The sequence below is a fragment of the Procambarus clarkii genome, chromosome 63, assembly GCF_040958095.1.
Source record: "Procambarus clarkii isolate CNS0578487 chromosome 63, FALCON_Pclarkii_2.0, whole genome shotgun sequence".
NCBI classification, from domain to species: domain Eukaryota; kingdom Metazoa; phylum Arthropoda; class Malacostraca; order Decapoda; family Cambaridae; genus Procambarus; species Procambarus clarkii.
The window spans coordinates 33,131,224-33,203,312 of record NC_091212.1 but is presented as its reverse complement, the minus strand read 5'-3'; positions in this window follow the sequence as shown (position 1 = coordinate 33,203,312).

Here is a 72,089-nt window from a genome sequence, read left to right as displayed (position 1 = left end):
TTCCCTTTTCAATCTCCTACTCAGTATTTTAACGAGAAACAAATAGATGATTGAAAATGAAGTATTTAAGGTTATTTTCTGATCAATTATGTGTTTGCATCTTTTTTATCGTATATTTAATGAATTAATAACAATAAACTGAAAATTCACAAAAACGTGGAAAAACGGCAAAACATTGCCTAATTCGATGATATTTTGTATAAATCACATAAAGGAAAAGTGGATGATAAAGGTCAAAATATTGCTAAATTTGATGATTTTTAGTACAAAACAAAATGCAAGAAAACTTGCTTACAAATGCAAAATTTGCGAAATTCTGAGATTTGAAGGCCAAATCACATATCGTGAGAAAACATGAAGTAGTATCGATATATTGGTAAAAACGAATATATTTACGTAAAATCACACTACATGAATAGCGTGAAAAAAGTCACTATATTACTATATTTGAGGATTTTAACTTCAAATCATAGAGCGAGGTTTCATATTATTTAGATCCAAGAAAAGACATATGGCAATGTTGTTTCCAATACAAATGATAAAAATCAATGTGTTTTTATTAGAATTAACTAAAATGTTCCTGATTTTCCGTTTATATTACCGATGGAAGATGTACACGTAAAACCGCTCTAATCCGGCTGAAACGTCGATATATGCAATAAAACAGAACTTCTCCCCTTTTCAATATATTACTCAGTATTTTAACGAGAAACAAATAGTTCATTGAAAATGAAGTGTTTAACTTTAATTTCTAATCAATTATGTGTTTGCATCATTTTTATCGTATATTTAATGAATTATTAGCAATAAACTGAAAATTCACAAAAACGTGGAAAACAGCAAAATATTGCCTAATTCGATGATATTTTGTTTATATCACATAAAGGAAAAGAGAATGATAAACGTCAAAATATTGCTGAATTCGATGATTTTTAGTACGGAACAAAATGCAAGTAATCTTGCTTAAAATGCAATATTATGCGAAAATCTGAGATTAGAAGGCCAAATCAACATATCTCGATACTACATGAAATAGTATCGAAAATATTGGTAAAAATGAATATATTTACGTAATATCAAAACTACATGAAAAACGTGAAAAAAGTCATTATTATACCAAATATGAGGATTTTTAACTTCGAATCATAGAGCGACGTTTCGTATTTTTTTAGACCCTAGAAAGACATAAAAAGATGTTGCTTCTAATACAAATGATATAAATCAATGTGTTTTCTCATTTAAATTAGCTGAAAATGTTCCTGATTTTCGGTTATATTTACAGATGGAAGATGTACACGTAAAACCGTTCTAATCCGGCTGAAACGTCGATATATGCAATAAAAACAGAACTTCTTCCCTTTCAATCTCCTACTCAGTATTTTAACGAGAAACAAATAGATGATTGGAAATGAAGTATTTAAGGTTATTTTCTGATCAATTATGTGTTTTGCATCTTTTTTTATCGTATATTTAATGAATTAATAACAATAAACTGAAAATTCACAAAAACGTGGAAAAACGGCAAAACATTGCCTAATTCGATGATATTTTTGTATAAAATCACATAAAGGGAAAAGTGGATGATAAAGAGTCAAAATATTGCTAAATTTGATGATTTTTAGTACAAAACAAAATGCAAGAAACTTTGCTTAAAAATGCAAAATTTGCGAAATTCTGAGATTTGTAGGCCAAATCACATATCCTGAGAAAACATGAAGTAGTATCGATATATGGTAAAACCGAATATATTTACGTAAAATTCACACTACATGAATAGCGTGAAAAAAGTCACTATATTACCATATTTGAGGATTTTAACTTCAAATCATAGAGCGAGGTTTCATATTATTTAGATCCAAGAAAAGACATATGGCAATGTTGTTTCCAATACAAATGATAAAAATCAATGTGTTTTTATTAGAATTAACTAAAATGTTCCTGATTTTCCGTTTATATACCGGATGGAAGATGTACACGTAAACCGCTCTAATCCGGCTGAAACGTCGATATATGCAATAAAACAGAACTTCTCCCCTTTTCATATATTTACTCAGTATTTTAACGAGAAACAAATAGTTCATTGAAAATGAAAGTGTTTAACTTTACTTTCTATATCAATTATGTGTTTGCATCATTTTATCGTATATTTAATGAATTATTAGCAATAAACTGAAAATTCACAAAAACGTGGAAAAAACAGCAAAATATTGCCTAATTCGATGATATTTTGTTTATATCACATAAAGGAAAAGAGAATGATAAACGTCAAAAATATTGCTGAATTCGATGATTTTTTAGTACGGAACAAAATGCAAGAAATCTTGCTTAAAATGCAATATTATGCGAAAATCTGAGATTAGAAGGCCAAATCACATATCTCGATACTACATGAAATAGTATCAAAATATTGGTAAAATGAATATATTTACGTAATATCAAACTACATGAAAAACGTGAAAAAAGTCATTATTATACCAAATATGAGGATTTTAACTTCGAATCATAGAGCGACCGTTTCGTATTTTTTAGACCCTCAGAAAAAGACATAAAAAGATGTTGCTTCTAATACAAATGATATAAATCAATGTGTTTTCATTAAAAATTAACTAAAATGTTCCTGATTTTCGGTTTATATTACAGATGGAAGATGTACACGTAAAAACCGTTCTAATTCCGGTTGAAACGTCGATATATTGCAATAAAAACAGAACTTCTTCCCTTTTCAATCTCCTATCAGTATTTTAACGAGAAACAATAGATGATTGAAAATGAAGTATTTAAGGTTATTTTCTGATCAATTATGTGTTTGCATCTTTTTTATCGTATATTTAATGAATTAATAACAATAAACTGAAATTCACAAAAACGTGGAAAAACGGCAAAACATTGCCTAATTCGATGATATTTTTGTATAAATCACATAAAGGAAAAGTGGATGATAAAGGTCAAAATATTGCTAAATTTGATGATTTTTAGTACAAAACAAAATGCAAGAAAACTTGCTTACAAATGCAAAATTTGCGAAATTCTGAGATTTGTAAGGCCAAATCACATATCGTGAGAAAACATGAAGTAGTATCGATATATTGGGTAAAAACGAATATATTTACGTAAAATCACACTACATGAATAGCGTGAAAAAGTCACTATATTACTATATTTGAGGATTTTAACTTCAAATCATAGAGCGAGGTTTCATATTATTTAGATCCAAGAAAAGACATATGGCAATGTTGTTTCCAATACAAATGATAAAAATCAATGTGTTTTTATTAGAATTAACTAAAATGTTCCTGATTTTCCGTTTATATTACCGATGGAAGATGTACACGTAAACCGCTCTAATCCGGCTGAAACGTCGATATATGCAATAAAACAGAACTTCTCCCCTTTTCAATATATTACTCAGTATATTTAACGAGAAACAAATAGTTCATTGAAATGAAGTGTTTAACTTTAATTTCTAATCAATTATGTGTTTGCATCATTTTTATCGTATATTTAATGAATTAATAGCAATAAACTGAAAATTCACAAAAACGTGGAAAAAACAGCAAAATATTGCCTAATTCGATGATATTTTGTTTATATCACATAAAGGAAAAGAGAATGATAAAACGTCAAAATATGCCTGAATTCGATGATTTTTAGTACGGAACAAAATGCAAGAATCTTGCTTAAAATGCAATATTATGCGAAAAATCTGAGATTAGAAGGCCAAATCACATATCTCGATACTACATGAAATAGTATCAAATATTGGTAAAAATGAATATATTTACGTAATATCAAACTACATGAAAAACGTGAAAAAAGTCATTATTATACCAAATATGAGGATTTTAACTTCGAATCATAGAGCGACGTTTCGTATTTTTTAGACCCTAGAAAAGACATAAAAAGATGTTGCTTCTAATACAAATGATATAAATCAATGTGTTTTCATTAAAATTAACTAAAATGTTCCTGATTTTCGGTTTATATTACAGATGGAAGATGTACACGTAAAACCGTTCTAATTCGGCTGAAACGTCGATATATGCAATAAAACAGAACTTCTTCCCTTTTCAATCTCCTACTCAGTATTTTAACGAGAAACAAATAGATGATTGAAAATGAAGTATTTAAGGTTATTTCTGATCAATTATGTGTTTGCATCTTTTTATCGTATATTTAATGAATTAATAACAATAAACTGAAAATTCACAAAAACGTGGAAAAACGGCAAACATTGCCTAATTCGATGATATTTTTGTATAAATCACATAAAGGAAAAGTGGATGATAAGGTCAAAATATTGCTAAATTTGATGATTTTTAGTACAAAACAAAATGCAAGAAAACTTGCTTAAAATGCAAAATTTGCGAAATTCTGAGATTTGTAGGCCAATCACATATCCTGAGAAAACATGAAGTAGTATCGATATATTGGTAAAACCGAATATATTACGTAAAATCACACTACATGAATAGCGTGAAAAAAGTCACTATATTACTATATTTGAGGATTTTAACTTCAAATCATAGAGCGAGGTTTCATATTATTTAGATCCAAGAAAAGACATATGGCAATGTTGTTTCCAATACAAATGATAAAAATCAATGTGTTTTTATTAGAATTAACTAAAATGTTCCTGATTTTCCGTTTATATTACCGATGGAAGATGTACACGTAAAACCGCTCTAATCCGGCTGAAACGTCGATATATGCAATAAACAGAACTTCTCCCCTTTTCAATATATTACTCAGTATTTTAACGAGAAACAAATAGTTCATTGAAAATGAAGTGTTTAACGTTAATTTCTAATCAATTATGTGTTTGCATCATTTTTATCGTATATTTAATGAATTATAGCAATAAACTGAAAATTCACAAAAAACGTGGAAAAACAGCAAAATATTGCCTAATTCGATGATATTTTGTTTATATCACATAAAGGAAAAGAGAATGATAAACGTCAAAATATTGCTGAATTCGATGATTTTTAGTACGGAACAAAATGCAAGAAATCTTGCTTAAAATGCAATATTATGCGAAAATCTGAGATTAGAAGGCCAAATCACATATCTCGATACTACATGAAATAGTATCGAAATATTGGTAAAAATGAATATATTTACGTAATACCAAACTACATGAAAAACGTGAAAAAAGTCATTATTATACCAAATATGAGGATTTTAACTTCGAATCATAGAGCGACGTTTCGTATTTTTTAGACCCTAGAAAAGACATAAAAAGATGTTGCTTCTAATACAAATGATATAAATCAATGTGTTTTCATTAAAATTAACTAAAATGTTCCTGATTTCGGTTTATATTACAGATGGAAGATGTACACGTAAAACCGTTCTAATTCCGGCTGAAACGTCGATATATGCAATAAAAACAGAACTTCTTCCCTTTTCAATCTCCTACTCAGTATTTTAACGAGAAACAAATAGATGATTGAAATGAAGTATTTAAGGTTATTTCTGATCAATTATGTGTTTGCATCTTTTTATCGTATATTTAATGAATTAATAACAATAAACTGAAAATTCACAAAAACGTGGAAAAACGGCAAAACATTGCCTAATTCGATGATATTTTGTATAAATCACATAAAGGAAAAGTGGATGATAAAGGTCAAAATATTGCTAAATTTGATGATTTTTAGTACAAAACAAAATGCAAGAAAACTTGCTTAAAATGCAAAATTTGCGAAATTCTGAGATTTGTAGGCCAAATCACATATCCTGAGAAAACATGAAGTAGTATCGATATATTGGTAAAACGAATATATTTACGTAAAATCACACTACATGAATAGCGTGAAAAAAGTCACTATATTACCATATTTGAGGATTTTAACTTCAAATCATAGAGCGAGGTTTCATATTATTTAGATCCAAGAAAAGACATATGGCAATGTTGTTTCCAATACAAATGATAAAAATCAATGTGTTTTTATTGCATTATCGACGTTTTGCAACCGGATTAGAACGGTTTAGCGTTGTACATCTTCCATCTGTAATATAAACAGAAAATCAGAACATTTAGTTAATTTTAATGAAAACACATTGATTTATATCATTTGTATTAGAAGCAACATCTTTTTATGTTTTTCTAGGGTCTAAAAAATATGAAACGTCGCTCTATGATTCGAAGTTAAAATCCTCATATTTGGTATAATAATGACTTTTTTCACGTTTTCATGTAGTTTGATATTACGTAAATATATTCATTTTTACCAATATTTCGATACTACTTCATGTAGTATCGAGATATGTGATTTGGCCTTCTAATCTCAGATTTTCGCATAATATTGCATTTTAAGCAAGATTCTTGCATTTTGTTCCGTACTAAAAATCATCGAATTCAGCAATATTTTGACGTTTATCATTCTCTTTTCCTTTATGTGATATAAACAAACTATCATCGAATTAGGCAATATTTTGCTGTTTTTCCACGTTTTTGTGAATTTTCAGTTTATTGCTATTAATTCATTAAATATACGATAAAAATGATGCAAACACATAATTGATTAGAAATTAACGTTAAACACTTCATTTTCAATGAACTATTTGTTTCTCGTTAAAATACTGAGTAATATATTGAAAAGGGGAGAAGTTCTGTTTTATTGCATATATCGACGTTTCAGCCGGATTAGAGCGGTTTTACGTGTACATCTTCCATCGGTAATATAAACGGAAAACAGGAACATTTTAGTTAATTCTAATAAAAACACATTGATTTTTATCATTTGTATTGGAAACAACATTGCCATATGTCTTTTCTTGGATCTAAATAATATAAAACCTCGCTCTATGATTTGAAGTTAAAATCCTCAAATATGGTAATATAGTGACTTTTTTCACGCTATTCATGTAGTGTGATTTTACGTAAATATATTCGGTTTTACCAATATATCGATACTACTTCATGTTTTCTCACGATATGTGATTTGGCCTTCAAATCTCAGAATTTCGCAAATTTTGCATTTGTAAGCAAGTTTTCTTGCATTTTGTTTTGTACTAAAAATCATCAAATTTAGCAATATTTTGACCTTTATCATCCACTTTTCCTTTATGTGATTTATACAAAATATCATCGAATTAGGCAATGTTTTGCCGTTTTTCCACGTTTTTGTGAATTTTCAGTTTATTGTTATTAATTCATTAAATATACGATAAAAAAGATGCAAACACATAATTGATCAGAAAATAACCTTAAATACTTCATTTTCAATCATCTAATTGTTTCTCTTTAAAATACTGAGTAGGAGATTGAAAAGGGAAGAAGTTCTGTTTTTATTGCATATATCGACGTTTCAGCCGAATTAGAACGGTTTTACGTGTACATCTTCCATCTGTAATATAAACCGAAAATCAGGAACATTTTAGTTAATTTTAATGAAAACACATTGATTTATATCATTTGTATTAGAAGCAACATCTTTTTATATCTTTTCTAGGGTCTAAAAAATACGAAACGTCGCTCTATGATTCGAAGTTAAAATCCTCATATTTGGTATAATAATGACTTTTTTCACGTTTTTCATGTAGTTTGATATTACGTAAATTTATTCATTTTTACCAATATTTCGATACTATTTCATGTAGTATCGAGATATGTGATTTGGGCTTCTAATCTCAGATTTTCGCATAATATTGCATTTTAAGCAAGATTTCTTGCATTTTGTTCCGTACTAAAAATCATCGAATTCAGCAATATTTTGACGTTTATCATTCTCTTTTCCTTTATGTGATATAAACAAACTATCATCGAATTAGGCAATATTTTGCTGTTTTTCCACGTTTTTGTGAATTTTCAGTTTATTGCTATTAATTCATTAAATATACGATAAAAATGATGCAAAAACATAATTGATTAGAAATTAACGTTAAACACTTCATTTTCAATGAACTATTTGTTTCTCGTTAAAATACTGAGTAATATATTGAAAAGGGGAGAAGTTCTCTTTTATTGCATATATCGACGTTTCAGCCGGATTAGAGCGGTTTTACGTGTACATCTTCCATCGGTAATATAAACGGAAAATCAGGAACATTTTAGTTAATTCTAATAAAAACACATTGATTTTTATCATTTGTATTGGAAACAACATTGCCATATGTCTTTTCTTGGATCTAAATAATATGAAACCTCGCTCTATGATTTGAAGTTAAAATCCACAAATATAGTAATATAGTGACTTTTTTCACGCTATTCATGTAGTGTGATTTTACGTAAATATATTCGTTTTTACCAATATATCAATACTACTTCATGTTTTCTCACGATATGTGATTTGGCCTTCAAATCTCAGAATTTCGCAAATTTTGCATTTGTAAGCAAGTTTTCTTGCATTTTGTTTTGTACTAAAAATCATCAAATTTAGCAATATTTTGACCTTTATCATCCACTTTTCCTTTATGTGATTTATACAAAATATCATCGAATTAGGCAATGTTTTGCCGTTTTTCCACGTTTTTGTGAATTTTCAGTTTATTGTTATTAATTCATTAAATATACGATAAAAAAGATGCAAACACATAATTGATCAGAAAATAACCTTAAATACTTCATTTTCAATCATCTATTTGTTTCTCGTTAAAATACTGAGTAGGAGATTGAAAAGGGAAGAAGTTCTGTTTTTATTGCATATATCGACGTTTCAACCGGATTAGAACGGTTTTACGTGTACATCTTCCATCTGTAATATAAACCGAAAATCAGGACCATTTTAGTTAATTTTAATGAAAACACATTGATTTATATCATTTGTATTAGAAGCAACATCTTTTTATGTTTTTTCTAGGGTCTAAAAAATACGAAACGTCGCTCTATGATTCGAAGTTAAAATCCTCATATTTGGTATAATAATGACTTTTTTCACGTTTTTCATGTAGTTTGATATTACGTAAATATATTCATTTTACCAATATTTGATACTATTTCATGTAGTATCGAGATATGTGATTTGGCCTTCTAATCTCAGATTTTCGCATAATATTGCATTTTAAGCAAGATTTCTTGCATTTTGTTCCGTACTAAAAATCATCGAATTCAGCAATATTTTGACGTTTATCATTCTCTTTTCCTTTATGTGATATAAACAAAATATCATCGAATTAGGCAATATTTTGCTGTTTTTCCACGTTTTTGTGAATTTTCAGTTTATTGCTAATTAATTCATTAAATATATGATAAAAATGATGCAAACACATAATTGATTAGAAATTAAAGTTAAACACTTCATTTTCAATGAACTATTTATTTCTCGTTAAAATACTGAGTAAGATATTGAAAAGGGGAGAAGTTCTGTTTTATTGCATATATCGACGTTTCAGCCGGATTAGAGCGGTTTTACGTGTACATCTTCCATCGGTAATATAAACGGAAAACAGGAACATTTTAGTTAATTCTAATAAAAACACATTGATTTTTATCATTTGTATTGGAAACAACATTGCCATATGTCTTTTCTTGGATCTAAATAATATGAAACCTCGCTCTATGATTTGAAGTTAAAATCCTCAAATATGGTAATATAGTGACTTTTTTCACGCTATTCATGTAGTGTGATTTTACGTAAATATATTCGGTTTTACCAATATATCGATACTACTTCATGTTTTCTTAGGATATGTGATTTGGCCTACAAATCTCAGAATTTCGCAAATTTTGCATTTTTAAGCAAGTTTTCTTGCATTTTGTTTTGTACTAAAAATCATCGAATTTAGCAATATTTTGACCTTTATCATCCACTTTTCCTTTATGTGATTTATACAAAATATCATCGAATTAGGCAATGTTTTGCCGTTTTTCCACGTTTTTGTGAATTTTCAGTTTATTGTTATTAATTCATTATATATACGATAAAAAGATGCAAACACATAATTGATCAGAAAATAACCTTAAATACTTCATTTTCAATCATCTAATTGTTTCTCTTTAAAATACTGAGTAGGAGATTGAAAAGGGAAGAAGTTCTGTTTTTATTGCATATATCGACGTTTCAGCCGAATTAGAACGGTTTTACGTGTACATCTTCCATCTGTAATATAAACCGAAAATCAGGAACATTTCAGTTAATTTTAATGAAAACACATTGATTTATATCATTTGTATTAGAAGCAACATCTTTTTATGTCTTTTCTAGGGTCTAAAAAATACGAAACGTCGCTCTATGATTCGAAGTTAAAATCCTCATATTTGGTATAATAATGACTTTTTTCACGTTTTTCATGTAGTTTGATATTACGTAAATATTATTCATTTTTACCAATATTTCGATACTATTTCATGTAGTATCGAGATATGTGATTTGGCCTTCTAATCTCAGATTTTCGCATAATATTGCATTTTAAGCAAGATTTCTTGCATTTTGTTCCGTACTAAAAATCATCGATTTCAGCAATATTTTGACGTTTATCATTCTCTTTTCCTTTATGTGATGTAAACAAAATATCATCGAATTAGGCAATATTTTGCTGTTTTCCACGTTTTTGTGAATTTTCAGTTTATTGCTATTAATTCATTAAATATACGATAAAAATGATGCAAACACATAATTGATTAGAAATTAACGTTAAACACTTCATTTTCAATGAACTATTTGTTTCTCGTTAAAATACTGAGTAATATATTGAAAAGGGGAGAAGTTCTGTTTTATTGCATATATCGACGTTTCAGCCGGATTAGAGCGGTTTTACGTGTACATCTTCCATCGGTAATATAAACGGAAAATCAGGAACATTTTAGTTAATTCTAATAAAAACACATTGATTTTTATCATTTGTATTGGAAACAACATTGCCATATGTCTTTTCTTGGATCTAAATAATATGAAACATCGCTCTATGATTTGAAGTTAAAATCCACAAATATAGTAATATAGTGACTTTTTTCACGCTATTCATGTAGTGTGATTTTACGTAAATATATTCGTTTTTACCAATATATCAATACTACTTCATGTTTTCTCACGATATGTGATTTGGCCTTCAAATCTCAGAATTTCGCAAATTTTGCATTTGTAAGCAAGTTTTCTTGCATTTTGTTTTGTACTAAAAATCATCAAATTTAGCAATATTTTGACCTTTATCATCCACTTTTCCTTTATGTGATTTATACAAAATATCATCGAATTAGGCAATGTTTTGCCGTTTTTCCACGTTTTTGTGAATTTTCAGTTTATTGTTATTAATTCATTAAATATACGATAAAAAGATGCAAACACATAATTGATCAGAAAATAACCTTAAATACTTCATTTCCAATCATCTATTTGTTTCTCGTTAAAATACTGAGTAGGAGATTGAAAAGGGAAGAAGTTCTGTTTTTATTGCATATATCGACGTTTCAGATGAATTAGAACGGTTTTACGTGTACATCTTCCATCTGTAATATAAACCGAAAATCAGGAACTTAGTTAATTTTATAGTTAATTAATAGTTAATTTTAATGAAAACACATTGATTTATATCATTTGTATTAGAAGCAACATCTTTTTATGTCTTTTAGAGGGTCTAAAAAATACGAAACGTCGCTCTATGATTCGAAGTTAAAATCCTCATATTTGATATAATAATGACTTTTTTCACGTTTTTCATGTAGTTTGATATTACGTAAATATATTCATTTTTACCAATATTTCGATACTACTTCATGTAGTATCGAGATATGTGATTTGGCCTTCTAATCTCAGATTTTCGCATAATATTGCATTTTAAGCAAGATTTCTTGCATTTTGTTCCGTACTAAAAATCATCGATTTCAGCAATATTTTGACGTTTATCATTCTCTTTTCCTTTATGTGATGTAAACAAAATATCATCGAATTAGGCAATATTTTGCTGTTTTTCCACGTTTTTGTGAATTTTCAGTTTATTGCTAATAATTCATTAAATATACGATAAAAATGATGCAAACACATAATTGTTTAGAAATTAAAGTTAAACACTTCATTTTCAATGAACTATTTGTTTCTCGTTAAAATACTGAGTAAGATATTGAAAAGGGGAGAAGTTCTGTTTTATTGCATATATCGACGTTTCAGCCGGATTAGAGCGGTTTTACGTGTACATCTTCCATCGGTAATATAAACGGAAAATCAGGAACATTTTAGTTAATTCTAATAAAAACACATTGATTTTTATCATTTGTATTGGAAACAACATTGCCATATGTCTTTTCTTGGATCTAAATAATATGAAACCTCGCTCTATGATTTGAAGTTAAAATCCTCAAATATGGTAATATAGTGACTTTTTTCACGCTATTCATGTAGTGTGATTTTACGTAAATATATTCGGTTTTACCAATATATCGATACTACTTCATGTTTTCTCAGGATATGTGATTTGGCCTACAAATCTCAGAATTTCGCAAATTTTGCATTTTTAAGCAAGTTTTCTTGCATTTTGTTTTGTACTAAAAATCATCAAATTTAGAAATATTTTGACCTTTATCATCCACTTTTCCTTTATGTGATTTATACAAAATATCATCGAATTAGGCAATGTTTTGCCGTTTTTCCACGTTTTTGTGAATTTTCAGTTTATTGGTATTAATTCATTAAATATACGATAAAAAAGATGCAAACACATAATTGATCAGAAAATAACCTTAAATACTTCATTTCCAATCATCTATTTGTTTCTCGTTAAAATACTGAGTAGGAGATTGAAAAGGGAAGAAGTTCTGTTTTTATTGCATATATCGACGTTTCAGCCGAATTAGAACGGTTTTACGTGTACATCTTCCATCTGTAATATAAACCGAAAATCAGGAACATTTTAGTTAATTTTAATGAAAACACATTGATTTATATCATTTGTATTAGAAGCAACATCTTTTTATGTCTTTTCTAGGGTCTAAAAAATACGAAACGTCGCTCTATGATTCGAAGTTAAAATCCTCATATTTGGTATAATAATGACTTTTTTCACGTTTTTCATGTAGTTTGATATTATGTAAATATATTCATTTTTACCAATATTTTGATACTATTTCATGTAGTATCGAGATATGTGATTTGGCCTTCTAATCTCAGATTTTCGCATAATATTGCATTTTAAGCAAGATTTCTTGCATTTTGTTCCGTACTAAAAATCATCGAATTCAGCAATATTTTGACGTTTATCATTCTCTTTTCCTTTATGTGATATAAACAAAATATCATCGAATTAGGCAATATTTTGCTGTTTTTCCACGTTTTTGTGAATTTTCAGTTTATTGCTAATAATTCATTAAATATACGATAAAAATGATGCAAACACATAATTGATTAGAAATTAAAGTTAAACACTTCATTTTCAATGAACTATTTGTTTCTCGTTAAAATACTGAGTAAGATATTGAAAAGGGGAGAAGTTCTGTTTTATTGCATATATCGACGTTTCAGCCGGATTAGAGCGGTTTTACGTGTACATATTCCATCGGTAATATAAACGGAAAATCAGGAACATTTTAGTTAATTCTAATAAAAACACATTGATTTTTATCATTTGTATTGGAAACAACATTGCCATATGTCTTTTCTTGGATCTAAATAATATGAAACCTCGCTCTATGATTTGAAGTTAAAATCCTCAAATATGGTAATATAGTGACTTTTTTCACGCTATTCATGTAGTGTGATTTTACGTAAATATATTCGGTTTTACCAATATATTCGATACTACTTCATGTTTTCTCAGGATATGTGATTTGGCCTACAAATCTCAGAATTTCGCAAATTTTGCATTTTTAAGCAAGTTTTCTTGCATTTTGTTTTGTACTAAAAATCATCAAATTTAGCAATATTTTGACCTTTATCATCCACTTTTCCTTTATGTGATTTATACAAAATATCATCGAATTAGGCAATGTTTTGCCGTTTTTCCACGTTTTTGTGAATTTTCAGTTTATTGTTATTAATTCATTAAATATACGATAAAAAAGATGCAAACACATAATTGATCAGAAAATAACCTTAAATACTTCATTTCAATCATCTATTTGTTTCTCGTTAAAATACTGAGTAGGAGATTGAAAAGGGAAGAAGTTCTGTTTTTATTGCATATATCGACGTTTCGGCCGAATTAGAACGGTTTTACGTGTACATCTTCCATCTGTAATATAAACCGAAAATCAGGAACATTTTAGTTAATTTTAATGAAAACACATTGATTTATATCATTTGTATTAGAAGCAACATCTTTTTATGTCTTTTCTAGGGTCTAAAAAATACGAAACGTCGCTCTATGATTCGAAGTTAAAATCCTCATATTTGGTATAATAATGACTTTTTTCACGTTTTTCATGTAGTTTGATATTACTTAAATATATTCATTTTTACCAATATTTCGATACTATTTCATGTAGTATCGAGATATGTGATTTGGCCTTCTAATCTCAGATTTTCGCATAATATTGCATTTTAAGCAAGATTTCTTGCATTTTGTTCCGTACTAAAAATCATCGAATTCAGCAATATTTTGACGTTTATCATTCTCTTTTCCTTTATGTGATATAAACAAAATATCATCGAATTAGGCAATATTTTGCTGTTTTTCCACGTTTTTGTGAATTTTCAGTTTATTGCTATTAATTCATTAAATATACGATAAAAATGATGCAAACATATAATTGATTAGAAATTAACCTTAAACACTTCATTTTCAATGAACTATTTGTTTCTCGTTAAAATACTGAGTAAGATATTGAAAAGGGGAGAAGTTCTGTTTTATTGCATATATCGACGTTTCAGCCAGATTAGACCGGTTTTACGTGTACATCTTCCATCGGTAATATAAACGGAAAATCAGGAACATTTTAGTTAATTCTAATGAAAACACATTGATTTTTATCATTTGTATTGGAAACAACATTGCCATATGTCTTTTCTTGGATCTAAATAATATGAAACCTCGCTCTATGATTTGAAGTTAAAATCCTCAAATATGGTAATATAGTGACTTTTTTCACGCTATTCATGTAGTGTGATTTTACGTAAATATATTCGGTTTTACCAATATATTGATACTACTTCATGTTTTCTCAGGATATGTGATTTGGCCTACAAATCTCAGAATTTCGCAAATTTTGCATTTTTAAGCAAGTTTTCTTGCATTTTGTTTTGTACTAAAAATCATCAAATTTAGCAATATTTTGACCTTTATCATCCACTTTTCCTTCATGTGATTTATACAAAATATCATCGAATTAGGCAATGTTTTGCCGTTTTTCCACGTTTTTGTGAATTTTCAGTTTATTGTTATTAATTCATTAAATATACGATAAAAAAGATGCAAACACATAATTGATCAGAAAATAACCTTAAATACTTCATTTTCAATCATCTATTTGTTTCTCGTTAAAATACTGAGTAGGAGATTGAAAAGGGAAGAAGTTCTGTTTTTATTGCATATATCGACGTTTCGGCCGAATTAGAACGGTTTTACGTGTACATCTTCCATCTGTAATATAAACCGAAAATCAGGAACATTTTAGTTAATTTTAATGAAAACACATTGATTATATCATTTGTATTAGAAGCAACATCTTTTTATGTCTTTTCTAGGGTCTAAAAAATACGAAACGTCGCTCTATGATTCGAAGTTAAAATCCTCATATTTGGTATAATAATGACTTTTTTCACGTTTTTCATGTAGTTTGATATTACTTAAATATATTCATTTTTACCAATATTTCGATACTATTTCATGTAGTATCGAGATATGTGATTTGGCCTTCTAATCTCAGATTTTCGCATAATATTGCATTTTAAGCAAGATTTCTTGCATTTTGTTCCGTACTAAAAATCATCGAATTCAGCAATATTTTGACGTTTATCATTCTCTTTTCCTTTATGTGATATAAACAAAATATCATCGAATTAGGCAATATTTTGCTGTTTTTCCACGTTTTTGTGAATTTTCAGTTTATTGCTATTAATTCATTAAATATACGATAAAAATGATGCAAACATATAATTGATTAGAAATTAACCTTAAACACTTCATTTTCAATGAACTATTTGTTTCTCGTTAAAATACTGAGTAAGATATTGAAAAGGGGAGAAGTTCTGTTTTATTGCATATATCGACGTTTCAGCCAGATTATACCGGTTTTACGTGTACATCTTCCATCGGTAATATAAACGGAAAATCAGGAACATTTTAGTTAATTCTAATGAAAACACATTGATTTTTATCATTTGTATTGGAAACAACATTGCCATATGTCTTTTCTTGGATCTAAATAATATGAAACCTCGCTCTATGATTTGAAGTTAAAATCTTCAAATATGGTAATATAGTGACTTTTTTCACGCTATTCATGTAGTGTGATTTTACGTAAATATATTCGTTTTTACCAATATATCGATACTACTTCATGTTTTCTCACGATATGTGATTTGGCCTACAAATCTCAGAATTTCGCAAATTTTGCATTTTTAAGCATGTTTTCTTGCATTTTGTTTTGTACTAAAAATCATCGAATTTAGCAATATTTTGACCTTTATCATCCACTTTTCCTTTATGTGATTTATACAAAATATCATCGAATTAGGCAATGTTTTGCCGTTTTTCCACGTTTTTGTGAATTTTCAGTTTATTGTTATTAATTCATTAAATATACGATAAAAAAGATGCAAACACATAATTGATCAGAAAATAACCTTAAATACTTCATTTCCAATCATCTATTTGTTTCTCGTTAAAATACTGAGTAGGAGATTGAAAAGGGAAGAAGTTCTGTTTTTATTGCATATATCGACGTTTCAGATGAATTAGAACGGTTTTACGTGTACATCTTCCATCTGTAATATAAACCGAAAATCAGGAACTTAGTTAATTTTATAGTTAATTATTAGTTAATTTTAATGAAAACACATTGATTTATATCATTTGTATTAGAAGCAACATCTTTTTATGTCTTTTAGAGGGTCTAAAAAATACGAAACGTCGCTCTATGATTCGAAGTTAAAATCCTCATATTTGATATAATAATGACTTTTTTCACGTTTTTCATGTAGTTTGATATTACGTAAATATATTCATTTTTACCAATATTTCGATACTACTTCATGTAGTATCGAGATATGTGATTTGGCCTTCTAATCTCAGATTTTCGCATAATATTGCATTTTAAGCAAGATTTCTTGCATTTTGTTCCGTACTAAAAATCATCGATTTCAGCAATATTTTGCTGTTTTTCCACGTTTTTGTGAATTTTCAGTTTATTGCTAATAATTCATTAAATATACGATAAAAATGATGCAAACACATAATTGTTTAGAAATTAAAGTTAAACACTTCATTTTCAATGAACTATTTGTTTCTCGTTAAAATACTGAGTAAGATATTGAAAAGGGGAGAAGTTCTGTTTTATTCCATATATCGACGTTTCAGCCGGATTAGAGCGGTTTTACGTGTACATCTTCCATCGGTAATATAAACGGAAAATCAGGAACATTTTAGTTAATTCTAATAAAAACACATTGATTTTTATCATTTGTATTGGAAACAACATTGCCATATGTCTTTTCTTGGATCTAAATAATATGAAACCTCGCTCTATGATTTGAAGTTAAAATCCTCAAATATGGTAATATAGTGACTTTTTTCACGCTATTCATGTAGTGTGATTTTACGTAAATATATTCGGTTTTACCAATATATCGATACTACTTCATGTTTTCTCAGGATATGTGATTTGGCCTACAAATCTCAGAATTTCGCAAATTTTGCATTTTTAAGCAAGTTTTCTTGCATTTTGTTTTGTACTAAAAATCATCAAATTTAGCAATATTTTGACCTTTATCATCCACTTTTCCTTTATGTGATTTATACAAAATATCATCGAATTAGGCAATGTTTTGCCGTTTTTCCACGTTTTTGTGAATTTTCAGTTTATTGTTATTAATTCATTAAATATACGATAAAAAAGATGCAAACACATAATTGATCAGAAAATAACCTTAAATACTTCATTTTCAATCATCTATTTGTTTCTCGTTAAAATACTGAGTAGGAGATTGAAAAGGGAAGAAGTTCTGTTTTTATTGCATATATCGACGTTTCAAGCCGGAATTAGAACGGTTTTACGTGTACATCTTCCATCTGTAATATAAACCGAAAATCAGGAACATTTTAGTTAATTTTAATGAAAACACATTGATTTATATCATTTGTATTAGAAGCAACATCTTTTTATGTCTTTTCTAGGGTCTAAAAAATACGAAACATCGCTCTATGATTCGAAGTTAAAATCCTCATATTTGGTATAATAATGACTTTTTTCACGTTTTTCATGTAGTTTGATATTACGTAAATATATTCATTTTTACCAATATTTTGATACTATTTCATGTAGTATCGAGATATGTGATTTGGCCTTCTAATCTCAGATTTTCGCATAATATTGCATTTTAAGCAAGATTTCTTGCATTTTGTTCCGTACTAAAAATCATCGAATTCAGCAATATTTTGACGTTTATCATTCTCTTTTCCTTTATGTGATATAAACAAAATATCATCGAATTAGGCAATATTTTGCTGTTTTTCCACGTTTTTGTGAATTTTCAGTTTATTGCTAATAATTCATTAAATATATGATAAAAATGATGCAAACACATAATTGATTAGAAATTAAAGTTAAACACTTCATTTTCAATGAACTATTTGTTTCTCGTTAAAATACTGAGTAAGATATTGAAAAGGGGAGAAGTTCTGTTTTATTGCATATATCGACGTTTCAACCGGATTAGAGCGGTTTTACGTGTACATCTTCCATCGGTAATATAAACGGAAAATCAGGAACATTTTAGTTAATTCTAAAAAAAACACATTGATTTTTATCATTTGTATTGGAAACAACATTGCCATATGTCTTTTCTTGGATCTAAATAATATGAAACCTCGCTCTATGATTTGAAGTTAAAATCCTCAAATATGGTAATATAGTGACTTTTTTCACGCTATTCATGTAGTGTGATTTTACGTAAATATATTCGGTTTTACCAATATATCGATACTACTTCATGTTTTCTCAGGATATGTGATTTGGCCTACAAATCTCAGAATTTCGCAAATTTTGCATTTTTAAGCAAGTTTTCTTGCATTTTGTTTTGTACTAAAAATCATCAAATTTAGCAATATTTTGACCTTTATCATCCACTTTTCCTTTATGTGATTTATACAAAATATCATCGAATTAGGCAATGTTTTGCCGTTTTTCCACGTTTTTGTGAATTTTCAGTTTATTGTTATTAATTCATTAAATATACGATAAAAAAGATGCAAACACATAATTGATCAGAAAATAACCTTAAATACTTCATTTCCAATCATCTATTTGTTTCTCGTTAAAATACTGAGTAGGAGATTGAAAAGGGAAGAAGTTCTGTTTTTATTGCATATATCGACGTTTCAGCCGAATTAGAACGGTTTTACGTGTACATCTTCCATCTGTAATATAAACCGAAAATCAGGAACATTTTAGTTAATTTTAATGAAAACACATTGATTTATATCATTTGTATTAGAAGCAACATCTTTTTATGTCTTTTCTAGGGTCTAAAAAATACGAAACGTCGCTCTATGATTCGAAGTTAAAATCCTCATATTTGGTATAATAATGACTTTTTTCACGTTTTTCATGTAGTTTGATATTACGTAAATATATTCATTTTTACCAATATTTTGATACTATTTCATGTAGTATCGAGATATGTGATTTGGCCTTCTAATCTCAGATTTTCGCATAATATTGCATTTTAAGCAAGATTTCTTGCATTTTGTTCCGTACTAAAAATCATCGAATTCAGCAATATTTTGACGTTTATCATTCTCTTTTCCTTTATGTGATATAAACAAAATATCATCGAATTAGGCAATATTTTGCTGTTTTTCCACGTTTTTGTGAATTTTCAGTTTATTGCTAATAATTCATTAAATATACGATAAAAATGATGCAAACACATAATTGATTAGAAATTAAAGTTAAACACTTCATTTTCAATGAACTATTTGTTTCTCGTTAAAATACTGAGTAAGATATTGAAAAGGGGAGAAGTTCTGTTTTATTGCATATATCGACGTTTCAGCCGGATTAGAGCGGTTTTACGTGTACATATTCCATCGGTAATATAAACGGAAAATCAGGAACATTTTAGTTAATTCTAATAAAAACACATTGATTTTTATCATTTGTATTGGAAACAACATTGCCATATGTCTTTTCTTGGATCTAAATAATATGAAACCTCGCTCTATGATTTGAAGTTAAAATCCTCAAATATGGTAATATAGTGACTTTTTTCACGCTATTCATGTAGTGTGATTTTACGTAAATATATTCGGTTTTACCAATATATCGATACTACTTCATGTTTTCTCAGGATATGTGATTTGGCCTACAAATCTCAGAATTTCGCAAATTTTGCATTTTTAAGCAAGTTTTCTTGCATTTTGTTTTGTACTAAAAATCATCAAATTTAGCAATATTTTGACCTTTATCATCCACTTTTCCTTTATGTGATTTATACAAAATATCATCGAATTAGGCAATGTTTTGCCGTTTTTCCACGTTTTTGTGAATTTTCAGTTTATTGTTATTAATTCATTAAATATACGATAAAAAAGATGCAAACACATAATTGATCAGAAAATAACCTTAAATACTTCATTTTCAATCATCTATTTGTTTCTCGTTAAAATACTGAGTAGGAGATTGAAAAGGGAAGAAGTTCTGTTTTTATTGCATATATCGACGTTTCAACCGGATTAGAACGGTTTTACGTGTACATCTTCCATCTGTAATATAAACCGAAAATCAGGAACATTTTAGTTAATTTTAATGAAAACACATTGATTTATATCATTTGTATTAGAAGCAACATCTTTTTATGTCTTTTCTAGGGTCTAAAAAATACGAAACATCGCTCTATGATTCGAAGTTAAAATCCTCATATTTGGTATAATAATGACTTTTTTCACGTTTTTCATGTAGTTTGATATTACGTAAATATATTCATTTTTACCAATATTTCGATACTATTTCATGTAGTATCGAGATATGTGATTTGGCCTTCTAATCTCAGATTTTCGCATAATATTGCATTTTAAGCAAGATTTCTTGCATTTTGTTCCGTACTAAAAATCATCGAATTCAGCAATATTTTGACGTTTATCATTCTCTTTTCCTTTATGTGATATAAACAAAATATCATCGAATTAGGCAATATTTTGCTGTTTTTCCACGTTTTTGTGAATTTTCAGTTTATTGCTATTAATTCATTAAATATACGATAAAAATGATGCAAACATATAATTGATTAGAAATTAACCTTAAACACTTCATTTTCAATGAACTATTTGTTTCTCGTTAAAATACTGAGTAAGATATTGAAAAGGGGAGAAGTTCTGTTTTATTGCATATATCGACGTTTCAGCCAGATTAGACCGGTTTTACGTGTACATCTTCCATCGGTAATATAAACGGAAAATCAGGAACATTTCAGTTAATTCTAATGAAAACACATTGATTTTTATCATTTGTATTGGAAACAACATTGCCATATGTCTTTTCTTGGATCTAAATAATATGAAACCTCGCTCTATGATTTGAAGTTAAAATCTTCAAATATGGTAATATAGTGACTTTTTTCACGCTATTCATGTAGTGTGATTTTACGTAAATATATTCGTTTTTACCAATATATCGATACTACTTCATGTTTTCTCACGATATGTGATTTGGCCTACAAATCTCAGAATTTCGCAAATTTTGCATTTTTAAGCATGTTTTCTTGCATTTTGTTTTGTACTAAAAATCATCAAATTTAGCAATATTTTGACCTTTATCACCCACTTTTTTTTTATGTGATTTATACAAAATATCATCGAATTAGGCAATGTTTTGCCGTTTTTCCACGTTTTTGTGAATTTTCAGTTTATTGTTATTAATTCATTAAATATACGATAAAAAAGATGCAAACACATAATTGATCAGAAAATAACCTTAAATACTTCATTTTCAATCATCTATTTGTTTCTCGTTAAAATACTGAGTAGGAGATTGAAAAGGGAAGAAGTTCTGTTTTTATTGCATATATCGACGTTTCAAGCCGAATTAGAACGGTTTTACGTGTACATCTTCCATCTGTAATATAAACCGAAAATCAGGAACATTTTAGTTAATTTTAATGAAAACACATTGATTTATATCATTTGTATTAGAAGCAACATCTTTTTATGTCTTTTCTAGGGTCTAAAACATACGAAACGTCGCTCTATGATTCGAAGTTAAAATCCTCATATTTGGTATAATAATGACTTTTTTCACGTTTTTCATGTAGTTTGATATTACGTAAATATATTCATTTTTACCAATATTTCGATACTATTTCATGTAGTATCGAGATATGTGATTTGGCCTTCTAATCTCAGATTTTCGCATAATATTGCATTTTAAGCAAGATTTCTTGCATTTTGTTCCGTACTAAAAATCATCGAATTCAGCAATATTTTGACGTTTATCATTCTCTTTTCCTTTATGTGATGTAAACAAAATATCATCGAATTAGGCAATATTTTGCTGTTTTTCCACGTTTTTGTGAATTTTCAGTTTATTGCTATTAATTCATTAAATATACGATAAAAATGATGCAAACACATAATTGATTAGAAATTAAAGTTAAACACTTCATTTTCAATGAACTATTTGTTTCTCGTTAAAATACTGAGTAAGATATTGAAAAGGGGAGAAGTTCTGTTTTATTGCATATATCGACGTTTCAGCCGGATTAGAGCGGTTTTACGTGTACATCTTCCATCGGTAATATAAACGGAAAATCAGGAACATTTTAGTTAATTCTAATAAAAACACATTGATTTTTATCATTTGTATTGGAAACAACATTGCCATATGTCTTTTCTTGGATCTAAATAATATGAAACCTCGCTCTATGATTTGAAGTTAAAATTCTCAAATATGGTAATATAGTTACTTTTTTCACGCTATTCATGTAGTGTGATTTTACGTAAATATATTCGTTTTTACCAATATATCGATACAACTTCATGTTTTCTCACGATATGTGATTTGGCCTTCAAATCTCAGAATTTCGCAAATTTTGCATTTTTAAGCACGTTTTCTTGCATTTTGTTTTGTACTAAAAATCATCAAATTTAGCAATATTTTGACCTTTATCATCCACTTTTCCTTTATGTGATTTATACGAAATATTATCGAATTAGGCAATGTTTGGCCTTTTTTCCACGTTTTTGTGAATTTTCAGTTTATTGTTATTAATTCATTAAATATACGATAAAAAAGATGCAAACACATAATTGATCAGAAAATAACCTTAAATACTTCATTTTCAATCATCTATTTGTTTCTCGTTAAAATACTGAGTAGGATATTGAAAAGGGAAGAAGTTCTGTTTTTATAGCATATATCGACGTTTCAGCCGGATTAGAACGGTTTTACGTGTACATCTTCTATCTGTAATATAAACCGAAAATCAGGAACATTTTAGTTAATTTTAATGAAAACACATTGATTTATATCATTTGTATTAGAAGCAACATCTTTTTATGTCTTTTCTAAAGTCTAAAAAATACGAAACGTCGCTCTATGATTCGAAGTTAAAATCCTCATATTTGGTATAATAATGACTTTTTTCACGTTTTTCATGTAGTTTGATATTACGTAAATATATTCATTTTTACCAATATTTCGATACTATTTCATGTAGTATCGAGATATGTGATTTTGCCTTCTAATCTCAGATTTTCGCATAATATTGCATTTTAAGCAAGATTTCTTGCATTTTGTTCCGTACTAAAAATCATCGAATTCAGCAATATTTTGACGTTTATCATTCTCTTTTCCTTTATGTGATATAAACAAAATATCATCGAATTAGGCAATATTTTGCTGTTTTTCCACGTTTTTGTGAATTTTCAGTTTATTGCTAATAATTCATTAAATATACGATAAAAATGATGCAAACACATAATTGATTAGAAATTAAAGTTAAACACTTCATTTTCAATGAACTATTTGTTTCTCGTTAAAATACTGAGTAAGATATTGAAAAGGGGAGAAGTTCTGTTTTATTGCATTTATCGACGTTTCAGCCGGATTAGAGCGGTTTTACGTGTACATCTTCCATCGGTAATATAAACGGAAAATCAGGAACATTTTAGTTAATTCTAATAAAAACACATTGATTTTTATCATTTGTATTGGAAACAACATTGCCATATGTCTTTTCTTGGATCTAAATAATATGAAACCTCGCTCTATGATTTGAAGTTAAAATCTTCAAATATGGTAATATAGTGACTTTTTTCACGCTATTCATGTAGTGTGATTTTACGTAAATATATTCGTTTTTACCAATATATCGATACTACTTCATGTTTTCTCACGATATGTGATTTGGCCTACAAATCTCAGAATTTCGCAAGTTTTGCATTTTTAAGCATGTTTTCTTGCATTTTGTTTTGTACTAAAAATCATGAAATTTAGCAATATTTTGACCTTTATCACCCACTTTTTTTGTGATTTATACAAAATATTATCGAATTAGGCAATGTTTTGCCGTTTTTCCACGTTTTTGTGAATTTTCAGTTTATTGTTATTAATTCATTAAATATACGATAAAAAAGATGCAAACACATAATTGATCAGAAAATAACCTTAAATACTTCATTTTCAATCATCTATTTGTTTCTCGTTAAAATACTGAGTAGGAGATTGAAAAGGGAAGAAGGTTCTGTTTTTATTGCATATATCGACGTTTCAACCGGATTAGAACGGTTTTACGTGTACATCTTCCATCTGTAATATAAACCGAAAATCAGGAACATTTTAGTTAATTTTAATGAAAACACATTGATTTATATCATTTGTATTAGAAGCAACATCTTTTTATGTCTTTTCTAGGGTCTAAAAAATACGAAACATCGTTCTATGATTCGAAGTTAAAATCCTCATATTTGGTATAATAATGACTTTTTTCACGTTTTTCATATTACGTAAATATATTCATTTTTACCAATATTTCGATACTATTTCATGTAGTATGGAGATATGTGATTTGGCCTTCTAATCTCAGATTTTCGCATAATATTGCATTTTAAGCAAGATTTCTTGCATTTTGTTCCGTACTAAAAATCATCGAATTCAGCAATATTTTGACGTTTATCATTCTCTTTTCCTTTATGTGATGTAAACAAAATATCATCGAATTAGGCAATATTTTGCTGTTTTTCCACGTTTTTGTGAATTTTCAGTTTATTGCTATTAATTCATTAAATATACGATAAAAATGATGCAAACACATAATTGATTAGAAATTAACGTTAAACACTTCATTTTCAATTAACTATTTGTTTCTCGTTAAAATACTGAGTAATATATTAAAAAGGGGAGAAGTTCTGTTTTATTGCATATATCGACGTTTCAGCCGGATTAGAGCGGTTTTACGTGTACATCTTCCATCGGTAATATAAACGGAAAATCAGGAACATTTTAGTTAATTATAATAAAAACACATTGATTTTTATCATTTGTATTGGAAACAACATTGCCATATGTCTTTTCTTGGATCTAAATAATATGAAACCTCGCGCTATGATTTGAAGTTAAAATCCTCAAATATGGTAATATAGTGACTTTTTTCACGCTATTCATGTAGTGTGATTTTACGTAAATATATTCGTTTTTACCAATATATCGATACTACTTCATGTTTTCTCTGGATATGTGATTTGGCCTACAAATCTTAGAATTTCGCAAATTTTGCATTTTTAAGCAAGTTTTCTTGCATTTTGTTTTGTACTAAAAATCATCAAATTTAGCAATATTTTGACCTTTATCATCCACTTTTCCTTTATGTGATTTATACAAAATATCATCGAATTAGGCAATGTTTTGCCGTTTTTCCACGTTTTTGTGAATTTTCAGTTTATTGTTATTAATTCATTAAATATACGATAAAAAAGATGCCAACACATAATTGATCAGAAAATAACCTTAAATACTTCATTTTCAATCATCTATTTGTTTCTCGTTAAAATACTGAGTAGGAGATTGAAAAGGGAAGAAGTTCTGTTTTTATTGCATATATCGACGTTTCAGCCGAATTAGAACGGTTTTACGTGTACATCTTCCATCTGTAATATAAACCGAAAATCAGGAACTTAGTTAATTTTATAGTTAATTAATAGTTAATTTTAATGAAAACACATTGATTTATATCATTTGTATTAGAAGCAACATCTTTTTATGTCTTTTCTAGGGTCTAAAACATACGAAACGTCGCTCTATGATTCGAAGTTAAAATCCTCATATTTGGTATAATAATGACTTTTTTCACGTTTTTCATGTAGTTTGATATTACGTAAATATATTCATTTTTACCAATATTTCGATACTATTTCATGTAGTATCGAGATATGTGATTTGGCCTTCTAATCTCAGATTTTCGCATAATATTGCATTTTAAGCAAGATTTCTTGCATTTTGTTCCGTACTAAAAATCATCGAATTCAGCAATATTTTGACGTTTATCATTCTCTTTTCCTTTATGTGATGTAAACAAAATATCATCGAATTAGGCAATATTTTGCTGTTTTTCCACGTTTTTGTGAATTTTCAGTTTATTGCTATTAATTCATTAAATATACGATAAAAATGATGCAAACACATAATTGATTAGAAATTAAAGTTAAACACTTCATTTTCAATGAACTATTTGTTTCTCGTTAAAATACTGAGTAAGATATTGAAAAGGGGAGAAGTTCTGTTTTATTCCATATATCGACGTTTCAGCCGGATTAGAGCGGTTTTACGTGTACATCTTCCATCGGTAATATAAACGGAAAATCAGGAACATTTTAGTTAATTCTAATAAAAACACATTGATTTTTATCATTTGTATTGGAAACAACATTGCCATATGTCTTTTCTTGGATCTAAATAATATGAAACCTCGCTCTATGATTTGAAGTTAAAATTCTCAAATATGGTAATATAGTTACTTTTTTCACGCTATTCATGTAGTGTGATTTTACGTAAATATATTCGTTTTTACCAATATATCGAAACAACTTCATGTTTTCTCACGATATGTGATTTGGCCTTCAAATCTCAGAATTTCGCAAATTTTGCATTTTTCAGCAAGTTTTCTTGCATTTTGTTTTGTACTAAAAATCATCAAATTTAGCAATATTTTGACCTTTATCATCCACTTTTCCTTTATGTGATTTATACGAAATATTATCGAATTAGGCAATGTTTGGCCTTTTTTCCACGTTTTTGTGAATTTTCAGTTTATTGTTATTAATTCATTAAATATACGATAAAAAAGATGCAAACACATAATTGATCAGAAAATAACCTTAAATACTTCATTTTCAATCATCTATTTGTTTCTCGTTAAAATACTGAGTAGGATATTGAAATGGGAAGAAGTTCTGTTTTTATAGCATATATCGACGTTTCAGCCGGATTAGAACGGTTTTACGTGTACATCTTCTATCTGTAATATAAACCGAAAATCAGGAACATTTTAGTTAATTTTAATGAAAACACATTGATTTATATCATTTGTATTAGAAGCAACATCTTTTTATGTCTTTTCTAAAGTCTAAAAAATACGAAACGTCGCTCTATGATTCGAAGTTAAAATCCTCATATTTGGTATAATAATGACTTTTTTCACGTTTTTCATGTAGTTTGATATTACGTAAATATATTCATTTTTACCAATATTTCGATACTATTTCATGTAGTATCGAGATATGTGATTTGGCCTTCTAATCTCAGATTTTCGCATAATATTGCATTTTAAGCAAGATTTCTTGCATTTTGTTCCGTACTAAAAATCATCGAATTCAGCAATATTTTGACGTTTATCATTCTCTTTTCCTTTATGTGATGTAAACAAAATATCATCGAATTAGGCAATATTTTGCTGTTTTTCCACGTTTTCGTGAATTTTCAGTTTATTGCTATTAATTCATTAAATATACGATAAAAATGATGCAAACACATAATTGATTAGAAATTAACGTTAAACACTTCATTTTCAATTAACTATTTGTTTCTCGTTAAAATACTGAGTAATATATTAAAAAGGGGAGAAGTTCTGTTTTATTGCATATATCGACGTTTCAGCCGGATTAGAGCGGTTTTACGTGTACATCTTCCATCGGTAATATAAACGGAAAATCAGGAACATTTTAGTTAATTCTAATAAAAACACATTGATTTTTATCATTTGTATTGGAAACAACATTGCCATATGTCTTTTCTTGGATCTAAATAATATGAAACCTCGCGCTATGATTTGAAGTTAAAATCCTCATATATGGTAATATAGTGACTTTTTTCACGCTATTCATGTAGTGTGATTTTACGTAAATATATTCGTTTTTACCAATATATCGATACTACTTCATGTTTTCTCTGGATATGTGATTTGGCCTACAAATCTGAGAATTTCGAAAATTTTGCATTTTTAAGCAAGTTTTCTTGCATTTTGTTTTGTACTAAAAATCATCAAATTTAGCAATATTTTGACCTTTATCATCCACTTTTCCTTTATGTGATTTATACAAAATATCATCGAATTAGGCAATGTTTTGCCGTTTTTCCACGTTTTTGTGAATTTTCAGTTTATTGTTATTATTTCATTAAATATACGATAAAAAAGATGCCAACACATAATTGATCAGAAAATAACCTTAAATACTTCATTTTCAATCATCTATTTGTTTCTCGTTAAAATACTGAGTAGGAGATTGAAAAGGGAAGAAGTTCTGTTTTTATTGCATATATCGACGTTTCAGCCGGATTAGAACGGTTTTACGTGTACATCTTCTATCTGTAATATAAACCGAAAATCAGGAACATTTTAGTTAATTTTAATGAAAACACATTGATTTATATCATTTGTATTAGAAGCAACATCTTTTTATGTCTTTTCTAAAGTCTAAAAAATACGAAACGTCGCTCTATGATTCGAAGTTAAAATCCTCATATTTGGTATAATAATGACTTTTTTCACGTTTTTCATGTAGTTTCATATTACGTAAATATATTCATTTTTACCAATATTTCGATACTATTTCATGTAGTATCGAGATATGTGATTTGGCCTTCTAATCTCAGATTTTCGCATAATATTGCATTTTAAGCAAGATTTCTTGCATTTTGTTCCGTACTAAAAATCATCGAATTCAGCAATATTTTGACGTTTATCATTCTCTTTTCCTTTATGTGATATAAACAAAATATCATCGAATTAGGCAATATTTTGCTGTTTTTCCACTTTTTTGTGAATTTTCAGTTTATTGCTATTAATTCATTAAATATTCGATAAAAATGATGCAAACACATAATTGATTAGAAATTAACGTTAAACACTTCATTTTCAATGAACTATTTGTTTCTCGTTAAAATACTGAGTAATATATTAAAAATGGGAGAAGTTCTGTTTTATTGCATATATCGACGTTTCAGCCGGATTAGAGCGGTTTTACGTGTACATCTTCCATCGGTAATATAAACGGAAAATCAGGAACATTTTAGTTAATTCTAATAAAAACACATTGATTTTTATCATTTGTATTGGAAACAACATTGCCATATGTCTTTTCTTGGATCTAAATAATATGAAACCTCGCGCTATGATTTGAAGTTAAAATCCTCAAATATGGTAATATAGTGACTTTTTTCACGCTATTCATGTAGTGTGATTTTACGTAAATATATTCGTTTTTACCAATATATCGATACTACTTCATGTTTTCTCTGGATATGTGATTTGGCCTACAAATCTGAGAATTTCGCAAATTTTGCATTTTTAAGCAAGTTTTCTTGCATTTTGTTTTGTACTAAAAATCATCAAATTTAGCAATATTTTGACCTTTATCATCCACTTTTCCTTCATGTGATTTATACAAAATATCATCGAATTAGGCAATGTTTTGCCGTTTTTCCACGTTTTTGTGAATTTTCAGTTTATTGTTATTAATTCATTAAATATACGATAAAAAAGATGCCAACACATAATTGATCAGAAAATAACCTTAAATACTTCATTTTCAATCATCTATTTGTTTCTCGTTAAAATACTGAGTAGGAGATTGAAAAGGGAAGAAGTTCTGTTTTTATTGCATATATCGACGTTTCAGCCGAATTAGAACGGTTTTACGTGTACATCTTCCATCGGTAATATAAACGGAAAATCAGGAAAATTCTAGTTAATTCTAATAAAAACACATTGATTTTTATCATTTGTATTGGAAACAACATTGCCAAATGTCTTTTCTTGGATCTAAATAATATGAAACCTCGCTCTATGATTTGAAGTTAAAATCCTCAAATATGGTAATATAGTTACTTTTTTCACGCTATTCATGTAGTGTGATTTTACGTAAATATATTCGTTTTTACCAATATATCGATACTACTTCATGTTTTCTCGCGATATGTGATTTGGCCTTCAAATCTCAGAATTTCGCAAATTTTGCATTTTTAAGCAAGTTTTCTTGCATTTTGTTTTGTACTAAAAATCATCAAATTTAGCAATATTTTGACCTTTATCATCCACTTTTCCTTTATGTGATTTATACAAAATATTATCGAATTAGGCAATGTTTGGCCTTTTTTCCACGTTTTTGTGAATTTTCCGTTTATTGTTATTAATTCATTAAATATACGATAAAAAAGATGCAAATACATAATTGATCAGAAAATAACCTTAAATACTTCATTTTCAATTATCTATTTGTTTCTCGTTAAAATACTGAGTAGGATATTGAAAAGGGAAGAAGTTCTGTTTTTATTGCATATATCGACGTTTCAGCCGGATTAGAACGGTTTTACGTGTACATCTTCTATCTGTAATATAGACCGAAAATCAGGAACATTTTAATTAATTTTAATGAAAACACATTGATTTATATCATTTGTATTAGAAGCAACATCTTTTTATGTCTTTTCTAAAGTCTAAAAAATACGAAACGTCGCTCTATGATTCGAAGTTAAAATCCTCATATTTGGTATAATAATGACTTTTTTCACGTTTTTCATGTAGTTTGATATTACGTAAATATATTCATTTTCACCAATATTTCGATACTATTTCATGTAGTATCGAGATATGTGATTTGGCCTTCTAATCTCAGATTTTCGCATAATATTGCATTTTAAGCAAGATTTCTTGCATTTTGTTCCGTACTAAAAATCATCGAATTCAGCAATATTTTGACGTTTATCATTCTCTTTTCCTTTATGTGATATAAACAAAATATCATCGAATTAGGCAATATTTTGCTGTTTGTCCACGTTTTTGTGAATTTTCAGTTTATTTCTAATAATTCATTAAATATACGATAAAAATGATGCAAACACATAATTGATTAGAAATTAAAGTTAAACACTTCATTTTCAATGAACTATTTGTTTCTCGTTAAAATACTGAGTAAGATATTGAAAAGGGGAGAAGTTCTGTTTTATTCCATATATCGACGTTTCAGCCGGATTAGAGCGGTTTTACGTGTACATCTTCCATCGGTAATATAAACGGAAAATCAGGAACATTTTAGTTAATTCTAATAAAAACACATTGATTTTTATCATTTGTATTGGAAACAACATTGCCATATGTCTTTTCTTGGATCTAAATAATATGAAACCTCGCTCTATGATTTGAAGTTAAAATTCTCAAATATGGTAATATAGTTACTTTTTTCACGCTATTCATGTAGTGTGATTTTACGTAAATATATTCGTTTCACCAATATATCGATACTACTTCATGTTTTCTCACGATATGTGATTTGGCCTTCAAATCTCAGAATTTCGCAAATTTTGCATTTTTAAGCAAGTTTTCTTGCATTTTGTTTTGTACTAAAAATCATCAAATTTAGCAATATTTTGACCTTTATCATCCACTTTTCCTTTATGTGATTTATACGAAATATTATCGAATTAGGCAATGTTTGGCCTTTTTTCCACGTTTTTGTGAATTTTCAGTTTATTGTTATTAATTCATTAAATATACGATAAAAAAGATGCAAACACATAATTGATCAGAAAATAACCTTAAATACTTCATTTTCAATCATCTATTTGTTTCTCGTTAAAATACTGAGTAGGATATTGAAAAGGGAAGAAGTTCTGTTTTTATTGCATATATCGACGTTTCAGCCGGATTAGAACGGTTTTACGTGTACATCTTCTATCTGTAATATAAACCGAAAATCAGGAACATTTTAGTTAATTTTAATGAAAACACATTGATTTATATCATTTGTATTAGAAGCAACATCTTTTTATGTCTTTTCTAAAGTCTAAAAAATACGAAACGTCGCTCTATGATTCGAAGTTAAAATCCTCATATTTGGTATAATAATGACTTTTTTCACGTTTTTCATGTAGTTTCATATTACGTAAATATATTCATTTTTACCAATATTTCGATACTATTTCATGTAGTATCGAGATATGTGATTTGGCCTTCTAATCTCAGATTTTCGCATAATATTGCATTTTAAGCAAGATTTCTTGCATTTTGTTCCGTACTAAAAATCATCGAATTCAGCAATATTTTGACGTTTATCATTCTCTTTTCCTTTATGTGATATAAACAAAATATCATCGAATTAGGCAATATTTTGCTGTTTTTCCACTTTTTTTGTGAATTTTCAGTTTATTGCTATTAATTCATTAAATATTCGATAAAAATGATGCAAACACATAATTGATTAGAAATTAACGTTAAACACTTCATTTTCAATGAACTATTTGTTTCTCGTTAAAATACTGAGTAATATATTAAAAATGGGAGAAGTTCTGTTTTATTGCATATATCGACGTTTCAGCCGGATTAGAGCGGTTTTACGTGTACATCTTCCATCGGTAATATAAACGGAAAATCAGGAACATTTTAGTTAATTCTAATAAAAACACATTGATTTTTATCATTTGTATTGGAAACAACATTGCCATATGTCTTTTCTTGGATCTAAATAATATGAAACCTCGCGCTATGATTTGAAGTTAAAATCCTCAAATATGGTAATATAGTGACTTTTTTCACGCTATTCATGTAGTGTGATTTTACGTAAATATATTCGTTTTTACCAATATATCGATACTAGTTCATGTTTTCTCTGGATATGTGATTTGGCCTACAAATCTCAGAATTTCGCAAATTTTGCATTTTTAAGCAAGTTTTCTTGCATTTTGTTTTGTACTAAAAATCATCAAATTTAGCAATATTTTGACCTTTATCATCCACTTTTCCTTCATGTGATTTATACAAAATATCATCGAATTAGGCAATGTTTTGCCGTTTTTCCACGTTTTTGTGAATTTTCAGTTTATTGTTATTAATTCATTAAATATACGATAAAAAAGATGCCAACACATAATTGATCAGAAAATAACCTTAAATACTTCATTTTCAATCATCTATTTGTTTCTCGTTAAAATACTGAGTAGGAGATTGAAAAGGGAAGAAGTTCTGTTTTTATTGCATATATCGACGTTTCAGCCGAATGAGAACGGTTTTACGTGTACATCTTCCATCTGTAATATAAACCGAAAATCAGGAACTTAGTTAATTTTATAGTTAATTAATAGTTAATTTTAATGAAAACACATTGATTTACATCATTTGTATTAGAAGCAACATCTTTTTATGTCTTTTCTAGGGTCTAAAAAATACGAAACGTCGCTCTATGATTCGAAGTTAAAATCCTCATATTTGGTATAATAATGACTTTTCACGTTTTTCATGTAGTTTGATATTACGTAAATATATTCATTTTTACCAATATTTCGATACTATTCCATGTAGTATCGAGATATGTGATTTGGCCTTCTAATCTCAGATTTTCGCATAATATTGCATTTTAAGCAAGATTTCTTGCATTTTGTTCCGTACTAAAAATCATCGAATTCAGCAATATTTTGACTTTTATCATTCTCTTTTCCTTTATGTGATATAAACAAAATATCATCGAATTAGGCAATATTTTGCTGTTTTTCCACGTTTTTGTGAATTTTCAGTTTATTGCTAATACTTCATTAAATATACGATAAAAATGATGCAAACACATAATTGATTAGAAATTAAAGTTAAACACTTCATTTTCAATGAACTATTTGTTTCTCGTTAAAATACTGAGTAAGATATTGAAAAGGGGAGAAGTTCTGTTTTATTGCATATATCGACGTTCCAGCCGGATTAGAGCGGTTTTACGTGTACATCTTCCATCGGTAATATAAACGGAAAATCAGGAAAATTTTAGTTAATTCTAATAAAAACACATTGATTTTTATCATTTGTATTGGAAACAACATTGCCATATGTCTTTTCTTGATCTAAATAATATGAAACCTCGCTCTATGATTTGAAGTTAAAATCCTCAAATATGGTAATATAGTTACTTTTTTCACGCTATTCATGTAGTGTGATTTTACGTAAATATATTCGTTTTTACCAATATATCGATACTACTTCATGTTTTCTCGCGATATGTGATTTGGCCTTCAAATCTCAGAATTTCGCAAATTTTGCATTTTTAAGCAAGTTTTCTTGCATTTTGTTTTGTACTAAAAATCATCAAATTTAGCAATATTTTGACCTTCATCATCCACTTTTCCTTTATGTGATTTATACAAAATATTATCGAATTAGGCAATGTTTGGCCTTTTTTCCACGTTTTTGTGAATTTTCAGTTTATTGTTATTAATTCATTAAATATACGATAAAAAAGATGCAAATACATAATTGATCAGAAAATAACCTTAAATACTTCATTTTCAATTATCTATTTGTTTCTCGTTAAAATACCGAGTAGGATATTGAAAAGGGAAGAAGTTCTGTTTTTATTGCATATATCGACGTTTCAGCCGGATTAGAACGGTTTTACGTGTACATCTTCTATCTGTAATATAGACCGAAAATCAGGAACATTTTAATTAATTTTAATGAAAACACATTGATTTATATCATTTGTATTAGAAGCAACATCTTTTTATGTCTTTTCTAAAGTCTAAAAAATACGAAACGTCGCTCTATGATTCGAAGTTAAAATCCTCATATTTGGTATAATAATGACTTTTTTCACGTTTTTCATGTAGTTTGATATTACGTAAATATATTCATTTTTACCAATATTTCGATACTATTTCATGTAGTATCGAGATATGTGATTTGGCCTTCTAATCTCAGATTTTCGCATAATATTGCATTTTAAGCAAGATTTCTTGCATTTTGTTCCGTACTAAAAATCATCGAATTCAGCAATATTTTTACGTTTATCATTCTCTTTTCCTTTATGTGATATAAACAAAATATCATCGAATTAGGCAATATTTTGCTGTTTTTCCACTTTTTTTGTGAATTTTCAGTTTATTGCTATTAATTCATTAAATATTCGATAAAAATGATGCAAACACATAATTGATTAGAAATTAACGTTAAACACTTCATTTTCAATGAACTATTTGTTTCTCGTTAAAATACTGAGTAATATATTAAAAATGGGAGAAGTTCTGTTTATTGCATATATCGACGTTTCAGCCGGATTAGAGCGGTTTTACGTGTACATCTTCCATCGGTAATATAAACGGAAAATCAGGAACATTTTAGTTAATTCTAATAAAAACACATTGATTTTTATCATTTGTATTGGAAACAACATTGCCATATGTCTTTTCTTGGATCTAAATAATATGAAACCTCGCTCTATGATTTGAAGTTAAAATCCTCAAATATGGTATAGTGACTTTTTTCACGCTATTCATGTAGTGTGATTTTACGTAAATATATTCGTTTTTACCAATATATCGATACTACTTCATGTTTTCTCTGGATATGTGATTTGGCCTACAAATCTCAGAATTTCGCAAATTTTGCATTTTTAAGCAAGTTTTCTTGCATTTTGTTTTGTACTAAAAATCATCAAATTTAGCAATATTTTGACCTTTATCATCCACTTTTCCTTTATGTGATTTATACAAAATATCATCGAATTAGGCAATGTTTTGCCGTTTTTCCACGTTTTTGTGAATTTTCAGTTTATTGTTATTAATTCATTAAATATACGATAAAAAAGATGTATACGATAAAATCACACTACATGAATAGCGTGAAAAAAGTAACTATATTACCATATTTGAGGATTTTAACTTCAAATCAAAGAGCGAGGTTTCATATTATTTAGATCCAAGAAAAGACATATGGCAATGTGGTTTCCAATACAAATGATAAAAATCAATGTGTTTTTATTAGAATTAACTAAAATGTTCCTGATTTTCCGTTTATATTACCGATGGAAGATGTACACGTAAAACCGCTCTAATCCGGCTGAAACGTCGATATATGCAATAAAACAGAACTTCTCTCCTTTTCAATATCTTACTCAGTATTTTAACGAGAAACAAATAGTTCATTGAAAATGAAGTGTTTAACTTTAATTTCTAATCAATTATGTGTTTGCATCATTTTTATCGTATATTTAATGAATTATTAGCAATAAACTGAAAATTCACAAAAACGTGGAAAAACAGCAAAATATTGCCTAATTCGATGATATTTTGTTTATATCACATAAAGGAAAAGAGAATGATAAACGTCAAAATATTGCTGAATTCGATGATTTTTAGTACGGAACAAAATGCAAGAAATCTTGCTTAAAATGCAATATTATGCGAAAATCTGAGATTAGAAGGCCAAATCACATATCTCGATACTACATGAAATAGTATCGAAATATTGGTAAAAATGAATATATTTACGTAATATCAAACTACATGAAAAACGTGAAAAAAGTCATTATTATACCAAATATGAGGATTTTAACTTCGAATCATAGATCGACGTTTCGTATTTTTTAGACCCTAGAAAAGACATAAAAAGATGTTGCTTCTAATACAAATGATATAAATCAATGTGTTTTCATTAAAATTAACTAAAATGTTCCTGATTTTCGGTTTATATTACAGATAGAAGATGTACACGTAAAACCGTTCTAATCCGGCTGAAACGTCGATATATGCAATAAAAACAGAACTTCTTCCCTTTTAAATATCCTACTCAGTATTTTAACGAGAAACAAATAGATGATTGAAAATGAAGTATTTAAGGTTATTTTCTGATCAATTATGTGTTTGCATCTTTTTTATCGTATATTTAATGAATTAATAACAATAAACTGAAAATTCACAAAAACGTGGAAAAAAGGCCAAACATTGCCTAATTCGATAATATTTTGTATAAATCACATAAAGGAAAAGTGGATGATAAAGGTCAAAATATTGCTAAATTTGATGATTTTTAGTACAAAACAAAATGCAAGAAAACTTGCTTAAAAATGCAAAATTTGCGAAATTCTGAGATTTGTAGGCCAAATCACATATCGTGAGAAAACATGAAGTAGTATCGATATATTGGTAAAAACGAATATATTTACGTAAAATCACACTACATGAATAGCGTGAAAAAAGTAACTATATTACCATATTTGAGGATTTTAACTTCGAATCATAGAGCGACGTTTCGTATTTTTTAGACCCTAGAAAAGACATAAAAAGATGTTGCTTCTAATACAAATGATATAAATCAATGTGTTTTCATAAAAATTAACTATTAATTAACTATAAAATTAACTAAGTTCCTGATTTTCGGTTTATATTACAGATGGAAGATGTACACGTAAAACCGTTCTAATTCGTCTGAAACGTCGATATATGCAATAAAAACATAACTTCTTCCCTTTTCAATCTCCTACTCAGTATTTTAACGAGAAACAAATAGATGATTGAAAATGAAGTATTTAAGGTTATTTTCTTATCAATTATGTGTTTTTCCACGTTTTTGTGAATTTTCAGTTTATTGTTATAAATTCATTAAATATACGATAAAAAAGATGCAAACACATAATTGATCAGAAAATAACCTTAAATACTTCATTTTCAATCATCAATTTGTTTCTCGTTAAAATACTGAGTAGGATATTGAAAAGGGAAGAAGTTCTGTTTTGTTTTGTTGGAAACAACATTGCCATATGTCTTTTCTTGGATCTAAATAATATGAAACCTCGCTCTATGATTTGAAGTTAAAATCCTCAAATATGGTGACTTTTCACGCTATTCATGTAGTGTGATTTTACGTAAATATATTCGTTTTTACCAATATATCGATACTACTTCATTTTTTCTCACGATATGTGATTTGGCCTACAAATCTAAGAATTTCGCAAATTTTGCATTTTTAAGCAAGTTTTCTTGCATTTTGTTTTGTACTAAAAATCATCAAATTTAGCAATATTTTGACCTTTATCATCCACTTTTCCTTTATGTGATTTATACAAAATATCATCGAACTAGGCAATGTTTGGCCGTTTTTCCACGTTTTTGTGAATTTTCAGTTTATTGTTATTAATTCATTAAATATACGATAAAAAAGATGCAAACACATAATTGATCAGAAAATAACCTTAAATACTTCATTTTCAATCATCTATTTATTTCTCGGTTAAATACTGAGTAGGATATTGAAAAGGGAAGAAGTTCTGTTTTTATTGCATATATCGACGTTTCAGCCGGATTAGAACGGTTTTACGTGTACATCTTCCATCTGTAATATAAACCGAAAATCAGGAACATTTTAGTTAATTTTAATGAAAACGCATTGATTTATATCATTTGTATTAGAAGCAACATCTTTTTATGTCTTTTCTAGGGTCAAAAAATACGAAACGTCGCTCTATGATTCGAAGTTAAAATCCTCATATTTGGTATAATAATGACTTCTTTCACATTTTTCATGTAGTTTGATATTACGTAAATATATATTTATTTTTACAAATATTTCGATACTATTTCATGTAGTGTCGAGATATGTGATTTGGCCTTCTAATCTCAGATTTTCGCATAATATTGCATTTTAAGCAAGATTTCTTGCATTTTGTTCCGTACTAAAAATCATCGAATTCAGCAATATTTTGACGTTTATCATTCTCTATTCCTTTTTGTGATATAAACAAAATATCGAATTATACAATATTTTGCTGTTTTTCCACGTTTTTGTGAATTTTCAGTTTATTGTTATTAATTCATTAAATATACGATAAAAATGATGCAAACACATAATTGATTAGATATTAACGTTAAACACTTCATTTTCAATGAACTATTTGTTTCTCGTTAAAATACTGAGTAAGATATTGAAAAGGGGAGAAGTTCTGTTTTATTGCATATATCGACGTTTCAGCCAGATTAGACCGGTTTTACGTGTACATCTTCCATCGGTAATATAAACGGAAAATCAGGAACATTTTAGTTAATTCTAATGAAAACACATTGATTTTTATCATTTGTATTGGAAACAACATTGCCATATGTCCTTTCTTGGATCTAAATGATACGAAACCTCGCTCTACGATTTGAAGCTAAAATACTCAAATATGGTAATATATTGACTTTTTTCACCCTATTCATGTAATGTGATTTTAAATAAATATATTCGTTTTGACCAATATATCGATACTACTTCATGTTTTCTCACGATATGTGATTTGGCCTTCAAATCTCAAAATTTCGCAAATTTTGCATTTTTAAGCAAGTTTTCTTGCATTTTGTTTTGTACTAAAAATCATCAAATTTAGCAATATTTTGACCTTTATCAACCACTTTTCCTTTATGTGATTTATACAAAATATCGAATTAGGCAATGTTTTGCCGTTTTTCCACGTTTTTGTGAATTTTCAGTTTATTGTTATTAATTCGTTAAATATATGATAAAAAAGATGCAAACACATAATTGATCAGAAAATAACACTTCATTTTCAATCATCTATTTGTTTCTCGTTAAAATACTGAGTAGGATATTGAAAAGGGAAGAAGTTCTGTTTTTATTGCATACATCGACGTTTCAGCCGGATAAGAACGGTTTTACGTGTACATCTTCCATCTGTAATATAAACCGAAAATCAGGAACATTTTAGTTAATTTTAATGAAAACACATTGATTTATATCATTTGTATTAGAAGCAACATCTTTTTATGTCTTTTCTAGGGTCTAAAAAATACGAAACGTCGCTCTATGATTCGTAGTTAAAATCCTCATATTTGGTATAATAATGACTTTTTTCACGTTTTTCATGTAGTTTGATATTACGTAAATATATTCATTTTTACCAATATTTCGATACTATTTCATGTAGTATCGAGATATGTGATTTGGCCTTCTAATCTCAGATTTTCGCATAATATTGCATTTTAAGCAAGATTTCTTGCATTTTGTTCCGTACTAAAAATCATCGAATTCAGCAATATTTTGACGTTTATCATTCTCTTTTCCTTTTTGTGATATAAACAAAATATCATCGAATTAGGCAATATTTTGCTGTTTTTCCACGTATTGGTGAATTTTCAGTTTATTGCTATTAATTCATTAAATATACGATAAAAATGATGCAAACACATAATTGATTAGATATTAACGTTAAACACTTCATTTTCAATGAACTATTTGTTTCTCGTTAAAATACTGAGTAAGATATTGAAAAGGGGAGAAGTTCTGTTTTATTGCATATATCGACGATTCAGCCGGATTAGAGCGGTTTTACGTGTACATCTTCCATCGGTAAAATAAACGGAAAATCAGGAACATTTTAGTTAATTCTAATAAAAACACATTGATTTTTATCATTTGTATTGGAAACAACATTGCCATATGTCTTTTCTTGGATCTAAATAATATGAAACCTCGCTCTATGATTTGAAGTTAAAATCCTCAAATATGGTGACTTTTTTCACGCTATTCATGTAGTGTGATTTTACGTAAATATATTCGTTTTTACCAATATATCGATACTACTTCATTTTTTCTCACGATATGTGATTTGGCCTACAAATCTAAGAATTTCGCAAATTTTGCATTTTTAAGCAAGTTTTCTTGCATTTTGTTTTGTACTAAAAATCATCAAATTTAGCAATATTTTGACCTTTATCATCCACTTTTCCTTTAAGTGATTTATACAAAATATCATCGAATTAGGCAATGTTTGGCCGTTTTTCCACGTTTTTGTGAATTTTCAGTTTATTGTTATTAATTCATTAAATATACGATAAAAAAGATGCAAACACATAATTGATCAGAAAATAACCTTAAATACTTCATTTTCAATCATCTATTTGTTTCTCGGTTAAATACTGAGTAGGATATTGAAAAGGGAAGAAGTTCTGTTTTTATTGCATATATCGACGTTTCAGCCGGATTAGAACGGTTTTACGTGTACATCTTCCATCTGTAATATAAACCGAAAATCAGGAACATTTTAGTTAATTTTAATGAAAACGCATTGATTTATATCATTTGTATTAGAAGCAACATCTTTTTATGTCTTTTCTAGGGTCAAAAAATACGAAACGTCGCTCTATGATTCGAAGTTAAAATCCTCATATTTGGTATAATAATGACTTCTTTCACATTTTTCATGTAGTTTGATATTACGTAAATATATATTTATTTTTACAAATATTTCGATACTATTTCATGTAGTGTCGAGATATGTGATTTGGCCTTCTAATCTCAGATTTTCGCATAATATTGCATTTTAAGCAAGATTTCTTGCATTTTGTTCCGTACTAAAAATCATCGAATTCAGCAATATTTTGACGTTTATCATTCTCTATTCCTTTTTGTGATATAAACAAAATATCATCGAATTATACAATATTTTGCTGTTTTTCCACGTTTTTGTGAATTTTCAGTTTATTGTTATTAATTCATTAAATATACGATAAAAATGATGCAAACACATAATTGATTAGATATTAACGTTAAACACTTCATTTTCAATGAACTATTTGTTTCTCGTTAAAATACTGAGTAAGATATTGAAAAGGGGAGAAGTTCTGTTTTATTGCATATATCGACGTTTCAGCCAGATTAGACCGGTTTTACGTGTACATCTTCCATCGGTAATATAAACGGAAAATCAGGAACATTTTAGTTAATTCTAATGAAAACACATTGATTTTTATCATTTGTATTGGAAACAACATTGCCATATGTCCTTTCTTGGATCTAAATGATACGAAACCTCGCTCTACGATTTGAAGCTAAAATACTCAAATATGGTAATATATTGACTTTTTTCACGCTATTCATGTAGTGTGATTTTAAATAAATATATTCGTTTTGACCAATATATCGATACTACTTCATGTTTTCTCACGATATGTGATTTGGCCTTCAAATCTCAAAATTTCGCAAATTTTGCATTTTTAAGCAAGTTTTCTTGCATTTTGTTTTGTACTAAAAATCATCAAATTTAGCAATATTTTGACCTTTATCATCCACTTTTCCTTTATGTGATTTATACAAAATATCATCGAATTAGGCAATGTTTGGCCGTTTTTCCACGTTTTTGTGAATTTTCAGTTTATTGTTATTAATTCATTAAATATACGATAAAAAAGATGCAAACACATAATTGATCAGAAAATAACCTTAAATACTTCATTTTCAATCATCTATTTGTTTCTCGGTTAAATACTGAGTAGGATATTGAAAAGGGAAGAAGTTCTGTTTTTATTGCATATATCGACGTTTCAGCCGGATTAGAACGGTTTTACGTGTACATCTTCCATCTGTAATATAAACCGAAAATCAGGAACATTTTAGTTAATTTTAATGAAAACGCATTGATTTATATCATTTGTATTAGAAGCAACATCTTTTTATGTCTTTTCTAGGGTCAAAAAATACGAAACGTCGCTCTATGATTCGAAGTTAAAATCCTCATATTTGGTATAATAATGACTTCTTTCACATTTTTCATGTAGTTTGATATTACGTAAATATATATTTATTTTTACAAATATTTCGATACTATTTCATGTAGTGTCGAGATATGTGATTTGGCCTTCTAATCTCAGATTTTCGCATAATATTGCATTTTAAGCAAGATTTCTTGCATTTTGTTCCGTACTAAAAATCATCGAATTCAGCAATATTTTGACGTTTATCATTCTCTTTTCCTTTTTGTGATATAAACATAATATCATCGAATTAGGCAATATTTTGCTGTTTTTCCACGTTTTGGTGAATTTTCAGTTTATTGCTATTAATTCATTAAATATACGATAAAAATGATGCAAACACATAATTGATTAGATATTAACGTTAAACACTTCATTTTCAATGAACTATTTGTTTCTCGTTAAAATACTGAGTAAGATATTGAAAAGGGGAGAAGTTCTGTTTTATTGCATATATCGACGTTTCAGCCGGATTAGAGCGGTTTTACGTGTACATCTTCCATCGGTAAGATAAACGGAAAATCAGGAACATTTTAGTTAATTCTAATAAAAACACATTGATTTTTATCATTTGTATTGGAAACAACATTGCCATATGTCTTTTCTTGGATCTAAATAATATGAAACCTCGCTCTATGATTTGAAGTTAAAATCCTCAAATATGGTGACTTTTTTCACGCTATTCATGTAGTGTGATTTTACGTAAATATATTCGTTTTTACCAATATATCGATACTACTTCATGTTTTCTCACGATATGTGATTTGGCCAACAAATCTAAGAATTTCGCAAATTTTGCATTTTTAAGCAAGTTTTCTTGCATTTTGTTTTGTACTAAAAATCATCAAATTTAGCAATATTTTGACCTTTATCATCCACTTTTCCTTTATGTGATTTATACAAAATATCATCGAATTAGGCAATGTTTGGCCGTTTTTCCACGTTTTTGTGAATTTTCAGTTTATTGTTATTAATTCATTAAATATACGATAAAAAAGATGCAAACACATAATTGATCAGAAAATAACCTTAAATACTTCATTTTCAATCATCTATTTGTTTCTCGTTAAAATACTGAGTAGGATATTGAAAAGGGAAGAAGTTCTGTTTTTATTGCATATATCGACGTTTCAGCCGGATTAGATCGGTTTTACGTGTACATCTTCCATCTGTAATATTAACCGAAAATCAGGAACATTTTAGTTAATTTTAATGAAAACACATTGATTTATATCATTTGTATTAGAAGCAACATCTTTTTATGTCTTTTCTAGGGTCAAAAAATACGAAACGTCGCTCTATGATTCGAAGTTAAAATCCTCATATTTGGTATAATAATGACTTCTTTCACGTTTTTCATGTAGTTTGATATTACGTAAATATATATTTATTTTTACAAATATTTCGATACTATTTCATGTAGTGTCGAGATATGTGATTTGGCCTTCTAATCTCAGATTTTCGCATAATATTGCATTTTAAGCAAGATTTCTTGCATTTTGTTCCGTACTAAAAATCATCGAATTCAGCAATATTTTGACGTTTATCATTCTCTATTCCTTTTTGTGATATAAACAAAATATCATCGAATTATACAATATTTTGCTGTTTTTCCACGTTTTTGTGAATTTTCAGTTTATTGTTATTAATTCATTAAATATACGATAAAAATGATGCAAACACATAATTGATTAGATATTAACGTTAAACACTTCATTTTCAATGAACTATTTGTTTCTCATTAAAATACTGAGTAAGATATTGAAAAGGGGAGAAGTTCTGTTTTTATTGCATATATCGACGTTTCAGCCGGATTAGAACAGTTTTACGTGTACATCTTTTATCGGTTATATAAACCGAAAATCAGGAACATTTTAGTTAATTTTAATGAAAAAACATTGATTTTTATCATATGTAGATAAAGATGTTGCTTCTAAAAGCAACATCTTTATACATCTTTTCTAGGGTCTAAAAAATACAAAACGTCGCTCTATGATTCGAAGTTAAAATCCTCAAATTTGGTATAATAATGACTTTTTTCACGTTTTTCATGTAGTTTGATATTACGTAAATATATTCATTTTTACCAATATTTCGATACTATTTCATGTAGTATCTACGATTTGTGATTTGGCCTTCAAATCTCAGATTTTCGCATAATATTGCATTTTAAGCAAGTTTTCTTGCATTTTGTTCCGTACTATAAATCATCGAATTCAGCAATATTTTGACGTTTATCATCCCCTTTTCCTTTATGTGATATATATATACAAAATATCATCGAATTAGGCAATATTTTGCGGTTTTAACACGTTTTTGTGAATTTTCACTTTATTGGTATTAATTCATTAAATATACGATAAAAATGATGCAAACACATAATTGATTAGAAATTAACCTTAAACACTTCATTTTCAATCAACTACTTGATTCTCGTTAAAATACTGAGTAAGATATTAAAAAGGGGAGAAGTTCTGTTTTTATTGCATATATCGACAATTCAGCCGGATTAGAGCGGTTTTACATGTACATCTTCCATCGGTAATATAAACGGAAAATCAGGAACATTTTAGTTAATTCTAATGATAACACATTGATTTTTATCAATTGTATTGGAAACAACATTGCCATATGTCTTTTCTTGGATGTAACTACTACGAATCCTCGCTCTATGATTTGAAGTTTAAATCCACAAATATTCTAAAATAGTGACTTTTTAAAGTTTTTAATGTAGTGTGATTTTACGTATATATATTCGTTTATAACAATATTTCGATACTACTTCATGTTGTCTCACGATATGTGATTTGGCCTTCAAATATCAGAATTTCGCAAATTTTGCATTTTTAAGTTTCTTGCATTTTGTTCCGTACTAAAAATCATCGAATTCAGCAATATTTTGACGTTAATCATCCCCTTTTCCTTTATGTGATATAAACAAAATATTATCGAATTAGGCAATATTTTGCAGTTTTTCTACGTTTTTGCGAATTTTCAAGTTTATTGGTATTAATTTATTAAATATACGGTAAAAATGATGCAAACACATAATTGATTAGAAACTAACCTTAAACACTTCATTTTCAATCAACTATTTGTTTCTAGTTAAAATACTGAGTTAGATGTTGAAAAGTGGAGAAGTTCTGTTTTATTGCATATATCGACGTTTCAGCCGGATTAGAACAGTTTTACGTGTACATCTTCCATCGGTAATATAAACCGAAAATCAGGAACATTTTAGTTAATTTTAATGCAAACACATTGATTTTTATCATTTGTATTAGAAGCAACATCTTTATACGTCTTTTCTAGGGTCTAAAAAATACGAAACGTTGCTCTATGATTCGAAGTTAAAATCCTCATATTTGGTATAATAATGACTTTTTTCACGTTTTTCATGTAGTTTGATATTACGTAAATATATTTATTTTTACCAATATTTCGATACTATTTCATGTAGTATCACGATATGTGATTTGGCCTTCAAATCTCAGATTTTCGCATAATATTGCATTTTAAGCAAGTTTTCTTGCATTTTATTCCGTACTAAAAATCATCGAATTCAGCAATATTTTGACGTTTATCATCCTCTTTTCCTTTATGTGATATAAACAAAATATCATCGAATTAGGCAATATTTTGCAGTTTTTCCACGTTTTTTGCGAATTTTCTGTTTATTGTTATTAATTCATTAAATATACGGTAAAAATGATGCAAACACAGAATTGATTAGAAATTAACCTTAAACACTTCATTTTCAATCAACTATTTGTTTCTCGTTAAAATACTGAGTAAGATATTGAAAAGGGGAGAAGTTCTGTTTTATTGCATTACGTTTCAGCCATATTAGAGCGGTTTTACGTGTTCATCTTTCATCGGTAATATAAACGGAAAATCAGGAACATTTTAGTTAATTCTAATGAAAACACATTGATTTTTTTTCATTTGTATTGGAAACAACATTAAAGATGTGTCTTTTCGCAATATATGTCTGTCGCAAGATATGTCTTTTCTTGGATCTAAATAATACGAAACCTCGCTCTATGATTTGAAGTTAAAATCCTTAAATATGGTAATATAGTGACTTTTTTCACGTTATTCATGTAGTGTGATTTTACGTAAATATATTCGTTTTTACCAATATTTCGATACTACTTCATGTTTTCTCACGATATGTGATTTCGACTTCAAATCTAAGAAATTCGCAAATTTTGCATTTTTAAGCAAGTTTTCTTGCATTTTGTTTTGTACTAAAAATCATCGAATTTAGCAATATTTTGACCTTTATCATCCTCTTTTCCTTTATGTGATTTAAACAAAATATCATCGAATTAGGCAATATTTATCCGTTTTTCCACGTTTTTGAGAATTTTCAGTTTATTGTTATTAATTCATTAAATATACGATAAAAATGATGCAAACACATAATTGATCAGAAAATAACCTTAAATACGTAAGTTTCAATCATATATTTGTTTCTCATTAAAATACTGAGTAAGATATTGAAAAGGAGAGAAGTTCTGTTTTTATTGCATATATCGACGTTTCAGCCGGATTAGAACAGTTTTACGTGTACATCTTCCATCAGGTAATATAAACCGAAAATCAGGAACATTTTAGTTAATTTTAATGCAAACACATTGATTTTTATCATTTGTATTAGAAACAACATCTTTATACGTCTTTTCTAGGGTCTAAAAAATACGAAACGTCTGATTCAAAGTTAAAATCCTCATATTTGGTATAATAATGACTTTTTTCACGTTTTTCATGTAGTGTGATTTTACGTATATATATTCGTTTTTACCAATATTTCGATTCTACTTCATCTTTTCTCACGATATGTGATTTGGACTTCAAATCTCAGAATTCTCGCAAATTTTGCATTTTTAAGCAAGTTTTCTTGCATTTTGTTTTGTACTAAAAATCATCGAGTTTAGCAATATTTTAACCTTTATCATCCCCTTTTCCTTTATGTGATTTAAACAAAATATCGAATTAGGCAATATTTATCCGTTTTTCCACTTTTTTGAGAATTTTCAGTTTATTGTTATTAATTCATTAAATAAACGATAAAAATGATGCAAACAAATAATTGATCAGAAAATAACCTCAAATACTTAAATTTCAATCATCTATTTGTTTCTCATTAAAATACTGAGTAAGATATTGAAAAGGGGAGAAGTTCTGTTTTTATTGCATATATCGACGTTTCAGCCGGATTAGAACAGTTTTACGTGTACATCTTTTATCTGTTATATAAACCGAAAATCAGGAACATTTTAGTTAATTTTAATGAAAAAACATTGATTTTTATCATATGTAGATAAAGATGTTGCTTCTAAAAGCAACATCTTTATACATCTTTTCTAGGGTCTAAAAAATACTAAACGTCGCTCTATGATTCGAAGTTAAAATCCTCAAATTTGGTATAATAATAACTTTTTTCACGTTTTTCATGTAGTTTGATATTACGTAAATATATTCATTTTTATCAATATTTCGATACTATTTCATGTAGTATCACGATTTGTGATTTGGCCTTCAAATCTCAGATTTTCGAATAATATTGCATTTTAAGCAAGTTTTCTTGCATTTTGTTCCGTACTATAAATCATCGAATTCAGCAATATTTTGACGTTTATCATCCCCTTTTCCTTTATGTGATATATATATATACAAAATATCATCGAATTAGGCAATATTTTGCGGTTTTAACACGTTTTTGTGAATTTTCACTTTATTGGTATTAATTCATTAAATATACGATAAAAATGATGCAAACACATAATTGATTAGAAATTAACCTTAAACACTTCATTTTCAATCAACTACTTGATTCTCGTTAAAATACTGAGTAAGATATTAAAAAGGGGAGAAGTTCTGTTTTTATTGCATATATCGACAATTCAGCCGGATTAGAGCGGTTTTACATGTACATCTTCCATCGGTAATATAAACGGAAAATCAGGAACATTTTAGTTAATTCTAATGATAACACATTGATTTTTATCAATTGTATTGGAAACAACATTGCCATATGTCTTTTCTTGGATGTAACTACTACGAATCCTCGCTCTATGATTTGAAGTTAAAATCCACAAATATTCTAAAATAGTGACTTTTTAAAGTTTTTAATGTAGTGTGATTTTACGTATATATATTCGTTTATAACAATATTTCGATACTACTTCATGTTTTCTCACGATATGTGATTTGGCCTTCAAATATCAGAATTTCGCAAATTTTGCATTTTTAAGTTTCTTGCATTTTGTTCCGTACTAAAAATCATCGAATTCAGCAATATTTTGACGTTAATCATCCCCTTTTCCTTTATGTGATATAAACAAAATATTATCGAATTAGGCAATATTTTGCAGTTTTTCTACGTTTTTGCGAATTTTCAGTTTATTGGTATTAATTTATTAAATATACGGTAAAAATGATGCAAACACATAATTGATTAGAAACTAACCTTAAATACTTCATTTTCAATCAACTATTTGTTTCTAGTTAAAATACTGAGTTAGATGTTGAAAAGTGGAGAAGTTCTGTTTTATTGCATATATCGACGTTTCAGCCGGATTAGAACAGTTTTACGTGTACATCTTCCATCGGTAATATAAACCGAAAATCAGGAACATTTTAGTTAATTTTAATGCAAACACATTGATTTTTATCATTTGTATGAGAAGCAACATCTTTATACGTCTTTTCTAGGGTCTAAAAAATACGAAACGTTGCTCTATGATTCGAAGTTAAAATCCTCATATTTGGTATAATAATGACTTTTTTCACGTTTTTCATGTAGTTTGATATTACGTAAATATATTTATTTTTACCAATATTTCGATACTATTTCATGTAGTATCACGATATGTGATTTGGCCTTCAAATCTCAAATTTTCGCATAATATTGCATTTTAAGCAAGTTTTCTTGCATTTTATTCCGTACTAAAAATCATCGAATTCAGCAATATTTTGACGTTTATCATCCTCTTTTCCTTTATGTGATATAAACAAAATATCATCGAATTAGGCAATATTTTGCAGTTTTTCCACGTTTTTTGCGAATTTTCAGTTTATTGGTATTAATTCATTAATTATACGGTAAAAATGATGCAAACACATAATCGATTAGAAATTAACCTAAAACACTTCATTTTCAATCAACTATTTGTTTCTCGTTAAAATACTGAGTAAGACATTCAAAAGGGGAGAAGTTCTGTTTTTATTGCATATATCGACGTTTCAGGCGGATTATAGCGGTTTTACATGTATATCTTCCATAGGTAATGTAAACGGAAAATCAGGAACATTTTAGTTAATTCTAATGAAAACACATTGATTTTTATCATTTGTATTGGAAACAACATTGTCATATGTCTTTTCTTCGATCTAAATAATACGAAACCTCGCTCTATGATTTGAAGTCAAAATCCTTAAATATGGTAATATAGTGACTTTTGTCACGTTATTCATGTAGTGTGATTTTACGTAAATATATTCGTTTTTACCAATATTTCGATACTACTTCATGTTTTCTCACGATATGTGATTTCGACTTCATATCTTAGAATTCCGCAAATTTTGCATTTTTAAGCAAGTTTTCTTGCATTTTTTTGTACTAAAAATCATCGAATTTAGCAATATTTTGACCTTTATCATCCCCTTTTCCTTTATGTTATTTAAACAAAATATCGAATTAGGCAATATTTATCCGTTTTTCCACGTTTTTGAGAATTTTCAGTTTATTGTTATTAATTCATTAAATATTCGATGAAAATTAAACAAACACATAATTGATCAGAAAATATCCTTAAATACTTAAGTTTCAATAATCTGTTTGTTTCTCATTAAAATACTGAGTAAGATATTGAAAAGGGAAGAAGTTCTGTTTTTATTGCATATATCGACGTTTCAGCCGGATTAGAACAGTTTTGCGTGTACATCTTCCATCGGTAATATAATTCAAAAATCAAGAACATTTTAGTTAATTTTAATGCAAAAACATTGATTTTTATCATTTGTATTAGAAGCAACATCTTTATACGTCTTTTCTAGAGTCTAAAAAATACGAAACGTCTGATTCGAAGTTAAAATCCTCATATTTGGTATAATAATGACTTTTTTCACGTTTTTCATGTAGCTTGATACTACGTAAATATATTCGTTTTTACCAATATTTCGATTCTACTTCATCTTTTCTCACGATATGTGATTTGGACTTCAAATCTCAGAATTTTGCAAATTTTGCATTTTTAAGCAAGTTTTCTTGCATTTTGTTTTGTACTAAAAATCATCGAGTTTAGCAATATTTTAACCTTTATCATCCCCTTTTCCTTTTTGTGATTTAAACAAAATATCATCGAATTAGGCAATATTTATCCGTTTTTCCACTTTTTTGAGAATTTTCAGTTTATTGTTATTAATTAATTAAATATACGATAAAAATGATGCAAACACGTAATTGATCAGAAAATAACCTCAAATACTTAAATTTCAATCATCTATTTGTTTCTCAATAAAATACTGAGTAAGATATTGAAAAGAAGAGAAGTTCTGTTTTTATTGCATATATCGACGTTTCAGCCGGATTAGAACAGTTTTACGTGTACATCTTCCATCGGTAATATAAACCGAAAATTAGGAACATTTTAGTTAATATTAATACAAACACATTGATTTTTATCATTTGTATTAGAAGCAACATCTTTATACGTCTTTTCTAGGGTAAAAAAAAATGCGAAACGTTGTACTATGATTCGAAGTTAAAATCCTCATATTTGGTATAATAATGACTTTTTTCACGTTTTTTCATGTAGATTGATATTACGTAAATATATTCATTTTTACCAATATTTCGATACTATTTCATGTAGTGTCACGATATGTGATTGGGCCTTCAAATTTCAGGTTTTCGCATAATATTGCATTTTAAGCAAGTTTTCTTGCATTTTGTTCCGTACTAAAATTCATCGGATTCAGCAATATTTTGACGTTTATCACCCCCTTTTCGTTTATGTGATATAAACAAAATATCATCGAATTAGGCAATATTTTGCGGGTTTTCCACGTTTTTGTGAATTTTCAGTTTATTGTTATTAATTCATTAAATATACGATAAAAATGATGCAAATACATAATTTATTAGAAATTATCCTTAAACACTTCATTTTCAATCAACTATTTGTTTCTAGTTAAAATACTGAGTTAGATATTGAAAAGTGGAGAAGTTCTGTTTTATTGCATATATCGACGTTTCAGCCGGATTAGAACAGTTTTACGTGTACATCTTTCATCGGTAATATAAACCGAAAATCAGGAACATTTTAGTTAATTTTAATGCAAAAACATTGACATTTTATCATTTGTATTAGAAGCAACATCTTTATACGTCTTTTCTAGGGTCTAAAAAATACGAAACGTCTGATTCGAAGTTAAAATCCTCATATTTGGTATAATAATGACTTTTTTCACGTTTTTCATGTAGTTTGATATTACGTAAATATATTTGATTTTACCAATATTTCGATTCTACTTCATCTTTTCTCACGATATGTGATTTGGACTTCATATCTCAGAATTTCGCAAATTTTGCATTTTTAAGCAAGTTTTCTTGCATTTTGTTTTGTACTAAAAATCATCGAGTTTAGCAATATTTTAACCTTTATCATCCCCTTTTCCTTTTTGTGATTTAAACAAAATATCATCGAATCAGGCAATATTTATCCGTTTTTCCACTTTTTTTAGAATTTTCAGTTTATTGTTATTAATTCATCAAATATACGATAAAAATGATGCAAACACATAATTGATCAGAAAATAACCTCAAATACTTAAGTTTCAATCATCTATTTGTTTCTCATTAAAATACTGAGTAAGATATTGCAAAGGCGAGAAGTTCTGTTTTTATTGCATATATCGACGTTTCAGCCGGATAAGAACAGTTTTACGTGTACATCTTCCATCGGTAATATAAACCGAAAATCAGGAACATTTTAGTTAATTTTAATGCAAACACATTGATTTTTATCATTTGTATTAGAAGCAACATCTTTATACGTCTTTTCTAGGGTCTAAAAAAATACGACACGTTTGTGGGATATTTGGGGCGTGAATCTGATTATTTAAATATCAATGTAGTAAATTAAATTACGAAGGACCACCCGCTTTTATAGTAAAGAGGGAAACTGAGAATTTCTGATCATTAGATAATTCCTAGATTAACCAGTAACTATGGATAAAATACTAGAGAATATGATCATAGAAATAATTAATGGGCTGTATAATTAAATGAATCAAACCCTCAAACACCTACATTGGGGGGTTATTACTGGAAGTCAGTACGTCCAGGAACTAGTGTGGTTCGTTCACTAATCCAAATTATAATAATCTAATCCTATGAATTATAGTGAAACTAATGTCATTACCATGAATGGGAACATAGATTATAGGTATAGTAATGATAGTCACAATAAACACATGTTAATCCAGAGGAATTCTGCATGTAAGTAATTTCAGAAATTTCATGAATGCAAAGAAATCTTAGCTTAATGATGATTCCTTTATGTAAGCCACGACGCTTCCTCTAATTCCCTGGGCTCGACTGGCTGACGAATGGGATGGATTAACATGGGAGAAGGCGGCAGGGAGAATTCTTCTCACATGCTGCAAAACAAATATTTACAGTAGCAACTAATTAAACTACTGAATCTCTATGTTCAAGAAATTAAGAGTTACAGGTGATAATAGGTAATAACCTGTGGTTTGATGTTGGCATACGTCGTCACAGTCAATCACCCAGCTACTACACTACACTTTACCGGATGCATCAAATAAAGAGAAGATACTTAGCTAATAAGGGCACTGTATAAGTTTTAAGATTGCCGAAATTCGCGTCCCAGGCTCTGGCTTCAGCCTATCCTGGATAATGGCGCGCTTCAATGCCGGTCACGTGTAGTCAGGAACCAGATTAAAAAGGTTCCTTATGTTACACCAGCACCAGTTGAAGATATTATCTGCAAGGTTGTTCACGCCTCACAGTGGCGACTTTCATCTGAGGATGGATAACGTCTACCCTGATGGCTGGGCAATGGCGTCTCCTCGTGAGCACGATACGGGTAGGTCTGCCTCAGAGCTTCCCTCCACGTGTACTGGCAAGCCTCTCCACCCCACGCCGCGTCTCGCGTTCATTAGACAAATTATTGTCATGAATATTAGTATTTCTCGCATTTATGCTTGAAATGTTGGAGACTGGACAGGTTTATTATTTAGAAGAGGACAATATTATTATTTGCCAATTTAGTGATAGTAAACGTATAAGGGAGAGGAATTAATGTCTCCCCATGGCATTCACTCGTGACGTTAACTTTTATTACTAGATAATCGCTATGACTCCAACGCTCTATTCGGCTTTTAGTTGGAGGTCAATTCATCTGTAATTAATTATCATACAGAATGCCTTGGTTATAGAGAATCGAATTTAATTCTCAGATACATTGGATATAATGTGTTTATTGTAATGAAATCTGACGCAATACTGGCGTCGGGTGACGTGAGAATTCTAGCCTACTGCACAGATGAAATTATTAGTACATGAGAATTCTACGTGGTGTTAATTTTACTTACTACAATAATTAGTAGAGTTAGTAATAAGTAATGAGAATACAACAGTGTTGTATTCGGTGTTGGAAATTTCCAACATAACTCCGGGGGGAGGATTCTAGGGTCGTAGTGTACTGTGGAGTACTGACCTATCCCGAAGTGATATTAAGATTAGTACATTAGTAGGTTAATATGTTAGTATGTTAGTACACACATAACGAACGTCCCGGATTTATCAAGGACTTACAAGAACTTGAGTCTTGCTATTTACATGTCAAATGAAACATGTTATTTATAGCCTACACAATATTTATAGAATTGCTCTTAATTGAGAACTATAATAGGCTTGCAGTTTCCCTTAGTGGAAACATGTATTAAATATTGAAACATAAAATGATTAAGTTATCGGTAATCAGGAACTCTCTAAAGCTCACAATAAACTCAACAACTATGGTCGCAGTGACTTGTAATGGTGTATTACGTAGCTGCTGAATCGTAGGCAAACTCAGAATAAGTTCCTAAGAACTGATAACACTATTGTATGATTATACGGTAAAGTATTATTAGTCATTTAAGATCAAGGAGACTATGACACTACAGTAAGGTCACTGTCTAGGGTCGCTGTGACTTGTAACTATTGGGTTACTAGACAATAACATCACGCAGCATCACGATCACCCCAAATTCAAATGAGGAAATTGAATTTAATGTGCACTGCCGTGCAGTAGTCATTCTGACTGATGGTACAACTAATTTGCTAACTAGCTAAATAATAGAAAAGTAGAGAACTGAAAAGTTTATTCATTAAAATCAAGGAAATTCTGAGTCGACAGTGAGATTAGTAGCCTAGTCATTCTGACTTATGAGCTAATTAAATGGTAGCTCATAGGCTTGACACTGTAAACTGGTTTAGTGCGAAATCACCTTTACATGAAATTGAGTTTATTAAATAAGTCTCTATAAGTATAGTCAACTGTAATTAATGTTGAGTACCGATTAGGCTAGTACTCAGTTGACACTGACTAAAGTCCCTAAACCTACCTAAATAAATGGTTTGAATTTCTTACCTACCTAAGTAAGGGACTTAGCTAATTGTGAGCAAAAATGTACTCGAATTAACATTGTGAGCAGTATTGAGCTCATTAACAAGTCGAGCTATATTGAACTCGTGAACATGGTGAGCTACAGTGAGCTCGTTAGCAGTGCTAACAGGGTGAGTTACAGTGAACTCGTCAACAGTGTTGACAGGGTGAGCTACAGTGAGCTCGTTAGCAGTGCTAACAGGGTGAGTTGCAGTGAACTCGTCAACAGTGTTGACAGGGTAAACTGCAGTGAGCTCGTTAACAGTTAACAGGGTGAGTTCAGTGAACTCGAATTAACGAGGTGGAGTTTTGCATCATTCAATTATCATGACGAGCAGTGCTCGTGGCATGGGGAACATTAAAGCGTTCAACTGTCATGGCGAGCAATATTAAGCTCGTATACGCATGGGGAACAAGCACTCATATTATTACGTTAATTCTAAGGTGAGCTATATTAAGCTCATGAAGCATGTTAATTAACAATGCTGATGTTTAACGATAATGCATTAAACATATTAGTTCTCTGTAAATTCGCTTACGTATTAGTAAGTTTGCAAGTTTGTTCGTGCTGCGCTCCTACACTAAATAAGCAGAAACGAAAGAAAAACAACTCAAACAAATTAATGCAAGTATTTATCACTAACTCTTAGTGCAGAAAACATGGTATTAAGAAGGTTTTCTTGGCGAACCTTTAAGCGCAAGTATAGTGGACCAGTGGTCCTAGTGAATTTATAATTAAATTCAGGAAATGCCAGTGGCATTAAGTGCTAGATTCTCTAGCCTAACATTATTAATTACCTAGGGAGTACTAGATTCTCTAGCCCAACATTACAATTTACCTAGGAAGACTGAGTGTAGTCAATTACTACTTGTCGAGAATAATTCCAGGTCTGCAGTGAATTCAATAGTTTGGTCGCTGTGACTTGTACTTGTTTGAGTACGGACCATTGGTTTTCACTGAGAGCTACGAAACATCTCGGCAAGTATCAATTGCACTACATTCAATCTGAGTTTATTACTCAGCTGTGTTTCTCCTTTTAGCTTGCTGCTGGAGAATTGATTTACTGCTGACTAATTTATTATTATTGGCAGGCTTAGGCTTGTTCATATTCAGAACTTTACCAGTAAGTAAGTAGCCACCCGCAGATTGGAGCATATTCATTCCCAATCGTTTAACATGTCCAGTTATGAACTGGTAATAGTAGTCGGCTCCTACTAGTACATCTACATTGTTAAGGCGGTCAGACGTTAACTTGTTGTCAGCCAAATTAATTTCACGTTCCTGCAGGAAGTGGGCTGTGTACCCCAGACCCTTAATGTTTAAGTCTAAAGGTATTTGATCTACAACAATGGCTTGGACAGGCTTGGCATGACTACCTAGTCGTACAAGCGGTTGAACTACTGAGTATTCATGGGTTCCTCGATTTATCATGGACCCTGACAAGTTTAATTTTACCTGTCCTATTGGTTGTAAATTAAGTGCCTCTGCTGCCCTTTGAGTAATGAAAGTTCTCTGGGAACCTTGATCAAATAGTCCACATATGGTGATCTTGGCTCCTATGTTCTTCACTTGAAGTTGGGCAGTAGGCAAAGCAGCATCCACTTGAGATGCTTGTGAAGTTACGCTGTACACATCTCGCACCTTGCAGCACTGTACTGGTGTAGATTCTCTACGTCCTATTCTAGGATTGACATAATTAGTCTAATGAACGCGACTTTCATCTGAGTATGGATAACGTCTACCCTGATGGCTGGGCAATGGCGTCTCCTCGTGAGCACGATACGGGTAGGTCTGCCTCAGAGCTTCCCTCCACGTGTACTGGCAAGCCTCTCCACCCCACGCCGCGTCTCGCGTTCATTAGACAAATTATTGTCATGAATATTAGTATTTCTCGCATTTATGCTTGAAATGTTGGAGACTGGACGGGTTTATTATTTAGAAGAGGACAATATTATTATTTGCCAATTTAGTGATAGTAAACGTATAAGGGAGAGGAATTAATGTCTCCCCATGGCATTCACTCGTGACGTTAACTTTTATTACTAGATAATCGCTATGACTCCAACGCTCTATTCGGCTTTTAGTTGGAGGTCAATTCATCTGTAATTAATTATCATACAGAATGCCTTGGTTATAGAGAATCGAATTTAATTCTCAGATACATTGGATATAATGTGTTTATTGTAATGAAATCTGACGCAATACTGGCGTCGGGTGACGTGAGAATTCTATCCTACTGCACAGATGAAATTATTAGTACATGAGAATTCTACGTGGTGTTAATTTTACTTACTACAATAATTAGTAGAGTTAGTAATAAGTAATGAGAATACAACAGTGTTGTATTCGGTGTTGGAAATTTCCAACAACGTTGCTCTATGATTCGAAGTTAAAATCCTCATATTTGGTATAATAATGACTTTTTTCACGTTTTTCATGTAGTTTGATTTTACGTAAATATATTTATTTTTACCAATATTTCGATACTATTTCATGTAGTATCACGATATGTGATTTGGGCTTCAAATCTCAGATTTTCGCATAATATTGCATTTTAAGCAAGTTTTCTTGCATTTTGTTCCGTACTAAAATTCATCGGATTCAGCAATATTTTGACGTTTATCACCCCCTTTTCCTTTATGTGATATAAACAAAATATCATCGAATTATGCAATATTTTGCGGGTTTTCCCCGTTTTTGTGAATTTTCAGTTTATTGTTATTAATTCATTAAATATACGATAAAAATGATGCAAACACATAATTGATTAGAAATTAACCTTAAACACTTCATTTTCAATCAACTATTTGTTTCTAGTTAAAATATTGAGTTAGATATTGAAAAGTGGAGAAGTTCTGTTTTATTGCATATATCGACGTTTCAGCCGGATTAGAACAGTTTTACGTGTACATCTTCCATCGGTAATATAAACCGAAAATCAGGAACATTTTAGTTAATTTTAATGCAGACACATTGATTTTTACCATTTGTATTAGAAGCAACATCTTTATACGTCTTTTCTAGGGTCTAAAAAATACGACACGTTGCTCTATGATTCGAAGTTAAAATCCTCATATTTGGTATAATAATGACTTTTTTCACGTTTTTCATGTAGTTTCATATTACGTAAATATATTTATTTTTACCAATATTTCGATACTATTTCATGTAGTATCACGATATGTGATTTGGCCTTCAAATCTCAGATTTTCGCATAATATTGCATTTCAAGCAAGTTTTCTTGCATTTTGTTTTGTACTAAAAATCATAGAATTTAGCAATATTTTGACCCCTTTTCCTTTATGTGATTTAAACAAAATATCATCGAATTAGGCAATATTTATCCGTTTGGCACGTTTTTGAGAATTTTCAGTTTATTGTTATTAATTTATTAAATATACGATAAAAATTGAGCAATCTCATAATTGATCAGAAAATAACCTTAAATACGTAAGTTTCAATCATCTATTTGTTTCTCATTAAAATACTGAGTAAGATATTGAAAAGGAGAGAAGTTCTGTTTTTATTGCATATATCGACGTTTCAGCCGGATTAGAACAGTTTTACGTGTACATCTTCCATCGGTAATATAAACCGAAAAACAGGAACATTTTAGTTAATTTTAATGCAAACACATTGATTTTTATCATTTGTATTAGAAGCAACATCTTTATACGTCTTTTCTTGGGTCTAAAAAATACGAAACGTCGCTCTATGATTCGAAGTTAAAATCCTCAAATTTGGTATAATAATGACTTTTTTCACGTTTTTCATGTAGTTTGATATTACGTAAACATATTCATTTTTACCAATATTTCGATACTATTTCATGTAGTATCATGATATGTGATTTGGCCTTCAAATCTCAGATTTTCGCATAATATTGCATTTTAAGCAAGTTTTCTTGCATTTTGTTCCATACTATAAATCATCGAATTCAGCAATATTTTGACGTTTATCATCCCCTTTTCCTTTATGTGATATAAACAAAATATCATCGAATTAGGCAATATTTTGCGGTTTTAACACGTTTTTGTGAATTTTGACTTTATTGGTATTAATTCATTAAATATACGATACAAATGATGCAAACACATAATTGATTAGAAATTAACCTTAAACACTTCATTTTCAATCAACTACTTGTTTCTCGTTAAAATACTGAGTAAGATATTGAAAAGGGGAGAAGTTCTGTTTTTATTGCATATATCGACAATTCAGCCGGATTAGAGCGGTTTTACGTGTACATCTTCCATCGGTAATATAAACGGAAAATCAGGAACATTTTAGTTAATTCTAATAAAAACACATTGATTTTTATCATTTGTATTGGAAAAAATATTGTCATATGTCTTTTCTTGGATATAAATAATACGAAACCTCGCTCTATGATTTGAAGTTAAAATCCATAAATATGGTAATATAGTGACTTTTTTCACGTTATTCATGTAGTTTGATTTTACGTAAATATATTCGTTTTTACCAATATTTCGATTCTATTTCATCTTTTCTCACGATATGTGATTTGGACTTCAAATCTCAGATTTTCGCAAATTTTGCATTTTAAGCAAGTTTACTTGCATTTTGTTTCGTACTAAAAATCATCGAGTTTAGCAATATTTTGACCTTTATCATCCCCTTTTCCTTTATTTGATTTAAACAAAATATCATCGAATTAGGCAATATTTATCCGTTTTTCCACGTTTTTTAGAATTTTCAGTTTATTGTTATTAATTCATTAAATATACGATAAAAATGATGCAAACACATAATTGATCAGAGTTAATAGTTAGAGTTAAATACTTATGTTTCAATCATCTATTTGTTTCTCATTAAAATACTGAGTATGATATTGAAAAGGGGAGAAGTTCTGTTTTTATTGCATATATCGACGTTTCAGCCGGATTAGAACAGTTTTACGTGTACATCTTCCATCGGTAATATAATCCGAAAATCAATCACAATATGTGATTTGGCCTTCAAATCTCAGATTTTCGCATAATATTGCATTTTAAGCAAGTTTTCTTGCATTTTGTTCCGTACTAAAAATCATTGAATTCAGCAATATTTTGACGTTTATCACCCCCTTTTCCTTTATGTGATATAAACAAAATATCATCGAATTATGCAATATTTTGCGGGTTTTCCACGTTTTTGTGAATTTCCAGTTAATTGTTATTAATTCATTAAATATACGATAAAAATGATGCAAACACATAATTGATTAGAAATTAACCTTGAACACTTAATTTTCAATCAACTATTTGTTTCTCGTTAAAATACTGAGTAAGATATTGAAAAGGGGAGAAGTTCTGTTTTATTGCATATATCGACGTTTCAGCCGGATTAGAGCAGTTTTACGTGTACATCTTCCATCGGTAATATAAACGGAAAATCAGGAACATTTTAGTTAATTCTAATGAAAACACATTGATTTTTATCATTTGTATTGGAAAGAACATTGTCATATGTCTTTTCTTGGATCTAAATAATACGAAACCTCACTCTATGATTTGAAGGTAAAATCATAAAAAATGGTAATATAGTGACTTTTTCACGTTAATCATGTAGTGTGATTTTACGTAAATATATTCGTTTTATCAATATTTCGATACTACTTCATGTTTTCTCACGATATGTGATTTGGACTTCAAATCTCAGAATTTCGCAAATTTTGCATTTTTAAGCATGTTTCTTGCATTTTGTTTTGTACTAAAAATCATCGAATTTAGCATTATTTTGACGTTTATCATCCCCTTTTCCTGTATGTGATTTAAACAAAATATCATCGAATTAGGCAATATTTTACCGTTTTTCCACGTTTTTGTTAATTTTCAGTTTATTGTTATTAATTCTTTATATATACGATAAGAATGGTGCAAACACATAATTGATCAGAAAATAACCTTAAATACTTTATTTTCAATAATGCATTTGTTTCTAGGTAAATTACTAAGTAAGATATTGAAAAAGGGAGAAGTTCTGTTTTTATTGCATAAATTGACGTTTCAGCCGGATTAGAACGGTTTTACGTGTACATGTTACATCGGTAATATTAACCGAAAATCAGGAACATTTTAGTTAATTTTAATGAAAACACATTGATTTTTATCATTTGTATTAGAAGCAACATCTTTATACGTCTTTTTTTGAGTCTAAAAAATACGAAACGTCGCTCTATGATTCGAAGTTAAAATCCTTAAATTTGGTATAATAGTTACTTTTGTCGCGTTTTTCACGTAGTTTGAAATTACGTATATATATTCATTTTTACCAATATTTCGATACTATTTCATGTAGTATCGCGAAATGTGATTTGTCCTTCAAATCTCAGAATTTCGCATAATATTGCATTTTAAGCAAGTTTTCTTGCCTTTTGTTTCGTACGAAAAATCATCGAATTTAGCAATATTTTGACGTTTATCATCCCCTTTTCCTTTATGTGATATAACAAAATATCATCGAATTAGGCAATATATTTGCGTTTTTTTCACGTTTTTGTGAATTTTAAGTATATTGTTATTAATTCATTAAATATACGATAAAAATTATGCAAACACATAATTGATTAGAAATTAACCTTAAACACTTCATTTTCAATCATCTTTTTGTTTCTCGTTTAAATACTGAGTAAGATATTGAAAAGGGGAAAAGTTCGGTATTTAATGCATATCTTTCAATACCTTTCAGCCGGAATAGACCGGTTTTACGGGTACATTTCCATCTGTAATATTAACGGAAAATCAGGATCATTTTAGTTAATTCTAAAGAAAACACATTGATTTTTATCATTTTTATTGGAAACAACACTGTCATATGTCTTTTCTTGGATCTAAATAATACGAAACCTCACTCTGTGATTTGAAGTTAAAATCCTACAAAATGGTAATATAGTGACTTTTTCACGTTATTCATGTAGTGTGATTTTACGTAAATATATTCGTTTTTATCAATATTTCGATACTACTTCATGTTTTCTCACGATATGTAATTTGGACTTCAAATCTCAGAATTTCGCAAATTTGGCATTTTTTAAGCAAGTTTTCTTGCATTTTGTTTTGTACTAAAAATCATCGAATTTTGCAATATTTTGACCCCTTTTCCTTTGTGTGATTTAAACAAAATATCATCGAATTAGGCAATATTTATCCGTTTTTCCACGTGTTTGAGAATTTTCAGTTTATTGTTATTAATTCCTTAAATATACGATAAAAATGATGCAAACACATAATTGGTCAGAAAATAACCTTAATTACTTAAGTTTCAATCATCTATTTGTTTCTCAATAAAGTAAGATATTGTAAAGGGGAGAAGTTCTGTTTTTATTGCATATATCGACGTTTCAGCCGGATTAGAACAGTTTTACGTGTACATCTTCCATCGGTAATATAAACCGAAAATCAGGAACATTTTAGTTAATTTTATTGAAAACACATAAATTTTTATCATTTGTAGATGAAGATGTTGCTTCTAAAAGCAACTTATTTATTCGTCTTTTCTAGGGTCTAAAAAATACGAAACGTCGCTCTATAATTCGAAGTTAAAATCCTGAAATTTGGTATAATAATGACTTTTTTCACGTTTTTCATGTAGTTTGGTATTACGTAAATATATTAATTTTTACCAATATTTCGATACTATTTCATGTAGTATCACGATACATGATTTGGCCTTCAAATCTCAGATTTTCGCATAATATTGCATTTTAAGCAAGTTTTCTTGCATTTTGTTCCGTACTAAAAATCATCGAATTCAGCAATATTTTGACGTTTATCATCCCCTTTTCCTTTATGTGATATAAACAAAATATCATCGAATTAGGCAATATTTTGCTGTTTTTTCACGTTTTCGTGAATTATAAGTATATTGTTATTAATTCATTAAATATACGATACAAATTATGCAAACACATAATTGATTAGAAATTAACCTTCATTTTCAATCATCTATTTGTTTCTCGTTAAAATACTGAGTAAGATATTGAAAAGGGGAGAAATTCGATATTTAATGCATATATCGACGTTTCAACCGGAATAGAGCGGTTTTACGTGTACATCTTCCATCTGTAATATAAACGGAAAATCAGGATCATTTTAGTTAATTCTAATGAAAACACATTGATTTTTATCATTTGCATTGGAAACAACACTGTCATATGTCTTTTATTGGATCTAAATAATACGAATCCTCGCTTTCTGATTCGAAGTTAAAATCCTCAAATTTGGTATAATAGTTACTTTTTTCGCGTTTTTCATGTAGTTTGATATTACGTAAATATATTCATATATAACAATATTTCGATTCTATATCAGGTTGTATCACGATTTGTGATTTGGCCTTCAAATCACAGAATTTCGCATAATATTGCATTTTAGCAAGTTTTCTTGCATTTTGTTTCGAACGAAAAATCATCGAATTTAGCAAACTTTTGACGTTTATCATCCCCTTTTCCTTTATGTGATTTAAACAAAATATCATCGAATTAGGCAATATTTTGCAATAAATAAAAGTTATAAAATAAATAAATAAATAAAATAAATAAAAATTAGGCAATAAAATAAAAGACAATAAATAAAACTTAGGCAATAAAATAAAAGACAATAAATAAAAATTAGGCAATAAAATAAAAGTTTTTCCACGTTTTTGAGAATTTTCAGTTTATTGTTATTAATTCATTAAATATACGATAAAAATGATGCAAACATATAATTGATCAGAAAATAACCTTAAATACTTAAGTTTCAATCATCTATTTGTTTCTCGTTAAAATACTGAGTAAGATATTGAAAAGGGAGAGAAGTTCTTTTTTTATTGCATACTTCGACGTTTCAGCCGGATTAGAACAGTTTTACGTGTACATCTTCCATCGGTAATATAAAGCGAAAATCAGGAACATTTTAGTTACTTTTAAGGCAAACACATTGATTTTTATCATTTGTATTAGAAGCAACATCTTTATACGTCTTTTCAAAGGTCTAAAAAATACGAAACGTCGCTCTATGATTCGAAGTTAAAATCCTCAAATTTGGTATAATAATGACTTTTTTCACGTTTTTCATGTAGTTTGATATTACGTAAATATATTCATTTTTACCAATATTTCGAAACTATTTCATGTAGTATCACGATATGTGATTTGGCCTTCAAATCTCAGATTTTAGCATAATATTGCATTTTAGGCAAGTTTTCTTGCCTTTTGTTTCGTACAAAAAATCATCGAATTTAGCAATATTTTGACGTTTATCATCCCCTTTTCCTTTATGTGATATAACAAAATATCATCGAATTAGGCAATATTTTGCGGTTTTTTCACGTTTTTGTCAATTTTAAGTATATTATTATTAATTCATTAAATATACGATAAAAATTATGCAAACACATAATTGATTAGAAATTAACCTTAAACACTTCATTTTCAATCATCTTTTTGTTTCTCGTTTAAATACTGAGTAAGATATTGAAAAGGGGAGAAGTTCGGTATTTAATGCATATCTTTCAATACCTTTCAGCCGGAATAGAGCGGTTTTACGGGTACATTTCCATCTGTAATATAAACGGAAAATCAGGATCATTTTAGTTAATTCTAATGAAAACACATTGATTTTTATCATTTTTATTGGAAACAACACTGTCATATGTCTTTTCTTGGATCTAAATAATACGAAACCTCACTCTATGATTTGAAGTTAAAATCCTACAAAATGGTAATATAGTGACTTTTTTCACGTTATTCATGTAGTGTGATTTTACGTAAATATATTCGTTTTTATCAAAATTTCGATACTACTTCATGTTTTCTCACGATATGTAATTTGGACTTCAAATCTCAGAATTTCGCAAATTTGGCATTTTTTAAGCAAGTTTTCTTGCATTTTGTTTTGTACTAAAAATCATCGAATTTTGCAATATTTTGACCCCTTTTCCTTTGTGTGATTTAAACAAAATATCATCGAATTAGGCAATATTTATCCGTTTTTCCACGTGTTTGAGAATTTTCTGTTTATTGTTATTAATTCATTAAATATACGATAAAAATAATGCAAACACATAATTGGTCAGAAAATAACCTTAATTACTTAAGTTTCAATCATCTATTTGTTTCTCAATAAAGTAAGATATTGTATAGGGGAGAAGTTCTGTTTTTATTGCATATATCGACGATTCAGCCGGATTAGAACAGTTTTACGTGTACATCTTCCATCGGTAATATAAACCGAAAATCAGGAACATTTTAGTTAATTTTATTGAAAACACATAAATTTTTATCATTTGTAGATGAAGATGTTGCTTCTAAAAGCAATTTATTTATTCGTCTTTTCTAGGGTCTAAAAAATACGAAACGTCGCTCTATAATTCGAAGTTAAAATCCTGAAATTTGGTATAATAATGACTTTTTTCACGTTTTTCATGTAGTTTGGTATTACGTAAATATATTAATTTTTACCAATATTTCGATACTATTTCATGTAGTATCACGATATATGATTTGGCGTTCAAATCTCAGATTTTCGCATAATATTGCATTTTAAGCAAGTTTTCTTGCATTTTGTTCCGTACTAAAAATCATCGAATTCAGCAATATTTTCACGTTTATCATCCCCTTTTCCTTTATGTGATATAAATAAAATATCATCGAATTAGGCAATATTTTACCGTTTTTCCATGTTTTTGTGAATTTTGGAACATTTTAGTTAATATTAATGAAAACACATAAATTTTTATCATTTATACATGAAGATGTTGCTTCTAAAAGCAACTTCTTTATTCGTCTTTTCTAGGGTCTAAAAAATACGAAACGTCGCTCTATGATTCGAAGTTAAAATCCTGAAATTTGGTATAATAATGACTTTTTTCACGTTTTTCATGTAGTTTGATATTACGTATATATATTCATTTTTACCAATAATTCGATACTATTTCATAGAGTATCAGGATATGTGATTTGGCCTTCAAATCTCAGATTTTCGCATAACATTGCATTTAAAGCAAGTTTTCTTGCATTTTGTTCTGTACTAAAAATCATCGAATTCAGCAATATTTTGACGTTTATCATCCCCTTTTCCTTTATGTGATATAAATAAAATATCATCGAATTAGGCAATATTTTACCGTTTTTTACGTTTTTGTGAATTTTCAGTTTATTGTTATTAATTCATTATATATACGATAAAAATTGGTGCAAACACATAATTGATCAGAAAATAACCTTAAATACTTAAGTTTCAATCATCTATTTGTTTCTCATTAAAATACTGAGTAAGATATTGAAAAGGGGAGAAGTTCTGTTTTTATTGCATATATCGACGTTTCAGCCAGATTAGAACAGTTTTACGTGTACATCTTCCATCGGTAATATAAACGGAAAATCAGGAACATTTTAGTTAATTCTAATGAAAACACATTGATTTATATCATTTGTATTGGAAACAACATTGTCATATGTCTTTTCTTGGATGTAAATACTACGAATCCTCGCTCTATGATTTGAAGTTAAAATCCTCAAATATGGTAAAATAGTGACTTTTTTCACGTTTTTCATGTAGTGTGATTTTACGTATATATATTCGTTTATACCAATATTTCGATACTACTTCAAGTTTTCTCACGATATGTGATTTGTCCTTCAAATCTCAGAATTTCGCATAATATTGCATTTTAAGCAAGTTTTCTTGCATTTTGTTTCGTACGAAAAATCATCGAATTTAGCAATATTTTGACGTTTATCATCCCCTTTTCCTTTATGTGATATAAACAAAATATCATCGAATTAGGCAATATTTTGCTGTTTTTTCACGTTTTCGTGAATTATAAGTATATTGTTATTAATTCATTAAATATACGATACAAATTATGCAAACACATAATTGATTAGAAATTAACCTTCATTTTCAATCATCTATTTGTTTCTCGTTAAAATACTGAGTAAGATATTGAAAAGGGGAGAAATTCGATATTTAATGCATATATCGACGTTTCAACCGGAATAGAGCGGTTTTACGTGTACATCTTCCATCTGTAATATAAACGGAAAATCAGGATCATTTTAGTTAATTCTAATGAAAACACATTGATTTTTATCATTTGCATTGGAAACAACACTGTCATATGTCTTTTATTGGATCTAAATAATACGAATCCTCGCTTTCTGATTCGAAGTTAAAATCCTCAAATTTGGTATAATAGTTACTTTTTTCGCGTTTTTCATGTAGTTTGATATTACGTAAATATATTCATATATAACAATATTTCGATTCTATTTCAGGTTGTATCACGATATGTGATTTGGCCTTCAAATCACAGAATTTCGCATAATATTGCATTTTAGCAAGTTTTCTTGCATTTTGTTTCGAACGAAAAATCATCGAATTTAGCAATATTTTGAAGTTTATCATCCCCTTTTCCTTTATGTGATTTAAACAAAATATCATCGAATTAGGCAATATTTTGCAATAAATAAAAGTTATAAAATAAATAAATAAATAAAATAAATAAAAATTAGGCAATAAAATAAAAGACAATAAATAAAAATTAGGCAATAAAATAAAAGACAATAAATAAAAATTAGGCAATAAAATAAAAGTTTTTCCACGTTTTTGAGAATTTTCAGTTTATTGTTATTAATTCATTAAATATACGATAAAAATGATGCAAACATATAATTGATCAGAAAATAACCTTAAATACTTAAGTTTCAATCATCTATTTGTTTCTCGTTAAAATACTGAGTAAGATATTGAAAAGGGAGAGAAGTTCTTTTTTTATTGCATACTTCGACGTTTCAGCCGGATTAGAACAGTTTTACGTGTACATCTTCCATCGGTAATATAAAGCGAAAATCAGGAACATTTTAGTTACTTTTAAGGCAAACACATTGATTTTTATCATTTGTATTAGAAGCAACATCTTTATACGTCTTTTCAAAGGTCTAAAAAATACGAAACGTCGCTCTATGAATTCGAAGTTAAAATCCTCAAATTTGGTATAATAATGACTTTTTTCACGTTTTTCATGTAGTTTGATATTACGTAAATATATTCATTTTTACCAATATTTCGAAACTATTTCATGTAGTATCACGATATGTGATTTGGCCTTCAAATCTCAGATTTTAGCATAATATTGCATTTTAGGCAAGTTTTCTTGCCTTTTGTTCCGTACTAAAAAATCATCGAATTCAGCAATATTTTGACGTTTATCATCCCCTTTTCCTTTATGTGATATAACAAAATATCATCGAATTAGGCAATATTTTGCGGTTTTTTCACGTTTTTGTCAATTTTAAGTATATTATTATTAATTCATTAAATATACGATAAAAATTATGCAAACACATAATTGATTAGAAATTAACCTTAAACACATTCATTTTCAATCATCTTTTTGTTTCTCGTTTAAATACTGAGTAAGATATTGAAAAGGGGAGAAGTTCGGTATTTAATGCATATCTTTCAATACCTTTCAGCCGGAATAGAGCGGTTTTACGGGTACATTTCCATCTGTAATATAAACGGAAAATCAGGATCATTTTAGTTAATTCTAATGAAAACACATTGATTTTTATCATTTTTATTGGAAACAACACTGTCATATGTCTTTTCTTGGATCTAAATAATACGAAACCTCACTCTATGATTTGAAGTTAAAATCCTACAAAATGGTAATATAGTGACTTTTTTCACGTTATTCATGTAGTGTGATTTTACGTAAATATATTCGTTTTTATCAAAATTTCGATACTACTTCATGTTTTCTCACGATATGTAATTTGGACTTCAAATCTCAGAATTTCGCAAATTTGGCATTTTTTAAGCAAGTTTTCTTGCATTTTGTTTTGTACTAAAAATCATCGAATTTTGCAATATTTTGACCCCTTTTCCTTTGTGTGATTTAAACAAAATATCATCGAATTAGGCAATATTTATCCGTTTTTCCACGTGTTTGAGAATTTTCTGTTTATTGTTATTAATTCATTAAATATACGATAAAAATAATGCAAACACATAATTGGTCAGAAAATAACCTTAATTACTTAAGTTTCAATCATCTATTTGTTTCTCAATAAAGTAAGATATTGTATAGGGGAGAAGTTCTGTTTTTATTGCATATATCGACGATTCAGCCGGATTAGAACAGTTTTACGTGTACATCTTCCATCGGTAATATAAACCGAAAATCAGGAACATTTTAGTTAATTTTATTGAAAACACATAAATTTTTATCATTTGTAGATGAAGATGTTGCTTCTAAAAGCAATTTATTTATTCGTCTTTTCTAGGGTCTAAAAAATACGAAACGTCGCTCTATAATTCGAAGTTAAAATCCTGAAATTTGGTATAATAATGACTTTTTTCACGTTTTTCATGTAGTTTGGTATTACGTAAATATATTAATTTTTACCAATATTTCGATACTATTTCATGTAGTATCACGATATATGATTTGGCGTTCAAATCTCAGATTTTCGCATAATATTGCATTTTAAGCAAGTTTTCTTGCATTTTGTTCCGTACTAAAAATCATCGAATTCAGCAATATTTTCACGTTTATCATCCCCTTTTCCTTTATGTGATATAAATAAAATATCATCGAATTAGGCAATATTTTACCGTTTTTCCATGTTTTTGTGAATTTTGGAACATTTTAGTTAATATTAATGAAAACACATAAATTTTTATCATTTATACATGAAGATGTTGCTTCTAAAAGCAACTTCTTTATTCGTCTTTTCTAGGGTCTAAAAAATACGAAACGTCGCTCTATGATTCGAAGTTAAAATCCTGAAATTTGGTATAATAATGACTTTTTTCACGTTTTTCATGTAGTTTGATATTACGTATATATATTCATTTTTACCAATAATTCGATACTATTTCATAGAGTATCAGGATATGTGATTTGGCCTTCAAATCTCAGATTTTCGCATAACATTGCATTTAAAGCAAGTTTTCTTGCATTTTGTTCTGTACTAAAAATCATCGAATTCAGCAATATTTTGACGTTTATCATCCCCTTTTCCTTTATGTGATATAAATAAAATATCATCGAATTAGGCAATATTTTACCGTTTTTTTACGTTTTTGTGAATTTTCAGTTTATTGTTATTAATTCATTATATATACGATAAAATTGGTGCAAACACATAATTGATCAGAAAATAACCTTAAATACTTAAGTTTCAATCATCTATTTGTTTCTCATTAAAATACTGAGTAAGATATTGAAAAGGGGAGAAGTTCTGTTTTTATTGCATATATCGACGTTTCAGCCAGATTAAAACAGTTTTACGTGTACATCTTCCATCGGTAATATAAACGGAAAATCAGGAACATTTTAGTTAATTCTAATGAAAACACATTGATTTATATCATTTGTATTGGAAACAACATTGTCATATGTCTTTTCTTGGATGTAAATACTACGAATCCTCGCTCTATGATTTGAAGTTAAAATCCTCAAATATGGTAAAATAGTGACTTTTTTCACGTTTTTCATGTAGTGTGATTTTACGTATATATATTCGTTTATACCAATATTTCGATACTACTTCAAGTTTTCTCACGATATGTGATTTGTCCTTCAAATCTCAGAATTTCGCATAATATTGCATTTTAAGCAAGTTTTCTTGCATTTTGTTTCGTACGAAAAATCATCGAATTTAGCAATATTTTGACGTTTATCATCCCCTTTTCCTTTATGTGATATAAACAAAATATCATCGAATTAGGCAATATTTTGCTGTTTTTTCACGTTTTCGTGAATTATAAGTATATTGTTATTAATTCATTAAATATACGATACAAATTATGCAAACACATAATTGATTAGAAATTAACCTTCATTTTCAATCATCTATTTGTTTCTCGTTAAAATACTGAGTAAGATATTGAAAAGGGGAGAAATTCGATATTTAATGCATATATCGACGTTTCAACCGGAATAGAGCGGTTTTACGTGTACATCTTCCATCTGTAATATAAACGGAAAATCAGGATCATTTTAGTTAATTCTAATGAAAACACATTGATTTTTATCATTTGCATTGGAAACAACACTGTCATATGTCTTTTATTGGATCTAAATAATACGAATCCTCGCTTTCTGATTCGAAGTTAAAATCCTCAAATTTGGTATAATAGTTACTTTTTTCGCGTTTTTCATGTAGTTTGATATTACGTAAATATATTCATATATAACAATATTTCGATTCTATTTCAGGTTGTATCACGATATGTGATTTGGCCTTCAAATCACAGAATTTCGCATAATATTGCATTTTAGCAAGTTTTCTTGCATTTTGTTTCGAACGAAAAATCATCGAATTTAGCAATATTTTGAAGTTTATCATCCCCTTTTCCTTTATGTGATTTAAACAAAATATCATCGAATTAGGCAATATTTTGCAATAAATAAAAGTTATAAAATAAATAAATAAATAAAATAAATAAAAATTAGGCAATAAAATAAAAGACAATAAATAAAAATTAGGCAATAAAATAAAAGACAATAAATAAAAATTAGGCAATAAAATAAAAGTTTTTCCACGTTTTTG